At 51.5% G+C, this 70,665-nt stretch overlaps 1 protein-coding gene across 1 annotated transcript; it reads right to left on the bottom strand.

Annotated features, from left to right (window-relative positions):
* Nucleotides 1-15,534: 15,534 nt before the first annotated feature.
* TGM2 (transglutaminase 2) lies at nucleotides 15,535-46,874 on the bottom strand. Its single transcript, XM_045833265.1, has 13 exons — nucleotides 46,754-46,874; nucleotides 43,479-43,658; nucleotides 38,286-38,528; nucleotides 34,272-34,390; nucleotides 32,119-32,247; nucleotides 30,966-31,143; nucleotides 27,395-27,530; nucleotides 26,611-26,714; nucleotides 24,903-25,142; nucleotides 22,866-23,138; nucleotides 19,251-19,411; nucleotides 18,086-18,222; nucleotides 15,535-17,311 (listed from the first exon to the last, which is right to left on the bottom strand). The coding sequence occupies exons 1-13, from the start codon at nucleotides 46,761-46,763 to the stop codon at nucleotides 17,161-17,163; spliced, it is 2,061 nt and encodes a 686-aa protein (XP_045689221.1). The 5' UTR covers nucleotides 46,764-46,874; the 3' UTR covers nucleotides 15,535-17,160.
* Nucleotides 46,875-70,665: the final 23,791 nt, after the last annotated feature.

Here is a 70,665-nt window from a genome sequence, read left to right as displayed (position 1 = left end):
ACCAAACCAGGTAGCATGGCGTTGCAGAATGTGGGGTCTGAACTGAGAATTTTCCAGTCTCAAGTCCCCACTTACTTTGTGACCAGAGGAACTAGTAACAGACCCTACCTCATGGCGGTGGATGGGGGACTCGGCCAAGTGAAGCATGTAAAGCCCTTAGCCCAGTGCGGGGCACCTAGGAAATGTTTGGTGTGGCACTGTTGGCAAGGGAGGATTTGCCTTTGTAAAAGTAGGCTGTGATGTTGAAGAAAAACAGGACTCTCAGCAATAGGAAGCCCTGGAGCAGAGAGACCTTTAGCCTTTGTGCTTGCTGAGAAGCCCCCAGCCTGACTCGGGAAGCTGTTGCTCTGCCAGAGAACCTGAGCTAGGAAGATAAGTCTGGTGGGGCAGGGCAGGGCAGGGGAAAGAGAAAGAGAGAGAGCGGTTATGGGTTTTCTCTGGAAGCAGGGCCTAGGAGAGGGGAGTCTTCCCTGATAAGATTAGGGATTGTTACAAACATTTCCTGGAGCCATAAATCCTGGCTCATTTTACTGGTTTACCGGAGGGATTAAGTTGACTTTGGAGGAGAGAGGCCACCTCCCAGGCTGAGTGTAAGAAGAGCTGAGGTCCACCCTGGGGAGGGCCTAGCCTCTCGCTCTGAGCCCAAGTTCTTCCTCCAGCACCCTTGGACACAGCCCATGCGGGCCCTGCTTGAACCCTTCCAGTAACGGGGAGCTCACTCACGCATGAAGTAGCCTTTTTCCACAGATTCATCTCTGAGTGTTTAGAAAAGCTTCTTGTCCCAAGTGCAAAATGTGCCCTCAGCAGCTCCATCCAGTAATTCAGTGGGTTGTTGTGTAGAAGCATACTTTTAGTATGTTTTTTGTATCTAATGAAAATGCTAAAATTTACTGTAATTATTATTCTATTTAATCCTCACCCGAGAATATGTCCTTGATTTCAGAGAGGGAGGAAGGGGTGGGAGGAGAGAGAGAGACATCAATGTGAGAAACATCGATCAGTTGCTCCCCTCAAGCACCCTGGAGACCAGACCCGCAACCTAGGTTTTTGCCCTGAACGGGAATCAAACCTGCAAACTTTTGGTGTATGGGACAATGCTCCACCCAACTGACCCAGCCAGCCAGGGCTCCTGTTAATTTAAATAATATAGTTGTTGATATTTTGAGGTTTCCCTATGCATAATTATATCCCTGTTATTGACATAAGACACATGTTCAAACTTGTCGAGAATTTTTATTAGTTTATGTGAGCCAAAACTGAAAACAGTTGCTAGGAAGCAAGCTCTCAGAAGCTCAGGAGAATGACAGCTTTGCAGCTTTTTTTATGCATTCGGATTAAGGAGGGAATATAAGGAAGATTACCAGGAGTTGGAGAAAGCAAGGTGGGGGTTGGATTCTGAGACAGTTAACAAGAGTCTGTGCTTTCTTGAGGGTGGTTGCTTCCCAGGGGTCAGAAAAAAGAGAATTACTCTGGCATTTTATCATTTATTTATTTACTTATTCTGAGAGTATGTGTATTAAAGCTGGGGACAGTGAAACAAGGAAGGGCCTAGGACAGAAGAAGCGACAGGAGAGAGCCCACGTCATGCTCTGCTTGGGCTCTCTGGAGACGTTACAGGACAGAAGTGAGCCAAGCTGGGGCTGCTGTCAGCTCCCTGGAGAGTCAGAGAAAAGGGGACCTCAGAGACTAGTTCAGGGGGCTGGCACAGGACAACCTGTCGCTGCCCACTGCTCCCCTGGTTTTGAGTCTTGTGGGGACCCTTAAAGAAAAAGAACATTCAGCCCTGGCTGGTGTGGCTCAGTGGATTAGGTGCCAGCCTGCAAACCGAAGGGCTATGGGTTCAACTCCCAGTCGGGGCACATGCCTGGGTTGCGGGTCAGGGCCCCAGTTGGGGATACACAAGAGGCAACCACACACTGATGTTTCTCTCCCTCTGTTTCTGTTTCCCTTTCCCTCTCTCTAAAAATAAACAAATACATAAAATCTTTAAAAAGAAAAAGAACACTTACTGGGAAAGGAGATTCGAGTGGGTGTGTGCTGGCCTTTTAAAGAGTTGTTAACGTCCAGGCACAAGAACAATGGACAGGGCTTGCTTAAGGGGAAGGCAGTTTCTTGCTAAAGAAGTAAAAGTATGCCTGAGGCATGACTGCCTACCATGACCTACCCACTTAGGAATTTATGATCGGATCACCCTATAAGGTTACTTTCTGTAAAACCCCTTTTTTGTCTACACCTTTGGAAGATGATTGTTTTATTTCTTCTCCAAATCTCATCTCTTTTATTTCTTTTTCATGCTTTACCCCACTGGTAAGAACTCCCGTAAAATGCTGAGTAAAATAGGCGCAGTGTGCATCCTTGACTTGAGTCTGATCGCGAAAGGAAGAGCTTGCGATACTTTATCTTTGATATGTTAGCCGCAGTCTTTATCAAGTTACAGAGATTACCTTCTGTTCCTAATTTTCCACATTGTTTTTTTAGTTTTAAAGTCGTGAATAAATATCAAATTTTTATCAAAAGGTCTTTTGCATGTTGTTTTTTGTTCTTGAACAAGTTTTTGTGCCGAATTACATGAATGGATTTTCTAATGAGAAAATCAACCTTGGGTTCCTGGGATTAGCCCATTTTAGTTGTGGTACCCGGTTAGGGTGGTCAGTGGTGGGCTGGGCTGTGAAGGAATTCACAAAGAGAAGAAAGTGTAGAGAATTAAGTTTTTACTCACGCTCCAAGAGAGGAGAGGGGCATGGTGTGGAGAGATACACCAGCACTGAGGGGTGGGGGCTTTGAGTTTTTGTTGGATTAAAAAGGGTGAGGGGGGTGCTGTTGTGTGGGTCCTGGGCTGTTGTAACTTGAGACTGTAGTTTGTTGCGATGTTATCTTTTGCCTGTGGCTGTAGGGAACTAGTTCTGTTCTTCTTTTCCTGTGATTTCCAGTTCTGGGGATGTAAGCTCAGAAGAGTAAAATGATAGTCTTGTTTAACAAGGGCACAGGCCTGCTAGGCAAATGGTGCCACAATAGCAAATGGGGCAGGTTTTATCCTTTCATACACTGAGGGTTTTTTGTGGTTAACACTTTAGAAAGGATAGTTCACCTATGTTTCTGAGCAACATTGGTCTGTAATTTTTTTCTTCCTTCCTTCCTTCCTTCCTTTCTTCTTCTTTTTTTTTTTAACTTGTTTTGCTGTATCTTTGTCCTGTTTTGGTATACAGGTTATGTTAGCTTAATAAAATGAACTGGGGATTATTTCCTCTTTTTCTATCTTCTGGAAGAGATTGTCAAGACTATAATTGTGTCTCTTTGAATGCTAGAACTTGCTAGTGAATCTAGAGTAAAGATTGCCCATAGAGTATGGGCATTTCAATGACCTTAATTGTTGGAAGATTATTTAGTACTTCTGTTTTGTCTTTAGTCAAAATTAGTATATTATACCTTTCTAGGATGCCATCCACTTCATTTAAATTTTCAAAAGTATTGACTTAAACGTGTTCAAAATATCCTCTGTTTTCTTTAATGTTGGCAGCATCTGTAGGGATATCTCACTTTTTATTTCTAATATTGGCTTTTTTGTGCCATTTCCATTTTTTCTCTAGACCAATTTTATTCCGGGGTCTGTCAATTTCACAGTCTTTTCAATGAACCCAATTTTGGCTTTGTTGGATTAGCTCTGTTTTAATTTTTGCTTTCTTATTTTATTAATTTCTGTCCTCGCCTTTATTACTTGCTTTTTCCTACTTGTATTAATTTGTTCTGACATTTTTTTCCCAACTTCTTGAGGTAGATATTTAGTTTATCAATTTTTGGCTTCTCTGACATAAGCATTCAAGACTATAAATTTCCTTCTACATACTGATTTACCTGCACCTACAAATATGAATTTTCTTGTTCTATATTGATTCAAAATATTTTCTTGCTTCCTTTATGAGTTCTTATTTAACCTATAGGTTATTTAGATGTGTATTTTTAAATTCTCTAGCATATGGAAGTTTTTCAATTATCTCAATATTAATTTATATTTTAGCTACAAAGAATACCTATTTAGATAATGTGCTCTGTGTGATTTGAATTGTTTACAATTTGATAAGACTGGCTTTATAGCCAGGTTATAGTAAAATTTTGTAAATTCCCTTATGTGCTTGAAAAAGCACATAAAAAAATTTTTAAGTTGTTGGATGCAGAGTTATCTGTCTATGTCCATTAGGTCAAGCGTACTCATTGTTTTCTCTCTCTCTCTCTTTTATTTTATTCATTGTTTTGTTGAAGTCCAGTGAGTAGAGATTGCAAATGCTCACTCCTACCTGGTTCTGGGGACATAGATAAACTACACTTCTTAGTACCCTTAGTACCACGTGACCAATTCCAGCTTGCGAATGGAAGTGAGACATGTAACTTCTGGGCCGAGGCAATTAAAGCCTGTGCTACCTTCGCACTTTCTCTTCTTGAGAAGCACCTGAGGAAAACACACGATGAAGTGGAAGAAACGTGTGACTGGAGAACCTAGGTGCCTGAGTCACTGCCTGGAGGAGAACAGCCCTGGCAATTGCCTGATTCCACTGGACTCTGTGGAAGTGAGAAATAAACCTCTGTGGTATTAAGCCACCAAGACGTTGGATCCTTTTGTCACTGCAGCATAACCTGCCATGGATGCATTCTATATCCATACTGCCTTTTTATCTTCATGTTTTGTCAAATACTGAGGGAGATGTATTGAATCTTCCATGATGACCTGAATTTGTATATTTCTCCTCACAGCTTTGTGAATTGCGGTTTGTACATTTCAAACCTATCTTGTTAGGTGTGCAGAAAATTAAAATGGTTATATGTTCTGGTAAATTAAAACATGTACTCTCATACAGAGCCCTGCTTATCTCTAACAATACTTTTATCGATAAAGTCTATTTATTTTATGTTAACATAGTCCCATCACTATTCTTTTGCAAGTTATATTTTATTTCATTTCTTTACTCTCAACCTTTTTACGTCTTTTTGTTTCTTGTTTGCCTCTTATAAACTACATAGAGTTGGGTTTTTCAAATCCAAGCTACCACTCTTTGTCTTTTCGCTGGAGCACTTACTCTTGATATTTAATATAATTTTTGATGTATAGTGATGTAAATCCACTAGTTCATTTCATGCTTTCTCTTTATTTCATCCTTTCCATGTTATTTTTTCTATTCTTTTTGTGCTATTTTGGATTCATTTTAATTCTGTCTCCGCTCTCCACCAGTTTGGAGATTATACATAGTTTCTATTTATTTTTAATTCCATCCTTGAAATTACAACAGGAATATTTACTTTACCAAATTCTGAAGATAATCGGTAACTCTCAGCTGCTTTGACGTATATGCCATAGTTTTCATGTACTCTGTTTCTATCAAATAAAAAACATGCTGTAAGACCTTAATATTATTGTTTATATAGTCAATGCTCACATAGACCTGAGAATGTATTTATTGGTTTCTTTGCTTTTCATTTTTTGTTCATTTCCAACTTTCCATCAGAATTCATACTTTCTATGTGAAGTGTATTCCTTAGAATTTTTTTTTAATGAGGTTTCACTAGCAGAAAGCTCTGTTTTCGTTTGTTTGAAAAGTCTTTACATAAGCCTTAGCCCTGAAGTACATTTTGGTGAGTACGGCATTTTAGTTGGGTCGTTATTTTCTTGAGCACTTTGAAGGCAGCATCTCAGCCCTACTGGCTTCCACCGTTGCTGTTCAAGAGTCAGCATCATTCTGCCATTCTTCTGAAGGTAGTTTCTCTTATTCCCTGGATGCTCATTAGATTTTTTTTCTTTGTTCTTTGTTCTTCAGCTTTACTATGTGTCTAGCATGCATTTATTATTGCTTTGCTTGGGGTTGGTTGGGATTCCTGAACTTGTGGGTTACTAACTCTCATCAGTTTCACGAAGTTCTCAGTCATTATCTCTTCAATGATTGTGTCTGCCTCTTTTTCTCTCTTGTGTCCTTCTGAAACTCCTAGTTCAAATGTTTTCGACTCTCCCACGCTGTCTTCCCATTCCTCTGTTACGTTGCATGTCTCTCTATTCCTCCGCCATAACCTTAACCATTTATCTTCTACCTCACTAGTTCTCTCTTCGGCTGTGTCTAATCTGCTATCAAGCTCAATCATTAAATTTTAAGTTTAGCTATTATACTTTTCTTTGCTGCAGTTCTGTTTGGTTTTCTTTGAATTCTTCTAGGTACATTTTTTGGCTTCTTGTTCCCTTACACTCTTTGCAAGGTCACATTCCTTACTTTCTGCTGGAACCCATCTGGATTGCAAAATCCTCCCTTATCCCTCCCCATATTCCAAACCTGGAAGTAAATCTCATCTCCTTTTAAAAGCTTTGTCTGGACAGTTATGGTGGAAGACTTAGTCATCTTTATCATTTAATCATTTTGTGTTTACTCAACAAAAAACCTACTAAGTGCTAGGCTGTTTCTCTGGGGGACACAATGAAGAATCAGACCGGTAACCTGCCACTGAGTGTCTGTTTACTGCGAGGAGGCTTGTTTGAGAAAAAGGAAATTTAAAATTAATTCCACATACCCCTTTGAAAGACTTCTGTGTGCTAGTCACATTGCTGGGTTCTGAAGGGAACAAGACACAGTCTCCTCTCTCTGAAAGGTCACAGTGAAGTAGCAGAGATGACATGAGCACTTAAATAATCATGTGAAATGTAATAAATGCCAGACACACTGTACGGGCCTTATAAATCCTGAGTGAATGATGTGAATTGCCATGGGAGATCAGAGGAGAGAGCAATTACTTTTGATGGGCATGGATCAAGGAAAGCTTTGTAGTGGCATTTGAGTTGAGCATTGGAAATCAGTTGTATTTTGGACATTCAGAGAAATAGGAGAAGGCAGGGGCAATCCAGGTATGAAAACAACATGAAAAAAATGAATGTAATATCTTTTTAATTTTTAAACAGCTTTATTGAGATATAATTTACATACTATAAAGTCCACTCATTTAAATTATATAATTCAATGTATATTTAAGAGTTGTGCAACCATCCCAATAATATAATTTTAGAACATTTTTATCATCCTAAAAAGAAAGTATTCATTTGCAGTTCTTCTCTAACCTCTCAACCCCACCCCTACCTGACCCCCCTCCTTCCCTAGACAGTCAGCAATCTACTTTTTAGTTATGTATTCTGGACATTTCATATAAATGGAGTCATTCAATTTGTAGTCTTTTCTGACTTGCTTCTTTCTATGTTTTTAAAATCCTCACCCAAGATATGTTTCTATGAATTTTAGAGAGAGGGAGGGAGAGAGAGAGAGGGAGAGAGAGAGAGAAACATCGATGTGAGAAAGAAGCATCAATCAGTCGCCTCCCATATGCACTCCAAGCAGGGATCGAACCAGCAACCCACGTGCTCCCTGATCCGGGAATGAACTAGCAAACTTTTGGTCCACAGGACAACACTCCAACCAGCTGAGCCACTGTCCAGGGCTGGCTTCTTTCATTTAGCATGTTTTCAGGTTTTAACCATATTGTAGTATGTGTTCATACTTTACTCCTTTTTATTGCTGAATAATATTCTATTGTATGGAGATGCCATATTTTTTCTATCCATTTCGAGTTGATGGCCATTTAGGTTGTTTCTACTTCTTTGATACCCCGAATAATGCTGCCAGAGTTTCATGTACAACTTCTTGTGTGGATTATGTTTTTGTTCTCTCATCCACTAAGAGTGGGATTGATGAGTCAGATGGCAGTTTTGTGTTTAACCCTCTGAGGGCTGAATTCCAAAGCAGCTGGACCGTTTCGCTTTCAGCAGCATTGTACGAGGGTTCCCACTTCTGCACCTCCTTGCCTCACACATGTCATCACCTGTCTTACTGGTCATAGCCACCAGGCTCGTGGGAAGTGGCATCTCTTTGTGGGTTTTATTTTTATCTCCTGCTGGCTAACGATGTTAAGCATCTTTTCATTATTGGCCATTTATATACCTTTTTTGGAGAAATGTCTATTTAAATCCTTTGCTAATTTTCAACTGGATTACTTGACTTTTTCTCATTGAGTTATAAGTGTTCTTTGCATGTTCTGGATCTTGGACTCATCAGATATATGATTTCAAGTATTTTTGAACTATTTTCAAATGTGTGTTGTCTTTTCACCTTCCTTGATGTTGTCCTTTGAAACACAGCAGTTTTGAATGTTTAAGAGGCCCGGTTTATCTGTCTTCTGTTTATCACTTGTCACTTTGCCGCTTTGGGCATGGCATCAATTGCTCTATTTTTTAACCTGAGTGCCGGTCCCCTGGGTGGGTTCGGTCTGTGAACACTCATCAGTCTGTTGTAATTTGTGTACTTGTCTGCCTATGCATGTAAGACCTCAATAAAAGAGTTTTTTTTTTTTTTTTAGAAGGGGTGACAATAATTGCAGCTTCTTCCACTGGGTCATTGTGAGGACCGAGTGGGTGGTCGAATGTGTGCCCAGGGATTAACACAGCCTCTGGCACCACTTGGTGCCGCTACAGGGCAGCTGCTATTGTTACTATTGATAAAATCCTGCTCTGCCCCTTAGTGGGTGGGTGGTGTTAGCCTAGCACTCCCTCCCTGGGGCGGCTTCCTGAAGCATGTGGGGATCATAGCACCTGCCATTCACGTTCCTCTGGTAGAAAGCACTTCAGAGGAATAAAATCCCAATCCATTACTTCACCTCGTCAGGTCTTACTCTCCTCATCTGTACAATGGGTTAGTACCACTCACTTCACTCAGGCCGCCAGGGTCCTCAATGACACATGATGCAACATCGTCAAGCTTGAAGTCTGCTCCAAGGAGGCCATTGGAAAAGTTTGGGTCAATAAAACAGGAAAGAAGAAAAGGAAAAGCCAGAATCGTGACTGAAAGAGAGAGATTGTCAGCGTTGTGAAGGTCTGGGTGGCTGCCATGACCGGACCGGGAGCCCTTCAGAGTTTCCACCGGCAGGGCTGGCCAGCCCTGGGGCGGAATGAAGGGGAGTTGGCTGAGGGAGAGCCGCCTTCCCCGTGGAGCTGATCCTGGTGGTGCCAGGGCGCCCGGCTCACCGCGCAGTAATCAGAGAGCAGACCGCCCCCTACCTCCTAGCCTCCCACACCGGTTGCCCCTATTTTCCTCCAGTCTCCCCATCTTTGCTCAAACAATCCTCTCCACCCACCTCCACCTCCTCTGTGCCCTTGGGGTCCCACTGAGGAAGACTTCTCTGCCCTTCATCTCACTGGGCCGCTCCCAGCTCTCCACTTTTCACCCTGTGCTGTCACTCCCTCCCTGGGGTGGCTCCCTGAAGCATGTAGGGGTGATATCACCGGCCATTCACTTCAGAGGAATAAAATCCAAGTCCTTCTCTGATCTCAAGGGCAGGTCAAGGTTTTCAGGGCCTTGATGCTTCCACCATTGGGAAGATTTTTATTAAAGCGTAACATGCATATAGGAAAGGCACACAGCGTAAGTGTACATCTCTACGAATCCCCCAAACTAAACACGCCCGTGTAAACTGGCACCCAGCTCAGGAATCAGACCATTAGCAGCCCCCCAGGCACTCCCCTGGATCCCCCGGCCAGTGGCTCCCCCACCCCTAAAGGTAAACCTCTATGTGACCTCCAACGCCATAAATGAGTTTTGCTGGGCGTCAGACTTCCTATGAATACAACCATTCGGTGTGTACCTGTCTCTGGCATCTCTTTGCACAACGTGTTTGTGAGATTCAAGTAATTGTTGCGCGTGGCTGTAGTTTGTCCTTTCTCCTTGTACTACTGTTTGACTACACTGCAGTGCGTACATCCGTCCTACTGGTTAGTGTTGGACTTGCGGGCTGTTTTTAACTTTGGGATAATGTGTGTGTATATATATATATTTTTGTTGTTGTTGTTGTTTGTTTAATTTCTATGAACATTCTTGCACGTGTCTTTGGAGGACACATTTTGAAGGACACACAGACTCAGCCTTCCTGTTGGGTAAACGTTCACGAGAGGAACCGCTGCCTCACGGAACCCATGAACGTTTGTGCCTTAGAAGATACTGCGGCTGGTTCTCCAAGGTGGTCCTGAAGTTTCTGCACCCGCCCCAGGCACTCATGAGTTTTCTTGTTCCCTTTCTTCGCTGATACTTGCATGTGTTTGGGGGAGGTTGGGAGAGGGCTTTTTCATTTTATCTATTCTGGTGAGTACACCGTGTTAAAACACCATGGCTTTCATTTTAATTTGGGGGCACAATCTTTAAGAAAAAGAATATAAAATTATGCATATAAAATTGGGTACAAAGGTGAATACTTATTAAGAATGTGAAATGAGCCTGGCTGGGTGGCTCAAGTGGTTGGAGCACCGTCCCGTACACCCACAATGTCTTGGGTCCGATTCCCAGTGAGGGCACAAACCTAAGCTGCAGGTTCGATCCCCATTTGAGGGAGTGGACAGAGGCAACCGATGTTTCTTTCTCATATCAATGTTTCTCTCTCTCTCCCCACCCCCACCTTTCCCCCTTCCTTTCTGTCTGAAATTAATAAACATATCCTCGGGCAAGGAAAAAAATGTGAAACAAAATTATAGCAAATTGCTGGAGATTTTTAAGCTTCAGATTCCTTTCTTCTGAGATTTCCCAGAAATGCTTACATGGAAATGCTTCTTGATAGCAACCTGGCTCCCTTCCTCCCTGCAGCATTCAACAGCTGCCTTAGATCCTTGTGCTGTGAACAAAGCCTGTGCAGAGGAGGGTCCCAGGGCTCAGTGCCATCCACTTCCTGGGAATGGCCTCTGCCTGGCCCTCACCACCTCCGGCCACGCCCGCCTTACCCTTTCCTGGCCTCATTCCTCTTCCTTAGGGGACCAGTGTCCACATTAGCTCTTCCAAGAGGCTTACTCTCACTTTCCTGTGAAAGAAAACCCTCTAATTACAGAAATCCACATCATGTGACAGATGACAACAGAGCAGGAGGTTAGGAGCAAATGCTGCAGCTCCACTGTTGTCTAGCTGTGTGACCTCGGGCACGTCACGTAACCTCTCTGGGCCTCAGTTTCCTCACCTATGGGGTGAAGAAGGCCATGCTAGCTCCTGCCTCATAGTACGTTGTGAGGGCCCAGCAAGCTGATGCAGGTAATGCCTCGAGAGGATGCTCAGCGCCCTGGCTCTGACTGCCGGGTGGTCCTGGGATCCCCGGCCCTAGTCTCTCCTGCTGGCACGTCTCACTTCCCATTGGCGATCTGCTTTGATGCTCATTACCCCCACCCACCCCCAAAAAAACCCATACCCTTTAGCCATTACCCCCTTCCAGTCCCTCCATCCCTCCAGCCCCAGGCAATCACCAATCGACTTTCTGCCTCCATATATTGGCCTGCTCTGGACATTTCATACAAATGGAATTATACAATATGTGGTCCCTTGTGACTGGCGTCCTTCACTGAGTCTAGCGTTTTCAAGCTTCACCCATGTTGTGACATGTATTGATACGTCACTCATTTTTATTGCTGAGTAATATTTCATTTTATGGTTATACTACATTTTATTACACGCTTATCAGTCGATGGGCGTTTGGCTTGTTTCCACTTCTTGGCGACGATGAGTAATGCTGCTGGGAATATTCGCGTGCCTTCCTGCACACCTTTCTGCGTGGCCACACGCTCTCCTTCCCGCTGGGGGCAAACCTGGGAGTGGGGCTGCTGGGTCATGTGGTGCCTGTTTTTACAAGCCCCGCCTTCTAGCTCTGGCTTTCTCGGACCCCGGGGGTGTTGATGGGGAAAGACTCGCCATTTCCATTGGCCAGCCTCTGGGGACCAAGTTGTCTCTTCCACTTCCCAGGCCTTTCTGCGGGATGCCATGGGCGAGTGTCAGCTGGGTTCTGATTCCCGCTCTGCCATCCACGTGCCAGGGGACATCCAGCAAGCCGTCCTACATCTCCGAACCTTGGCTTGCCCACTGGGGAAGTGGGATGGTCATCTCTGTGGCCTGTTCTGAGGGTTGGCTGGGGGCATAAGACTCCAGCATGAAGTTCATTCGGTCAGCGTATGCACCGCTGACCGACGGGCCGCGCACCGTTCACGGCAAATGAGACGCACACATCCCAGCCCTTACGGTCTTGTGTTCACACATGGAGCATCCCGTGTAAGTCTCACAATGTCCCTGGAGGGGCACCCTACTGGCATCCCAACGCCCAGAAGGAGAAATGGGGAGAACTCTGGACCTGGGTACCCCTCCTCTTCCATCCCGCTTTGAACTTAATTTAGAACCTCCGAGTACTGAACTGTTTGAAATTTTATTGAAATGGGCCACACATACAAAAAGAGGACCATCATATGCATTATATGTATATGCAGTTGGCACATTTTCACAGGCCGAATGTGCCTGCTCACCCAGCGCCCAGGTGAAGAAAATAAAAGCCATCCCAGTCCAGTCCGTCCCCCACCAGGGAAAACAGCCCCGACTTCCCACACGCAGATGGGTTCTGCCTGGTCATGAACTCCGTGGGTGGGGCTGTGTTGACACTAGCCTTTGTGTCTGCTTCCTTTGCTTGACTTTAGTTCTGTGGCATTCGCTGCTTGCGTACCCTTGCAGGTCCTGTGTTCTCAAGGCTGGGCGAGGCATCGCTTTTGTTATCCTCTGCTTGTAATGGGTCCCTGCAGACTTCGGCTTTTGACACAGATCACAGGGCTTCCGGTTTCCTGGGTGCATGTCTCAGTGTCCCTGCACAGGCCTGCTGGGGCGGGAGGCCGGGAGGCTGGGAGGGGGAGCTGACCCCGTCCTGGCCTCACGGTGCACACGCTTTCAGGCGGCCCCTGCCTGGCCTTCGGCCTTCTGTGTCTCCTTCCCAGATCCTATCAGCATTCTGTCCTTCCAGGCTTGGCCTGAGGCCCACGTGCGAGCTGGCGGGCTTCCTAGGCCAACAAAAGCAGCTGGAGAGGAGAGGAACTGGAGGGCTGGGAAGATGGCCCCAATCAGACCTCCCAACAGGGCTTGCATGGAGGCCTCTGCCCCCTGCGTTCTAGAACAATTTGGGAAGGGTTAGGGTTCACATGGAGATGAAGCTTCCTCTGGGCTAGGCTGTGATCCAGAGAGGGCAGGCAGCCTGGGCTCCAGTCCCAGCTCTGCAGTGAGACCTGTAAAATGAGGGGAACAGCATGCTAACCGAAGGTTATTTGAGGAGTAAATAGTGCCACACATGTGAAGGTTCCTGCCAGGAGTAAAGCTGGCTATTGAGGTCACAGTGTGCTAGGGGCAGCTCAGCGTTTTCTGGGCACCATGACATTGAACCTGCACATCAGTCACAGAAGTTGGCATCCTGTCATCCTCACTCAGCAGAGAGGCTGAGAGCGTGCCTGCAGCCACACTGTGGATCCGCGGCAGAGCCAGGCTTAGATCCTGCCCCTGTGTGACTCCAGACCCCTGACACCAGGGCTGGGGGCTGCTCTTGGATGGGGACCCAGCAGCGCTGAGCTGCCATGTGACCGTGCACTTGGGGACTGTGCTCTAGGGACCCAGACTCAGGCTTCACACCTGGTTTGGAGAGCAAGCCCCCAGGCTCACTTTCCCTGTTTGTAAAATGGGTCCACATGACCAGCAGGGCATTTTTCCTTCCTGGGTTCCTGGCTAGTGGGCCCCCAGGGCTGGAGCAGGCTTAGGGGCTGGTCAGGCGATGCTGCTGACCCGGTCTAGCCCTGGCAGACCTGGCTGGGGCAGCCCCGCTCGTGCCTGTAGAGAGTAGTTCGTCAGGTGTGGGTTGTGCTCTGATCCTGCCCTGAGTGATGTGAAGGGCTGTCCGCAAGGTGTTGAGGGGACCCGGAGGTTGAAGCAGTTGGCTGCAGCCCAGGAAGGCTTCATGGAGGAGCAAGGTTTTGAAGGCTGAGTAAGAGTTCCTGAGGTAGAGATAATGGTAAGCGTGTTCCTGGCAGAGGAAGCAGCGACGAGTATCAACTGCTCACCTCCATCACCTTCCCCACTTGCAATTGTCCAGCCATCTCTGTTTTCAGGGGGTTGGAGCCTGCAAATAATATTTTCCAGAGCTCCTTGCCAATGAGTTTCTGATTAGGGTCTGCCAGTGGGGAGAAGGCAGGAGAGGTGCCAGCCTGCCTCTGGCTCCTGCCGCAGCCGACTCCAGCTGGCCCTGCCATCCCAGCAGGCTTTGTGGTTCCAGGGCTGCAGTGACAGCGCCCCCAGCAGGTGGGTGCTGCAGACGAGCTCATGGGCTCCTGCCTGGCCAGGGGGGCATGTCCTGCTTGATTGCTGGGTCACATTCCCCCATCTGCTCTTTCACATGCCTCTGGAATCAACTTCCCTTATGAACTCAGTCTCTGCCTGAAAAAGTCCCGTGGTTTCCGTTTTCCAGCGGGTTACTAACCGGTAGACTGTTTGGGCAATCCAGGCCAGACCCAGAATGTAGGGTTCAAGGAACAGAAGGATGCAGCCCCCAGATAACATGATGATGGGTGTTCGTTTAGATTTATTTTTCAGGTGCTCATCATGTCTTTTAACACTAGTTTCCCGAGGGCCAGAGACTGTCTTCCATTATTGTTTAATCCAGGAGCATTATCAGCGCCTCATCAGTTGGGGGGGTGGGGCGAGGTGAATGACCGAGTTCCTGTAATTCTGGAACCCCAGTCTAGACATGGTCCCACCCCACACGGTGGCCAGGAGCCGCCCACAGCTGTCCAGCTGCACGTGAGTGATTTGTGTTCTTTACTGTATGCAACTCATACTACAATAATAAAGTGAAAAATAAGAAGTGTATAGGCGTGAGCACTTGAAATGCAGCTCTCCGAACTGAGATGGGCTGTCAGTGTGAAATATGCACCACACTTCAAAGACCTAGTGTGAAAATAAGAATGTGAAGTCTCTCACTAATAATTTTTATATTGATTACGTGTTGAAATGACAATATTTTGGACATATTAGATTACATAAAATACATTGAAATGTGTTTCACCTGTTCCTTTTTACTCTTTTTAATGTGGCTGCTAAAAAAAATCTTAATGACATATATGGCTTACATTTGTAGCATGTGTTATATTTCTTTTGGACAGTACTGGTTTTATGAGAGCTGAGTTCAAACACTTTGATTTACCAATTTAGCATTTATTAGTGTCTATTTAAGTGACACTTGGTCCCCACCCTTAAGGACTTCAGATGGAATGGTGAGGGGGAGAGATACACCAACATGGAATTAAAATTCTCAGATAAATGTTTGAGTTGGTCCATGTCTTGGGGCTCTGGGGGCTTGAGAAGAAATCTGGGAAGGCTTCACAGAAGAGGTGACTTTCCTGTTAAGCTGCATAGGATGAGTAGGAGCTCACAAGATGGGTAAGGAAGAGGAAGGGCACTCTAGGTTCAGGGTACTACCCATGCAGAAGCTAAGAAGTTGGCAAACACACGGGGTGTTTGGAGAGATACAGGAAGTTCACTGTGGCCCAAACACGTTTTGTTTGGAAAAGAGGCTGGAGAGGGAGCCAGACTGTGTAGAGCCTTGAAATGTCAGTCAAGTTTAGACCTGGCCTGTCCCAGTGTGAATGAGCTCACCCACCCACCCCCCTCAAAAGCATGAAAAAGACCAGACCAGACCTCATTAGAATGTGAAAAATAAACTCTTTATTTCAGTGTTCGCTCCTGTGGCTCAAAAGGCTAGCTGCTATCTGCGTGGAACTCAAAAGCATTTATAAATCATGGAAAAACAGAGCAATATTTATATAGAACGTATGCGTGGTGGCTCATTTTGTGATTCTTCCCTGTGCAAAGCAGCAAGTTCTAAATGCATCAGCGTGACTTTCTCCAAGGCCTTCTCTGCATTTTGGGGGGCCCTGGAGACTGTGACCCCACTACAGATAGAGAATGCCCCCTCTCTCCCTCGTCCAGGCTTAGGGAGGCCCGGTCATGTGGAGACTGTGGGTGATCAAGTCAGAGATGACAACTCACGGGCTCCCTGAGCTGTTTTCCAGGGCCTGGTCCTGCGAAGAGGGGGTGACCGAGGGGCCGGCCTTGCTGGTGAGTGATCAGCACAGGCAGCGAAGGCCCTTGTGAAATCTAGGCATTGCGGTGGGGAGGCTCCTGGGTAGGACAGGGGCCCCGGGGGCTCTTTGACTCTGGAACTGGGGCTGAAGGAAGGTGTGGGTCCTGGTTAGGGCTGGGGGCAGAACAGTGGGCCTGGTCCTGGTTTAACTCTTAGAAACATCCTGGGTGTGAGGCCTACGTCTCTGTGAGACCAGGGAGCAGGACTTGTTGTCATGTGCAAGGCTGGATCCTACAAGGCATCAGGTGTGCAGAGCTCAGAGGCCCTTGGAGATGAGCCAGTTCAGCCACTGCACTGACCGGTGAGGACACCAGAGCCCAGAGAGGACAGGGCACTGGCTGGCCGGACTTGGGGCTCTGACCCTTTCCAGTCCTTTCCTACTTCCTCACCCCAAATGGGTTCTTTCGGATCAGGTCCCAGAGGGTCTTGCTGGTGTTTTCAGGTCAGGGCTGGTGTCAGGAGCAGGGCACTGGACTCGGAGTCAGGAGGCCTGTGCCCCGTTCCCATGCCTTCATATGACCCGGCCTTTCAAATACCCGCAAGCCCACCTGGGCAGGGCGGGCCACCGCCTTTCTCCGAGGCTCAGTCTCCTCACTGAGAAAGCAGCTCCCACCCTGCAGCTTCCCATGGCGATGGATTAAAAGGGTTGGTGGCCGCGTGGGCACCAGCAAGTGCAGGATACACCTGGCCCATTGTAGGTGCTTCACAATGGTGAGGAGCGGAAGGGACTGTGGGAGAAGCTCAAGCCTGCCTATACCTGGGACCCTCCCCATCCCCACCTGTGCTGGCCCTTGGGGAAGGGGTACAGGACACACCAGGGTGTTGAGTCCCCTGATCCGGCCAGTGGGCACTTTGTCTTTTTTTTTTTCCCCCTCAAAGGGGCTATGGAATAGATCAAACAATATGGCAGGTGGTGATCCGTTGCTTTCCAAGTGGTATCTGGGCTGGAGGGGCAGGCTTGGGTCCCTTCTCCCTGATCCCAAGCCCAGTCAACCAAGGCCAGGGCTCCCTCTGTGGAGGCACAGAACGTTGCTCATAGGTAGGGGGGTAGGAAACCAGGCTCAGGGGGCAAGATGGGTCTGGGGTCCAAGGAGGGGCAAATTTTCCTCACTAGCTTGGGATAAAGATCAGCGGTCAAGTTGAGGGCTCTCAGCTGGCTGAGGTGGGGCTGGGCAAGGGAGCCCCTTAAGGGGGGCCGATGATGACATTCCGGTAGCCCTTCACGGCCTTTAGCTTGTCACTCTCGAAGTTGACCACCAGTTTGTGGAGGCCCACATGGTAAGGCAGCAGGTTCACCCTGACTTTGGCTTCCTCCCCCACCTCCACGGGGTCTGGGCTGTGGAGAGAGAGGAAGAGGCTGAGGAGACGCCCAGGCCTGGTCCCCATGATGGGGGCAGACTGGGGCGACCCGTGACTCCTGAGAACTTAGCACAGAACCTCTGTGTCCACCGGGGTGTGGCTTAATGCTGACAGTAATAGCAAATGACAGTAATGAATGGATGCGCTCACTGCTCTGGCAGGTCCTGGGCAATCTGCCCTACTATGCGTAGAGGGGCCTGTGTGTGTGCATGCGTGTGCACTCACACACACAAGAGAAGCCCACAGAGTGCTTGGGGTAAGAGTGGGTGTGCTCAGGTGCCCACATGCATGAACATGCATTGAGTTGTACTTGTGTGATCTGTGTTCTTTATTGTATGTAACTTACCTGACAATAATTCAGTAAAAAATAAGATGTGCCTATGCTCGTATATGTGTATGTCCATAGATAAGTGTCTAAGACACATGTGTAGACACTCAGGGAAGCTGTGCTTACATTTATGTGAGGCCTGTATGTTGGGGGCCGGTGCTTAGTGATGGAATGTGTAATTGTTTAGGTTTATGGAGACACGTGCAGGGAACCCAGCTAGCGTGGTGTGGATACTGAGGATAAGAAGTTGGGAACTTTGCCCCGAAAGTGTTTAGAAGGGGACCTTGGGGCATAAGAGTCAGGTTTGTGGGTGTGTGTGTGACAGACGAGATGACGAGCCATGGGTTGGAGTTTGTTTTGGTGTCCCTGCATGGGCATCTGCCCTCTGCCCCAGGCCCCCAAGCTGGAGTGACCAGCACTTACAGCTCCACGGCCATCTGCTTCTCAGTCAGGCCAGCTCCCTCCACAGTGAAGACGCAGCCTCCCAGGGGCACGGTGAGTGGGTTCTGCATGGACACCTCAGCCACCAGCTTGCGGTTCTGCTTGGGCTCTCCCAGGATCTGGGTCAGGGCACAGGGCAGATGTAAGGGGTAGCACTGAGGGAGGGGGACCAGAGCCCCTCAAGAGCAGGCAGGATCCCCGCAGGACCATCTCGGTATCTGTTGCGATTTGGCCCAATATTTGCTGAACAAAGCCTCATCCACTCTGCCAGTCTCACCCCATGCCTCTGTACCTCAGTTTCCTCATCTTGAAAAAACAGGTGATGACACCAGCCCAGGCCTCCTCCATGGAGCAGCAGGGGGAGGCTCCACACAACCCAAAGAAGGCATAGTGCCTCCCGTGTTCTAGGGTCTGGAGTGCGAAGATCACAGGCTTTGGAGCCCCTTCCTCACTGTGTGACCCCGCCGAAAGTCACTACCCTCTCTGAGCCTTGGATTCTTCATGGGAGAGCAATGCCTGGCTGTAGCGTTCTCATAAGGATCGCTGAGCTAGGAACGTGCAAGCTCCCAGGAGACTGGCGCACCGTGCTCACTCCCTCCCGCTCTGAGCTGCACCATTCATTTATAACTGCTGCCCTGGGGGCTCTGGGGCTGCGGCTCCTTGAGAGTGAATCACTGTGACAAGGACAATGACAGTGACAATAGTCAGCTTTTATTGAGCCCTTACCATGCGCTGGATGGGGCTCTGTTTTTCTTATGGATGCACATTTAATCCTTACAACGCCTACCTTACAGATGAACAAACTGAGGCAATAAGGGGCAAAGCGACATGCCCAGGGCCCCCTGGCCACAAAGCCAGGCAGTGAGGCCTCAGCGTCCGCCCCACCTGCCCCACCAGGGCCCAGGCTCTGGGCCTCCAGCTTTAGGAGTTTAGCTTTTAAGCATCTGTTACCCTAAAATCCCTCATTTCCATGACCCTACCATTCTGAGATTCTAGGATTCACTCATAAGTCACTCATCGCTTCACGATGCTGTGCTTGTATGAAGCCAGGGTTTGAGGACCCCTGAGGTGTCAAAGAGCCTGAGCGTGCAGGGATGCAGGTGCATGAGGCCGGCCTGCTCCCAGCCCTGCCCAGCCCTCTGCTTACCCGGATCTTGATTTCCGGGTTCTCCAGATAGATGTCCCTCTCGGCCAGCAGGTACTTGTTGTCGGTTTGCTGGATGAGGAGGCCTCGCACCTTGATGAGGTTCGACTCTGTCAGGTAGTCACAGTACTTCTCGTAGAGGATTGGAAAGGGGATGCTCTTCTCTGCAGGGGTGAGGGAGGCACATTTAGTGACTGAGACCCCCCCACCCATCCCCCACATTTCCACGGGCACAGCGAGGGGAAGGAACGTGCTCGAGCTCACCCCGCCGCCGGTGAATGGCTGGGCAGGTCCCAGGCCTTTCCCCCACCCGTGAAGACTTCAGAGTCCCTTTCTCACTGTGAGCCAAGGTCTGGGCCTTGGCAGACCCCCTGGGGCTGCACACCCCGACCTTGGGAAAAGACTGCGTTGGTGTACCCAGCCCTCTAGCTGTTCGTTCCCAGGGGAGATCTGTCCCAACCTCTGTTCAGATGACGCCGGGGGCAGAAAACCCAAACCGCTGCCAAAAGGGACAAAAAGGAGTGAAAATTCCTGGTGGGGCAGAGTGGAAAGTCTGACCAGCTCCACAGGAAAGAAAGCAAACGCTGTCTCCTGGAAGCTCAGAGGGCATAGCCCCAACTAGTGACCTTTCCACAAGGTCGAACCAGGGTGGGGTGGACCTCTGAGAGCTGTTTTCTGCCCGCCAGGGACCCCAGCCTTGATGTCGGGCCAGATGCTGACCGGGAGAAGGAAAGGGGTGTGCGGCAGTCAATCATTCCTTAGGCGATCTGCCTTGCTCCGGAAGGCACCGGGGGCAGGCGCGATCACCAAGGCCACATTGGCTGCATCCCCAGTGGCCCACCTGGAGGGGTGAGCGTGGGGCAGGAAGGAGGAGGGAGAGAAGCTGCAGCGCAAGGAGGCCGGGGTCAGGGGTGGGGGTGACTGGATTCTGTCCTGCTTGGCTTCCTGTCTGGGAGTGCATGGAAATCCCCCAGATCTTATCATGGAAAAATAACTGGCAGCTCAACCAAGTGTGTGATCTTCAAGGGCAGCCGAATCAGCCTCAGGTTGAGCTTGCCCCTGGAGGCCATACCAGGGCCCCCGGACCAGCTCCGCCTGGCCGCCTGAGGACACCACGCAGGACCTCCGCCCTCTCCCTGCGGGCGGTGCCCTTCGGGGGTGGATGACAGAGCAGGAGGGACCTCTCCTGCTGTGAACACTTCCTCGGGAAGAGGAGAAGCATGGACAGGCCTGGCCGAACAATGCTCCAGGGGTCCACCGGTGTCTGGGAGGCAAAGCGGGCTCCACAGGGGCCCAGGAGGAGACCGTCCTGGCATCGCCAGCCCAGGCTGAAGTTCGCTTCATGCCACACGCTCCAGGAAGGACCCATCCTCCCTTTGAGGTGCTGCTGAGCCCAAGAAGAAATGACTCCTGTGGATTCTAACAAAGCGGCTGGAAGGGCTCCTCAAAGACGAACCAGGGTTTGTACAAATGAGGAACACAAGGCCGGGGATGGAGAAGAGAAATGCCAGGAGCCCACAGCCTGCCCACAGAATTGCCCAGACTAGAACTTGGGTGTCTTGATCATTCCCCCACAGCTGACACTTAGGCCTGGGCCAGGCTGGGTCCTTTCTCTGCCATCAAGGTTAGTAGGGACTCACACCATGGAGCCCAGCACTGAGGCCGCTGTCGGGCACAGCGGGTGGTCAGGAAAGGTCAAAGGGGCTTCTCAGCTGCCCCAGGCCTGTTTGCTCTTCTGCTCAGTGAGGAGTGAAGGTCCCGCCCCATCCAGGTACCACGTGACACTTTGCAGAGGTCTCCTGAGCACACATCTCCTCCTTCAGTCCTCACAGGGGCCCCTAGGTGGGGCTGCTGCCGCCCCAGTGCGTGGAGGAGTCCCATGTGAGGCTCAGGGAGCATCGCCACGCTGCCCGCGGTCATGCGTGTAGGAGGTGGCAGTGGCCAAACTCAAAGCCAGTCTGACTGGCCCCCAAATAACATCTTTCAACGGTGTAAGTGTTGGGGCCTCAGCCCTGGTGCCAAGTGACTCTGTCACTGAGGGGTTGGCCCCTGCTCAGGGACCCTGACCGAGTGTCTGCTCTGGGCATGCGGCCCCAGGGGTGCCCACGTGGTGCCCAAGACAAAACAAGGAGGTGGTGCTGCCAGCACCACAGACCCCTGGCCTGAAACACAGACAGGTCTCCTTCAGAACTGGATGGCCCAACGCTAGCCTGTGGGGCCAAGGCCGAGGCCGAGGTCATAAAGGAGCGGAAACGTTCGGGCTGGCAGGCTAGAGTGGGGAGCTGACAGCTTCGCAGACACAAAGTGCTCCGGCCTGGGCCTTGCCACCAGGTCTGTGTGTGGGAATACTCGTTCCCATGTGCCAGCCTCTGCCCCATGGGACAGTCCCGCACCGACCGGTCATGACTCCCCTGTGTCTGATGGGGACTCGGAGGTTCAGGGAGGCAGCTCACTGCCCAGGTGGCACAACCGTCAGGACCCTCAGAGGACAGTCAGTGTCTCACTCCCTGCTCCCGGGGCCTCTCCCAGCTCCGTGATCCCCCTGCCCCCCTCGTGCCTCTGCCCCCACGCAGAAGGCGGGCCTGGGCTGCTGGGGCACAGGAGACGGCTCTGAGCTGCCTTACTAAGCGTCCTCCGTGAGGCCACAACACCTCTCAGGGTCTCAGGTTAGTTTAAGGAAGATAACCAGGCACAGGGACAAAGCTGGGCAACAAGAGGAACCAAGGAGACGACCGTGCAGGCATCTGACCAGGATGTTTGAACGACAGAGGCTCTGCCTGGGGCTGAGGGCTGGGGACGTTACCCCAAAATGGGGGAGAGCCCAGTACTAAGGAGCGAAGGGAGGGTTCTGCCTCTCGGGGAGGCCAGGACAGGTGTGGGGCTGTCTGTGAGGGGATGGTCGGAGCTAGGAGGAAAACCCTTCTCTCCGCAAAGGGCGGATGGTCCTCCCATCACTCTTATGCCGACACTGTCCGAAGTGGCAGCTTCTGACCCCATGCAGCAGTTCAAAGTAAGTGAAGTGAGAGCTTCAGTTCCGAAGTTGCGCCAGCCACATGGCCCAGGAGCCACATAAAACTACCACCCCCACTCCACGCAGCACAGACACGCAACTCACGTTGCAGAAGGTTCTGTGGGCGGCAGTGGTCTAGAGCGTCTTTTCCCAGAGGCTGAGGACCTCCGGAGGGCAGAGGCCCTGGTAAGGGGGTGGGAGAGTTGCTGGAGCCCGAGGGGAAGAATTAGCTGGGAGAGAGTGGAAGAGAATCTGGGAAAGCAGTCAGGAGCCTCGAGAACGCCAGAGGGAACAAAACAGGGTAGTTGCGAAGAGCACAGGTTCGGATCTCAGTCCTGTCACATCCTAACTGTGTGGCCTTGGGAAAGGTACTTAACCTCTCTGTGCTCGGCCATCTCACTTGGAAAATGGAAGCAGTAAAAGACTCTGCCTCCCACTTTTGTTACAAGAATTAAATGGGTTGATATTTATAACTGCGCAGGACAGGGCCTGACCAAGAGTACGTGCCGTGCAGGCGTCTGGGAGGTGAACTGTGCAGGCTAAGCGCTCAGGACACTACCTAGCACTTCTGTCCGCGCCCATCACTGACCCGGGAACCAGGGCCTTACCGGAGTAGGGCTCCAGGGAAAGATCCAGCACGTCGTTCGCGCCGCACACGGGCCCCAGGACGCCGTTGTAGCTGACGGTGCGTGCACAGAGCATGAGGCGGCATGTGTGGTCCTGGTCGGTGCTGTTAGTGATGTAGGCGAAGACATTGAAGTCGCTGCCCATTTTCATGCTCTGGGCCACACGGATCCGCATGGCCACCCCCATCTCCTCTTTATTATCCAGCTTGTTCAGGTGGTTGGCCTTCTGGAAGGCTTTCCTCTCCTCCTCGGACCCTGTGGGGACAGGCGGGAGAGCGTCTCCATGCTGGAACCTGTTCCAACGCGAACGGGGCCAGGGCCGAGAGAGCTGGCCTCTCAGAGTCCTGGTGACTCAGAGCAGCCCCGAAGGAGTGCCTTCTCTACACTTCTGTGTCAGGAGGAGGAAAGAATATTTTCTTTATTTTCCAAAGCGAACTCCTAGGCATCCCTTAAGACCCAGCCCAAAATGGCCCCTTCTCCAGGAAGTCTTCCTTTTTTTTTAATCCTCACCTGAGGATATGTTTTTATTGATTTCAGAGAGAGAGAAAGAAAACATTGATGATAATTTGCCTTCTGCATTTGCCCCGACTAAGGATCAAACCCACGACTTAGGTATGAGCCCTGACTGGGGATTGAACCCACAACCTTTTGGTGCACAGGATGACGCTCCAACCAAATAAGCAGCCTCACCATAGCGGGGTGACTCAGTCACAATGTCTTCTGGAATTTCACAGCTGCCGATTGCTCATTACAGTGATTTAGCTCACCAAATTTGTTTCTGTTTTTGTGGTTACCCTCTTGAGCTGCTTGAGGATTAAGACTGTTTACTTTCCTTCATTTCATACCCTTCAGCCTACCACAGTGCTGGGCGCTTAGTAAGCACCAAGACAATGCGAACTTTCTCACCTGCAGGCCTTTGCCCAGGGGGATGACTTCTCCCAGAATCCCTTTCCCTCGGCTCCCTGCCTGTGGAGCTCAGCCGCGGGAGTGACTCCAGCCCCTCCTTTATGCTCTGTTTACCTCTCCCCTATGCGCCTTTCACTTCCTGCCCCCCAGGTGTTATTGGGTTCATATTTACTCCTTCTGTCAAACCATCAGCTCTAAGCCTTTCAGAGGCCAAGGAAAGCATCTTTTCCTTCCGCGTTATCCTTTACAACGAAAGCACGGCCACTTAATCCCTAGCCCCCAGCCAGCTCTGGGAGATCAGTGGGGGTCAGATGTGGGTGGGGCTGTGGTTTCTCAGTCATCTCAGTGAGCCCAGCTGCGCTTGGCATTCAGTAGATGCTTAGAAAATATCTATCGTGTTGGGACTGGCTGTCAGATGTGCTCAAATCCAATTTTTAAAATAAGCTACATCTTTTCTCCCCCCTACCGATTTAGCATGGGTAACAGAAAGAAGCCTCATCTTTGTGTCTGATCGAACCCATCTTATCTTGAAATTTCTCCTGGTCCATTTCTCTTTCATTGAACCCCTCCCCATCCTCCTTCACACGGGCCCCCGGCTGTAGGAGAAATACCGCCCAAACACATGTGATGGAGCCCCAGGAACCTCTCTTCTACATCCCATCCGCATCTCCCAGCCTCTCTGGTGCAAACATGTTGCAATAACAAAGGATGGAATTACTACTCATCTCCAGTTGTAGGCGCCACAGCTGGTAAGTGCTGTTAGCACACGGCGCGGACATCACTGACCTTTCTGCCAGCATCCACGCCTCTCCTCTTCAGCAGCCATTCCCTGCAGGTTTATTGAGTCAAACCAACCAAAAAAAAAAGTAAAGCTTACAGACCCAATGGAATCCTTTGTGGAACGTGGAATCCTTTTCCTAAACAAATAATCCTCTAATAATAATCCTCTAATAATCCTTTGGTAAGTTTGCACCTGTTTCTAAGGAGTTTCTGAGAATGGAGAGGAACCCACAGGTCATTCTTGAACTCAGGCGGCCAAATAACACACACACACAGGGCTGGGGAAACTGGCGGCTGCTCAGCACAGCAGTGCTGGAGGCGCCGGGCACCTACCCTCTGGGTACTTATAGGTGTGGGTAATGTCCTCCCGTTCGTCGCGGCCCACTCTCTTTGTGCTGATCTTCAGCCCCACGATTCGGTGGTTGACGGACTTGTGCATGGTCCCATCCTTCTGCTGGATCCAGTCCACCACGTCGGCGTTGACCTCAGCAAAGACAAAGGGTGCGTCGTACTTGACACTCAGGTCGCCCTCCTTGATGGCACGAACGGGAACTGGGCCACAGCAGTATGTCCCTGGTTGGGGGAAGGAGGAAGGAGACATGGGTCTGGGGTGAGGGTAGGGTGGCACCCTCCAAAACCTTCCGAGATTCAGGCACACGTGGCAGAAATTCTCCAGAGGATAAAGCCCTTTGGCTCAGGGACTCCACTGCTAGGAAGGCAGCAGAGGGTAAGAACTAAGGATGAAGACGCTGGAGCCCAGCTTTTAGGGTGCGAGTCACAGCTCTTACTAGCTGTGTGATGTTGCGGTAGTTACTTAACCTCTCTGAGTCTTGGTTTCACGTGGGGATGGTATTTGTTCCTACCTAATGAGGATCGGCACACCCTAGATGCTATGTAAGCAATAAATAAAATAGAAGAACATCCCAAAGCACCCTAAGGAGCTGAGAGAGGCAAGCAGCCGGCGGTATTTGAGGAAGCTGGGCATCTGTCTGGTGCAACACACGGGCCACTGCCGACTACCTCTGTGTGGTTTACCACTGCCTCCAGCTGCTCACGGATTTGGAAGTTGAGGACCAGAGGCTGGGTAACTACCTTACACTGTATCCATTTGAGGGAACCCAGTAACCTGAAATTAAAATTCAAGTCACAGAACACTAGCCGATGGAGACATGTGGATGGCACATGGAAAAGTGACAAAGCCAGCATAAAAGGCCACGTGCAGCCAGAGCTCTTAACCCGGGGTCCACGGACCCCTAAGGGGCAGCAAATAGAACTCAGGGGCCCATGAGCTTGCATGGGAAACAACAGGGCATCTTGGTTTTCACTGTACTCGGGTAGCACTTCCTTGGATTGTGAAAGCAGACGAGCCGTAATCTTAGGTGCTCTTATGAGTCGTCGCCCGTAAAAACCAGATATTTTCATATCACTTTAGAGTGGCCCCACGTATCCGGAGACACCACGTGTGCTCATCTCTGCCCCAAGTTATCAAATGTATTAATTCTATCACTAGATCTTGTTATGGGCAGTATGTGTTATTATATTTCAAATTTATTTTTAAATATTTTTGATAGCTATATTTCAGTGCAATCGGCTTACTTTGTAAAGCCTAGGTATGGGAGTCTATGAATTTAAAAACATTTGGAGAAAGGACCCTTTGGCTTCACCAGTTTTGCCTTGTTCTCGCTCACCTGCGCGCACATATACAGAGAGTACACAGTGGGGAAATACTGGAAGCTGTGAGTGAGTGTGCATGATACTTCTTTTCACGGGAGAGGACAGAGTTGCTCTTTGATGTTTTCTTTATGCTTCTCCGTATTTTCTGTTTTCTGCAGTGAGCATGAGTGACTTCTCAAATGATAAACCAGCATATCGTCAAACACCGGTGGGGTCCCCCACCCTCGAGCAGACCAGCCGATGATGTTTGGCGCCAGCCAGACCTGGCTTAGAATGCCAGCTCTGTGCTCTCCGGCTGAGGGACTCTGGGTGAGTGCTCTCTGAGCCTCAGTCTCCTCATCTAGGTAATGGGGACACACCTACCCACCTTCACTCTTCTCCTGGGGCGTGGGGTCCAGGGCCTGCCATCCCTCATACTCTGGCTTCAGGTCCGGCCTGGTCATCCATGACTCCACCCAGCAGTGGAAGTTCCTGTTGGGAAATGCAAGGGGACGTTGGCCAGGACTTGCCCGCAAACTTCCAGTCACCTCCCCTCAGGGCAGTCCGCACTGGCATGTCCTGACCTGAGCCCAGCATGGCTCCCTGACACTGCTCTTGGCTCCTCTCTCTCTGGACCCTAGCCAGGCGCTCATCCTGTGCTGAGAGTCATTCTCGATTCCTTTCCTCCCCCTCCCTCCCCTTTCAGTGGCTCCTCAAGTTCAGTTGAGGTGACCTCCTAGTTTCTCGCTCCATCCCTTCTTTTCCAGCCTCTGGAAAACAGGCTCTGCCTTGGGGCAGGCCTCAGCACCAGCCACCTGGACCAAACCCCAGTCCCCACCTCCAACCTTTCCCTCCAGACCCCCTCCAAGGTCATTGGCATGTCCCTCTCCCAGTTGGACGCCTTCGGTGGGGTGAGAGCCGCTGCCTTTGAAAGCTCGGACCCCCTGTCCTGGCATTCCAGACTCCCAGCAACGTTGCCGTTGGCTTTCCCTCCTCTTGGCCTTTGTGCGCGCTGTTCCCCCGCCCTTCCCAAGCCCTGTTTCCCCTTGTCCAAACAGCGTTCAACTTTTAAACCCAATTCAGACGCGACTGCCTCTGAGAAGTCCTCCCTCCTCGGGGTCCTTCCCAGGACACCGCGGGGCCCTGGCCCCCAGCCCTGGGCCCCACCTCACCAGATCATCTCGCTCTTGCTGCTCTCGAGCTCCCCAGACTCGTTGCGGAAGTACTCGATGAGCAGGTTGCTGTTCTGGTCGTGGGCCGAGTTGAAGTTGGTCACGACGCGAGTGGGGATGCCCAAGCACCGCAGCACTAGGAGGAGAGGGGGGAACATGACGGGGAGGGGAGTCAGAGGCGGGGCTGAGCGCCTGAAGACATCTGCCCCCCACGTGCGCGTCTGCACCCCACTGAACACTGTGCCCTCGGTCCAGGTGGCGCGGGGGTGTGCCATCCTCTATCTGGGCAACGGTGCCCACCTTGCTAGTCACCCCATGTCCAGTCTGTCCCCCTCATATCACAGCTGATAGAACACGACTCTAAAATGCAAATTGACATCAACAAGCTTCTGCTAAGCCATCCATCACTCCTCATGGAGGCCGGACCTCCAGCTGTGGTCCCTTGGCCTCACAGGGTCTGGCACCTGGCTGCCTCCCGCACACTTTGCTTCAGCCCCCTTGGCCTCCTTGCTGCTCCTCCAGCACTCCGCACTCCCACCAGCCACAGGGGCATCGGCAGGTGCTGTTCCCGCCACCCGAAAGCCAGCCCACCAGGTTTAACTTGCCCCATCGTTTGCACTCATGCCAAGTCTGGGGACTCATCCTCATTCTCAAAGCACTGGCTTGTGAAGGATCGGTCTTATTTCTCATCCCCGGAGCCCAGCATGGGCCTGGCACGGACTATTTTGTCAAATGGGATGAAGGTGTGGGTGACGTAGAGCGAGGAAGAGAAAGGGAGGGCATGAAGGAATGATAGAGATTCTGAGCGGGGAGTGAGCGGTGAAACAGGCGGAAGAGGAAACAGAGGTCAGGAGACCGTCCCGTCAAGCCCTGGCTGCCTCCGGCTGTGTGACCTGGGGCCAGTCCCGTCACCTCTCTGGGCCTTGTTTCCTCTTCTCTAAAATGGGGTCAGGGTACAGGTGCCGCACGGTCAGACCTGTCGGGACACACCGTGGACGCGGAGGGTCCCGCATTTCCGCCAGAGCACACGGAGGTTGCGGGCACTGGCATCAGCAGACAGGGGGGGACAACCCAGGTGCGAGCCTTCCTGAAGGGCGGTGCCGGGTGACCCCGACAGGTAGAAGCATGAGGGTTTTTGCTTCCTCATTTTTTGTGTGCTTTTTAGTTATTATATGTTGTAAGAGTAGCATACTCTAAGGATAGGACAAGGAATGTAAATATCTAAAAAAAAAAAAAAAGAAGTGAAACAAAAAAGCCCTGCCAATGGTAACCTACAGGGCTTTTGTTTTACTTTTAGTTTTGAGGCTGAGTGGCTGAGTCTGGAGGAGGGGCGGGGATGTGACCTTTGCCCACCATCAACCAGGACAAGAGCTTCCCAGATGGCCTTGGCCCCTGGCCAGGTGTGCGGGCGCCGGGAGGAGGGAGGGGAGCAGCTTTGAATCTCCACCTCTTGCCTGGTTCCTGTGCCCTGAGGCCTGGGCAGAGGCCAGGCTCGCTGCTGCCCTGAGTGAGGGCTGGTGTCCCAACCTTAGGCCTTGCTGGCCCCGCCCCCCCCTGTGCCACCAGACTCCTGTCCCCACTGCCCAAGGAGCAAGGCATCACTCCTGTCCCCAGGGATGGTATCCTAGAAAGCCTCATCCTCAGCACACCTGGTGCCAAGCCCAGCCGTGCCACTCACCAGCTGTGTGACCCTGGACAAGCCACTTCCCCTCTCTGAGCCCCCATTTCCTCCTCTTGGAGGAGCTAATATTAGCAGCTTGTCAGGACGGTGTGATGATTCAGAGTCGCTGGGCGTGGGCAGTCTCTCTGCCCAGGGCCAGGGTGGACCGGCTAAGAGTGCCATGGAGCCCAGTGCTGCAAACGTCTCGTCCAGGCAGTGCTGGCCAGCTCGCAGGCGCTGAGAGAGTGCTCCGGGATCCAGCCGAGGAAGCACAGCTTCCCCTGAGAACCCCCAACCGGAACCTACCCTGAGCCACAGACGGTGCTAAGGCCCATCTCCCTGGGGCCCACAAGCCTGTGAAGCTCAGTCACTACCGTCTCCATCCTACAGATGAGGAAACTGAGGCTTGGAGATGCCAGTTCTCTTGCCCATCTTCACCCAGGGGTTGGAGGCGGGGCGGAGATCAGACCAGGCAGTCCGACTCCAGCGCCCGTGGGCCAGTCCACCATTTGGCTTCCCAAAGAAACGCTGGGACCAAGGGAGTCAGGCAGCCCCTGGTTTGCCGAAGTTTTCCCTGGCTCCATGACGTACCATGCCTGGGAGGAGGCTGCAAGGACCTGAGTCAGCCTTGGCCATGGGGACAGAGGACGGTCAAGGGCAGGACCCACAGCTAAACCTGCAAGCGGTCACAGCCTAGGGTGACAAAGGCAGCTGCTGCAGGAGAGCTTGGAGACCCAAACCACGGATGGGGGTGTTTCTTCAGGAAGCCCATGGGGTTCGCTGACCAGATGTGTTTTGGGCCTCTCAGAAGAAAGGGTCTAGGACAGGGGAGTGTCCACGAGAAAGAGGAACCCAGAGGTCACCAGGGCGCAGACGGTCATGGTGTGGTGGTGATGAGGAAGGAACAGCAGGGACCGTCCAGCTGGGGACTGGTGCCAGGCTGTCCCCACCCAGCCTACCAGCGTGGGAGACGGTGCTGAGGCTTCTGGGGACCCTTTTCTGGGCCTGAGCACTGGTCCCAGAGTCAGCAAAACTAGAAACCTGAGATCAGCCTGCTAGATTTCCTCCGCCCGATAATAGTGATATTAGTGATAATAGTACTAATAGGCAGCTGCACTACCTGGGCATTTGCTGTCATGCATCTGAGATCATTTTAAACATTTCACACATGTTAACTCATTTAACCTTTACAGCCACCCGTGCAGGGTGAAGGCACTGTCATGCCCATTTTATGTATAACAGGACTGAGGCTCGGAGGTGGTAAGTGATTCGCTCAAGAACATGCAGATGGGAAGACGCTGAGCCGGGGCCTGCACGCAGGCCTGGACTCCAGCTCCCCGGTTCCCTGCAGCCTGGGACGCCAGCCCGTGCTCGCGGGCACCACCGGCAGCCTCAGAACAACCTCCAACCTTCTTCTGGGCTCCAATTTTCAATATTTTTAGCAATTATTTTTCTATTTTTTGGTTTTAAATTGCTTTATTTTTTCCTTCTCTGCATTTTCAAAAGTGTGCTCGCTCCCTCAACGTTGGTGGAGGTATTATTATTGTCGAGTTATTAAGAAGTCATACCTAGCGAGACCAGCACCGGCCAAGTTCTGTGCTGAGCGGCTGTATGTCACCCCCCCTCCCCGGGAGGTAGGTCCTGTTGTTTTCCTCTTACAGATGAGGAAACGGAGGTTCAGAAAGAAGTCATTTGCTCAAGGTCGCACAGCAAGTGAGTGCAAAAATGGGGGCTTTTAACTCAGGTGCGCCTGGCTCTGAAGTCCGTATTCCCAACCCCGAGGCCGCGCTGCCTCCCAAACGACGTCCCCAGCACATCCCACTCTGGGGCTCTCAGTGCCCCCCTGTGGGGTTCTAGGAGCAGAGGGAAGGTTCCAGGTCCTCCCCACATCCCAGTGTGCAGCCCACCTACCTGTGCAGGCCACGGCAGCAAAGACCCAGCACTGGCCGTACTTGACCTTCTGCAGGCCGTACTTCTTCCAGCGCCGTAGAATGTCCACACTGCCGATCCAGAACATGGGGCTGACGCCATCCGCGTAGTTTTGGTCCCAGCGTCCCAACAGCACTCCCTGGTCATCGTTGCAGTTGACCTGCAACCAGCAGGGCATCAGGGGGACCGAGTCAGGGTGAGGGTGGCAGCTGTGCCAGGCTGAGAACCAGTGTGGCAGGGCGTAAAAGGCAGGGAAGGGAGTTTCGGGGGGGGGGGGAACAGCAGGTGCAAGGTACCGAGGAGTGACAGACTGTGGCGCATCGGAGAGGGGTGGGACTGAAGCCCGGGGCCAGGAAACAGAAGGGGGAGGGAGGAGGTGAAGAGGTGACGCTGGAGATGAGGATTTGTCTGTGACCCCGAGTGACCTGAGCGACCCAAAGGCCAGTTTTGTCCCCTGCCCGGATTGTGTGATTCCCCCAATCCCTCCTCCCTCGAGAATAGAACCCAGCCTTCTGACCACGGCCCGCAGAGTGGTCTGGCCCCTGCCCACTTCCGCAGCCCCACTCTCACCCTGCTCCCTCTCCGCACTGTGCACCACCACCCTGGCCTCCCCTCTGCTCCTCAAGCCCGCCACAGTGAGCCCCTCCTCAGGGCCTTTGCACAGGCTGCGCCCTGCACGCTCCGCCTGGAATGTTCTCCTCCTCCTAGTTGTTAGAGCAGCTTAGGGAGGTCCCCAGCCTTCTCTGTGGTTGGGCCCTGCGGTCAGATGCCCACACAGCTGGGCTCCTTCTGTGTCTGCATCATTATTTATGACTCTGCACTCGTTCACACGACATTTCGGCTCATGTCTGTCTCCGCCCTCCCTCCCACCAGTGCATGAGCTCTAGGAAGTTAGCCCAACACATGTCTTACAACAGGCTGTGTCCCCAGTGCACAGGACATAGTGGCACTTAATGAATATCTGCTGAATGAATGAACGAACGAACAAATGGCTTTGAGGAATCACATGTCATTATCTTCATTTGGGTAAATCTTGTCTTTCTAAATACAAGCTCTCTTAGCTGAGACTTAACCATCCCCTGAATACCCCTACTGCTCCCTCTCATGGGCCCCTGGGCTGGGCCTCGCCACTCACCATGGCGCTCACCACCCGGCACACGTAGATGGGGCTGCTGCGGCGGCAGCAGTCACGGCCGCTATCCTTTTGGAACTTGGGGTTGACATCCAGGAGCGTCAAGCAGATGTCCAGGATATCACCTTCAAACTGCATTCAGAGGAAACAAGAGGAGGATGAGGGGAGGGAGGCATCACCTCCTCCAGGAAGCCTGCCAGGAAGCCCAGCAGCTATAGGGCCTCTCTGCTCTGTCTCACACGGACTGGGAGCTTCAGGCTTGGTCGGCCCCATCTCTTTGATGCCAGCACCTCCTGGCCCAGGAGGTAGGTGGGAGTGGGACAAAGACCTAGCATGTGAGAAAGGAAAAGGGGGTACGTCTGCATCTAGGGCCCGGCTGGGGGGTCCTGGAAATTTGGAGACCACAGAGTGGGCAGTGCAGTGTCCCAGGGGCTTCCCTGCCCTCAGTCACCTCGGGCCCTGCCAGTGCCCCTTCCCCCTTCTGCTCAGCCAAATCTCCCACTTCCCCTAAAGCCTGACTTACCCTGCAGAGTGGAGGAATGTCGCCTCCTCCCCCACCCAGCCCCTCACACTGCTCTGGTTGGAACCCACATGGATTATAGAGAAATCTAATCTCATCACTCGCCTGTTTCCTCCACACTCAGAGTAAAGTCCGGACTGCCCTGTGGCCTAGGAGGCGCTCCATGGTCTGTGCCCAGGGACACCCCGCCTCTGGCCTCATCTTGCACCACGCTCCCCGACCCTCGCTCTGCCCTCAGGGACTTTGCACGTGCTATTGCAGCCTTTGCTTGGAATGCTCTTCCTGCCACTCTCTGCGTGGCTCCCACCTTTCCATCCCTGCCACTCAGTGGTTACCTTTATCAAAAGTAGGGCCCTGTCCTTGTCACCTCCATCTGTCATGTTCAAAGGCTCTCCCAGCTGCCCCTGGCTCCCCATCTCTGTGGTCTTGTCCCAAACCAGACCCCATCATAGGTCTCCCTCCATGGCTTGAACCCTTCCTTCTGTGGCTCCCTATTGCCATCAGCCTGGCATTAAGGCCAGTTTACAATCTGAACACTGCCGACTTCTCCCGCTTTATCTCCTGGGGCTCCTTCACAGACATGGTGCTCCCTGAACTACAATGTGCTTCTTAGGCATGACTGTCCCCTCTCTAAGCTTTGGCCCATGCAGTGCCCTTTGCCTGGGAGGTCATGCACCCAGCTCAGACGGTGCCTGTTTCAGGAACTGCCCTGACCACTGTTGATAGTTATTTCCTTCCTTCACATCAGAAAGTTGAGGGGGCAGGGGCGAGACGGTTCTTGCTTCATGACTTTTCTCAGCAGTGTCTTAAGAATTTATTTAAGGGAGGCTGGGTGGTAGGGGACAACCAGCCCAGGCTGGCCTGCAGGAGGATGAGGAACAATATGAGACAGAGAACAGCCAGCCACCCAGCTGAGGTCAGACAAGCCTGGCCGAGAGAGCCATGCCCTGGCTGACCCAGAGGTTCCTGAGAAATAATGAAGGATTGTTGTTTTAAGCCTCTAAGGTTTGGGCTTGTTTGTTATTCAGCAGTAGCTGGCTGATACATCTAGACCAGTGGTTCCCAAAGTATGGACACTGGATCAGAAGCATCACCATCATCTGGGAACTTGTTAAAACTGCAGATTCTCAGCCCACACCCAGATCTACTGAACCAGAAACTAGGGATGAGTGCAGTGATTTGTGTTTTACACGCTTTTTCCAGTGATTCTGATGTATATTCAAGTTTGAGCCCCACTGATCTCTATAATGTTTAAAACCCCCTCTCAGCACATGCCTGCACCCAGTAAACACTCTGCAAGTGCTGCCTATTAGTTTGATATATGGGCTTGAATGCCCCCTTTTCCCTCCTGGAGTGACTGCCTGCCCATGACTCCTAAAGGCTCTCCTAATTCTTCCTCACCTTAAATATCCAGGGCTGTGGCTTCCACGGTAGGTAAGGCAACCCTCTGCTATGTGACTTCAGGCCAGGCTGGTCTCTCTCTGAGCCTCCAGCCATTTCAGGAGGCTTGAATCCTGACAGCATGGGGCGGGTGACTCTGGGACCCAATCACACCTTTGCAGCTTAACTGCCTCAGACCCAGGGCCGGGCACACAGTGGGTCCGAGATGGCTGGGAGGGGCAGGGAGGGGCCTTACCTGCCCAAAGTTCCAGGGTATGCCTTTGATGAACTTGGCCGAGCCCTGGTAGATGAAGCCCTGCTGGGAGAGGACGTACTCCTGCCGCTCCTCCTCCGAGTCCAGGTACACAGCGTCCGCTGTGGGTAGGAAGGAAGGGGCCTCAGCTTTGGGTCTGGCGAGGCCCAGGGTCCCTGCAGACATGGCAGCTGGGGTGCCGCCTCCCCGGGCCCAGGTCGGCGCCTCAGAGGCTTTCCTATCTTTTAATCTGGAAAACTGATCATTAACAAATAATCCCATATCAATGACATAAGGTGTTACCGGTTAGTGACAGCAATGGCTGGCTGCGGGCTTTAGCCAACATTTTTTAGATAAAGTGCCAGGATTTGTGATAAGTGTGTGGCATATATTAACTTGCTTATTTGCCACAAAAGCCCTGTGTGGTTGGGATCCGTGAAAGCCCCATTTTACAGATGGGAAAACCAAGTCCCAAGACTATTGTACCAATGGGAAAGCTGATGCCAGAATGAGAGACAGAGGAGCACTGGGCCGGAGTCGGGAGCCCCCTGGCTCTGGTCCTCACTTGCGGTGTGAGATCCTGGGCAGGGCGCTTCTCCATCTCTGCGCCCGCACCCCCCCACCCCCCGCCCCCTGTCTGTGTTCCCTGTGAGTAAAAAGTGACTGCAGATCTGGAAGGCGCTCTGTAAGCGAAAGCCCCGAGCCAGTGCGAGGAAGGAGCACTATTCAGGGTGGCAGAGAGAGAGCCGAGGCAAGGCTTCTGCAGCTTTGGGAGGTGGGCTCCTGTCCCGCTGGGGGGTCAGGGACAGCCACCCGGAACAGGTGGCATCTGATGCATTGACGACATTCTAAGCAGAGAGCCAGAGACGGCAAAGTCACAGCTGCTGGAGAATGCAGGGCGCTGAGTTCCCGTGACCAGTGAGGACAGAAGAGGGGGCCGAGGCAGCTGGGGCCAGGTGGCAGGAATGACTGCTGGTGGGGTCAAAGGTCAGGCTGGCCTCTGCCATCTCCACTCCGCAGCTGAGGAAACCGAGGCTGGGAGAGGAAGTCCAGAGCCACACTGTGCCTTTTGGTGGGGCCTGGGCACTTTTGCTTTTGTAAGAAAAGATATTAAAGATATATTTTATGACTACATTGGTACTATAGTGAAGATATTAATATTATATACTAAAGCATATTCTCTGGCCTAAACGTTCATGGTTTCCTAATTTTGAAAGCAATCAACTGCCCTGACTGATGTGGCTCCATTGGATGGGCATTGTCCCACCAATCGAAAGGTCGCCGGTTCACTCCCAGTCAGGGCACAGGCCTGGGTTGAGGATTCGGTCACCGGTTGGGGCACGTACGAGAGGCAACTGATCGATGTTTCCTTCTTACATCAACGTTTCTCTCCCTCTCTTTCTCCTTCCCTTCCCCTCTCTCTGAAGATAAATATATAAAAGCCTTTTAAAAGATAAATACAATCAATCAATAAAAGCAATGAACATATTTTCACGGGCCCGGGAAAGCATGGTGGCCCCAGGCCCTGTGCCTGTGGAAGTCAGTCTGCAAAAGCACACCCAGGCTTCCTAGTGACACTGGGCCTGGAATGCGGTTGCCCAGGCCCCGCCCCCAGCCCCTGGGCCCCATCTGCCCATCTGCGGTGACCAGCACCCCTGCTCTTACTGCGTGGAGGAAGGTAGATGTGAAAATGGCTGAGTGTCTTAGGTGTCCTGCTCTTTTGCTACAGAAATTATGCTAAAAAAAATTAGCCTTCTAGGCCTTGGCTGGCGTAGCTCAGTGGATTGAGCGCGGGCTGGGAACCAAAGTGTCCCAGGTTCGATTCCCAGCCAGGGTACATTCCTGGGTTGCAGGCCCTAACTCCCAGCAACCGCACATTGATGTTTCTCTCTCTCTCTCTCTCTGTCTCCTTCCCTTCCCTCCCTAAAAATAAATACATAAAATCTTTTAAAAAAAAACTAGCCTTATAGTAAGTGAATTGTGTAGTAAAAACCAACTGGCAGTGTGGGAGAAAGAATGAAAGAGAAAGAAGAACGCACAGTATTTTCCCACTGGGGTGAGTGTGTCAGCATGCTGAGAAGTTCCCTGCTCCGCTTTCCGTCTGGGAAGGAGGGAGGCATTGGGGAGAGAAGCCTCACGTATAACTGGTGCTTGATCCTGCCCATGCTGGAGCTCAGGGACAGGAGGGTCCCCTGTCACAGGCAGAGCCTGCCCTCTCCCCCAGAGGGAGAACAGTGTCCTTGTCGACCGTCCCACCCCGATAGAGCCCAGCCTCCGGCTTCCCAATCACCAGCTCTGCCGTTTCCGCTTCCTCCCGGAGACAGGGGCCTTTAGTCACTGTGCTGTTTGGCTGACTGCCACGCCAACCCACCAGGCAAGGAGGGGACAGTTCAAAAGGAAAGAGGACATGCCCCAGAACCTTGCTTCCTGTTCCCTGGACTCTGAACTCCCACGGTATTGGACGGGGCTGCAGGGGAGGGGCAGTGGGGCAGAGGCACGCTTGTGCTCCATGGGCTGGACTGCCAAATGGCTGTAAGCTCTGCGGACTGCCGAAAACCAAAATAAGCATACAGCAGGGTCCAGCAAGGCCCATTCTGTCCTGAGAAGCCGGTCCATGTGGCTGTGTGAACAAGGGTGCGCGTTGCAACACCCTCCCTGTGACGAGCTGCTGGGGTGGGGGACCAGCTGAATGAGCAAGGCACATGGGCAAGATGCGAGCGCTCAGGCGCTTAAAGAGAATGAGCCGATGTGCGCAGACGCAAGTGGAAAGATCCTCCAGACATACTGTGGAGAGAAAAACAACCCAGCAGGTCGCTGTATACGTGGGGTCCTGTTGTGCTCAACAGAGACAGAGGCGCTCATGAACGCAGGAGTTCCTGCAGGCTCGTGCCCCCAGATCTAAGGAGACGAGCCCTCCACCGTGGCTACTCAGCACGTTCCCGAGGAGGGAAATCAAGGGCTCGCTGTTCCTCTTTCTCTTGAAGGTTTTACCGAGACCATGTGTTCTCTGGTCTTCGTGTTATAATGAGAAACAAAAGCTAAAGTATGCAAAAGGGAAAACAAAAAATCTTTCTGCTCAAATATGTTACAAAATGTCTTCAACATGGAGAAGAAAATACAAATAAAGCAATGGCCCTGGAAGAAGCTGGTTGTCTGATGCCGGGGAGGCCAGAATCTCCGCCCCAGGCCCAGGCTTTGAGTGGGGGTACCCCTTTCTTAGGAGGAGGACCACCCACAAGGTGTCTCTCTCTGCCTTGCTGGGTAGGATCAAGAAGGATGCAGACTTCGCTGTCTTGTAGTCAAATGGGGAAACTGAGACCCTAGAAGTGCTATGTCAGCCTGCTTCCCCCTGCCTGCTCCCGTGGCCTTGGTTCCTCCACACTCTCCCCTCTGACCCTGGTTTTGTCCAGCACTGGTCCCCTTTCTCACTGAAGAAGCTGCCCAAAGCCCCTTAGCTTCTCTGAGCCTCAGCTTTCTGCCTGGGACATGAGGAGGCTGACCTCTGCTCTCAGGATGGTCAAGGGGGATAATTGAGAGTGTGTACGAGGAAACACTTAGATAACAAAACCTGCTACCCCATGCCTCCCCCTCCCACAGTTCCCCCTCCCCAAGCCAGTCTGGTAAGATGTAAAACAGAGCCCTGTGCAACAGAACCAGCTGGGGAGCTTTGGCCCTGGGCATGTCCTGGGCACCCCATGCCTGGACGGGGCTTGTGGACCAGGCCAGCTCACGGTGCTGTGGGAACAGATGGGCCAAGATGTGGGGTAAGATGGCTTAGTGGCTGTGAGGCCTGGGGCAGGTCCTTTTGCTTCTGAGAGCCTGTCTCCTCTGTGAATGGGAGTAAGAGGAGTCTTCACGGCACAGGGTTTCAGGAGGCTGAGCACGGAGTTGTACAAAGTAGAACTCACTCAGTCCACGCTGCCGTCTCTTCTGTCCCTTTCCCCCACCCTCAGTGGCCCCCATGGGTGGGTCTAGCCCTGCCCATCTCCCCCTGCCTGTGGCTGGAGTGTGGCTTACCTGGGCACCAGGCGTTGAAGAGCAAGGTGAAGTGGCCCAGCACGAAGCTGGAGCCCTGGTCACCCATGGAGGCCTCCAGGCTGAGGCGGTACAGGCCGATGGGGGCGTGGGCCGGGGCAGTGAGCTGCAGCGAGAGGGCGCTGTCCCGCTGGTCTACCACCGAGGCTGTCCAGGCGCCCTCCTGCACACCATCGGACAGCAGGAAGTGGGCCTTGGTCCCGGAGTCCTTGCTGGGGGCTGGGCCTGCGGAAGGAGAAAGCAGGGACCATGAGCCAGGGGTGGGCAGGGAGGGAGGGACTCAGGGTTGGTAGGGGCTGGGCACATGCTAGGGGTCCTTGGGCCTGGATTCAAGACCACTAACCACTGAGAGAACTTAGGCAAGAGATTTTATCTCCCCGAGTTTCGGTTTGCCCATCTGTAAAGTGGGATCAAACCCCAGCCTTGCATGGTAGTTTTGTGCGAATGCATGAAAAGCTGCAGGCACACCGCGGGTTCTCGGCCAGACAGATTCCTCCTGGGAGAGGGGACAGCGCAGCCTGGGACAGGTCTCAGTCGCAGTGGTCTGGGCCGGCATGACTCTGGACAAGCCCATCCTCCGCTCAGTTTGCCCATCTGGAGCAGGGACAGGAATTAGGCAGATGCTCCCCAAGGGCCCTCCTTTCCTGCCTAGTTCCTTTACCTGCTTGTGTCCTTCTTCCCTTTCAGAAAAAGAAACCCAGGCTCACCCAGCCTGGGTGACTCAACTGGTTGGAGCATCACCCCATATACCAGAGGTTACAGGTTCGACCCCCGGTCAGGCCTCGTTCGGGAGGAAACCGATCCCTATTTCTCTCTCACACCGATGTTTCTCTCTATTTCCCTTTCCCCTCTCTCTAAAATCAATAGGCGTATCTTCAGGTGAGGATTTTTTAAAAAGAAAAGAAACCCAGAAACCCAGGCTCTGAATAGGATGGGACCTCTGAAGCCCCGCAGAGCCTGTCCGCAAGCCTCCTGGCTGCTGGGCCTGCACTGCCTCTGAGTGTTCGCCTCCCAGCACCCCCTCCGGCTCTTGGCCTCTGGATCCCCACAGGCAGCTCAGAGGAGGGGTCATGGCCATGTCTCATTTCCCTCTAGACTTCCACACTTTATGAAATGCCTGGGTGCTCTCTTCTTCCTCTTTTGGTGGGAAAACAAGCTGAGAGAGAAGGGGACTTCCAAGGATATCCCAGGGGTCTGCAGCAAAGCTAGCGCCTGAGCCCAGGTTCCTAGGCCCTGGGCTGTCCCCAAGGATACCTCTCATTCCCAGAGGCTGCTCCCTAGCAGAGGGAGCCCCTCCTAGGGTTATAAGGCTCAGGGAGGTAGATGGAGCTGCTTTTCCAGGTGGAGGGGAGCGCCCAGCCCATGCAGGGAGGTCTGAGTCACAGGGAGGGTGAGGGCAGGCTGGTGGCCCTTTCTGGACTCGGGTGGCTGAAAAGAGAAACAGAAACTCCTCCGCTCAACTGGGCAGCTGCCCAGGAAGGGCTATTTTTAATCTTCCACCTCCTGCCCTGCAGCTCTGCCCACTGTTGCTGACACTCCAGGGGCCTGCTCACTGAGGGGCTCCCTCCCAGCACCTAGCACCCGGCGCCCAGCCCCCATCCCTACCCAGGCCCAAATGGAATCTCGAGCTAACAGACATGACGCAGGCCTCTGGGGCTCTGTCTGGGGGCCAGGCGCCCACTGTAAGCCTTCAACCCTTCTCGGTCTTCCCGAGTCGGCACTGGAGGGAGGAGTTTGGCAGTGCTGGGGCCCGAGAGCCCACCTAGATCTGGTTCCCCGACTCGGGCCCTGAGCGCTGTGTGGCCCGAGCTAAGTCACCAGGCTTCTCTGATCCGCAGTTTGCTCGTCCAACAAAACAGATTTAGATCACATGCTTGGGAGGGCCAGGCTCCAGGTCTGACACGGGCTCTGTGACCTTGGGCAGCTCAGCTTCTTTGTGCCTCAGCTTCCTCAGCGGTGAAACGGGCTGACGGCAGAACCTCATCACGAGGTCAGTGTGAAGCTGGAAGAAGGCGAGGCGCGCCGACCCCGCCACAACCTGCCTGGCACACGGTCAGGGCTCAGGAAACAAAAGCTATTGTATTATTGCCACCACCCTCTCCTAATGCTGTTTAGAGGATCCAGTGAGAGTTCACAGAAGGCATTTAAAACAGAGACTATGAAGCAGTAATTGTGACAGTAAATGTGCGCTCTCCTTGGCGTCGCCACAAAGGACCATTAAAAATCAGCGTCCTCAGGCCAAATAGCATTCTGAGAACTGGAGTGAAATGGAAACTGAGGCCAATCGGGGTAAAGTTGCGGTGACCCTATATCCCAGTCTGCCAGAGACAGTCCTACTTCATGCCTGTGGTTCTAGTATAATTATTATCATTGTTTCTTATCCTCACTCAAGGGCATGCTTGTTGATTTTAGAGAAAGAAACAAAGGGGGGTAGAGAGGCGGAGGGAGAGAAACATCTATGCGAGAGAGAAACACTGATTGGCTCCCTCCCATACTCGCCGCAACTGGGGACTGAACCCCCAACCTAGGTGCATGCCCTGAATAGGAATAGAACCCACAACCTTTCAGCCTATGGGACGATGCTCCAACCAACTGAGCCACACTGGCCAGGGCGCTAGAACAATTATTAATGGCGTCCCTTTCTTTCTCAGAAGTGCCCCTGTTTGCAAGATCAGTGACCTGGCCACCATGGTCACAGCCTGGGCCAGGTCCTGCAGCCACTGTCTCTGTTGACTTACCACCCCCGGGGAAAGGGCAGCACACACACGTCCCTTTCTCTCGTCCCAGGACAGCTGGCACACACACACACACCCCCCTTTCTTCTAAGGGGTCTGGAGAGCAGGCTGTCCCCGGGCCTCACCGCTGCTCACGTAAGCTGGCTCTCCAGGTTCCCAGGCTGTGGTTCCACACAGCACTCTCTGTGGGGCCAGAGACACCACAGCGACCACTCTGGGCCTAAATGAGTCTGAGGACCTGAGGGGTCCTGGTCACTGTCCCAGACCATGGTGGCGGGAGGCCAGATGTGGCGGATGAGGGGAACCTTCCAGAGCAAAGCCTTCTTAGCCTCATAAGGGCTCTGGTCACTCCTTTGGCCTGACCTCACCCCCACCCAGCTCACCCCAATGCCCCACCCTCCCTCTTTAATCCCGTAACAAGGGTGGTGTCTGTCTACTGTGGTCCGTACCCTGTGACAGAGCCTGTCAGGTCTCGGACCGTCAGGGTGGGGTACACGGCCCTCAGGTACCCCGTGTGGGGTCGGGCCACACACTTCATTTGCTAAGTGACCTTGGCCGGCTCTCTCCCCTCTCTGGGTTTCAGTTTCCCCCAAGAGGTAGGAGAGCATGATCACAGAACGTGCCAACGTTTTAAGGTGCCCGGGCCAGGCCCGAGGCTGGACTGTGACAGAAGCCAGGCCTTGCTGAGAGAGGTCTGCCTTCCTCCTACTGCCCTTCGGGCCTCCCGGCCCCGGGAAGGGCCTCCGTTGCCCAGACAGAGAAGCTGTGTGCATTCAGAGATACTGTGCTCTCCGTGGCTGCCCCAGGGGCTGTGGAAGTGGCCAAGGCAGGTTGGCTACAGTTTGAGATAACTGGGTGAAGACTGGGGAACAGAGATTAGTTCCTAGGATGGGAAGGCCAGTAGCTTCCATCACCCCAAACTTGAACCCTAATTACTTGACACCAGCCTGCCTGGATCATTGAGAAGGAGAAAGAGGGGACACCTGAGAAGTGAAAGAAGGGAAAGGAAAGCTAAAGATCATAGGCTACTCAAGATCGTAGCTCATCTGCCATCCCATCTCACAGAGGAACAAACTGAGGCCTGGTAGGCACGTGATGAAGGTACCTGCTGGAGGGTCACAGCGCTGAAAAACACTGACTCTTGGTCTGGGGTTTTGAATCTTGCCTTTCCCCTACTCACTGTGTGACCGGGGCAAGTAACTTGACCTTTCTGAGCCTCAGTGTTCCCTTCTGTAAAATGGGGGTCCCTTCTCCTTCCAAGATGAGGGCAGGGTTCAGAATGAGCATGCAGTAGGTGCTCTGTAGATGTGATCTTCATCATCCTAAGCTTAGGTCTTCTCAGAGCACCCCTGTCAGGTGCTCCCACCCAGTACTTCACAGAAGGGACACTGAGGCCAGGAAGATAAGAGACTAGCTGGAGGCCCCTTTGTTAGAAAGGGCCCCACGGGTGCTGGGTGTGTGCCCTTGGGTAGTGGGCGTGTCCCTGGCAGAAGGGGAGGGGAAGGGAGGCCAGGGCTGGAGGGGATATCCGAGGCCAGTCTGCAGGCACTGTGATAAGCGCTATCAAACGGGCTCCCAGGTAAATTCAGGCCTCAGCCAGGTGGGCGTAGTTCCTGCCTGCTGCTCCAACTGCCCTCAGAGACCTCAGGAAGAGCTGAGGGCCTTTCCCAACCTTGGGCCAAAGCCCCAGCCAGGTGGCCCCTCGCTGACCTCGAGGGAGTGGTTTCCACCAGAAACCAAAGCAACTGGTTCCTCATTCGAAACCACTTTCCCAGGACTGGGCACTGGGTGTCTGGGGATGGGGTGACTGGGGCTGCGATGTCTCTTTGCCCATCTCTGGAACCCCTGGAGCAAGATCGGCAGCAGCCGCTAATATCTACAAGGCACCCCCCAAAGCAGGCCCTTCTTACTTAACAACCCTCCACCAGGACTGCTTTCCACGTGATAAATCTCAGGCTCAGAGAGGCTGAGCGACTTGCTCCACACCACATGGCAGGTCGGCAGCCCCGTCTGCACCAGAACCCAGGTCTGTCTGTGCAGCCCCAAGCCTGAGGCAGCCTTGCAAGGGCTGGAGCCAGCTGGGTTCTCTCCAGCACCCAGATGGGATCTGGGCCTGGTCCTAGAGGCCTGGTCCGGTTGCGTGGATTTTGGGAAAGTTGCTTTAATGTGGGAAAGAGCAAACATGACCTCAACCCCAGCCCTGGTGCCAACAGGTTTTTAGGAACCCAGGTAGGCGGGAGCACAGACTTGTTTACAAAGCTGGGTGGCCTGGGGTGACATCTCTCAACTTTCTGGGCCTCAGTTCCCTCATCTGTAGGATGGGGCTAGTGGCTGCTGGGAATTTTCCAGGGGGCAAAGATGAATGACGTCACTTGTCCCATGGTCTTTCAGGGGACAAGGACGTCACAGAACAGGGCAAGTTCAGGGTGGAGGCACTTACCAGTCACGACACTGAAGTTGAGCCTGTCCACGCTGGCCTCGTAGTTTCTGCCCTCAAAGTACAGTGTTATCCGAAAGGGCTGGCCCCGCCGCACCACCAGCCTCTTCCCGCACAGGTCTGCCGTGTGGTGGTCACGGCCATTGGCCTCCAGCTCCAGGTCACATCTCTCCACAACCAGATCTGCGGAGACAGGGAGGGGCATGAGCCTGGGTGGCACCCCTCAGCCAGCTGTGACCCCCCCCCCCCACCGTGCACCTTCATTTGCACAGTGCCTGACACATAATAAATGATTAGTAAACTGGAGCTATTCTATCATTGCAGGGGCGTTCTTTTGATTAAAGCAAGGGCAGTATTTGGTATAGGTTAATTACATAGGCTTTGCTTTTGAGGTTCGATGTCCAGTTTACAAGAAATACAGAGGACTGAGGAACACTGTAAACAAAGAACCAGGACACAATCAACAACATTCATACTCAGGGAAACTGAAGGCACAGCATTTGGTTTCTTTAACAACTAAACTACAAGAAAAAAAATGGGGAGAAAAAGTTGAAGCGAGAACCTATATATTAAGAGGCACTTAAGAAACATTCCAAGCCTTTGTGCTATGTGAGTCTTATTTAGATGAAAAAAAAAACCGATTTAAAACCATTTATTACACATAGGAGGCAGCTGGAAATTTGAATACCGATGGACTAATGGTGATATTAAAGAACTTTTTAAATTTGTTTATGTCTAAAAGAGTCCTTAGCCTTCAGAAAGATATACTGAAATATTTTCAGATGAAATGATGGTCCCAAACAATGCGGCCGGGGGTAGGGGTAGGGTATAGGAGGCTGGGGTCACCACAGGCGACGGTGGCTCAGGACATATGTGTTTATTATACCATTCTCTCTTCTTTATGTATGTTCAATGTTCTCTATAATAAAAGGTGTTTTTTTCAATCCTCACCTAAGGATATGTTTCAAAGAGAGGAAGGGAGAGAGAAACATCAATTGGTTGCCCCCCGAAAGCACCCCAAACGGGGGATCAAACCCACAACCCAGGCCTGTGTCTCCACCGCCCGGGAATCAAACCCTTCACCGCCTAGTGCACGGACAACACTCCAGCCAACTGAGCCACTGGGTCAAGGCCATAATAAAAGTTTTTTTAAGGGGCAGGGATCCGGGAGTCTTCTGGACCGAGGCTTCTGCCCTGCTGTGCCGCTGTGTGGCTGTGTGGCCCTGGACGGCTGCCCCTCTATCTGCTTCCTTCCCTGAAGCCTTCAGGGGCTGCCGTGAGCTCCAGCGGCTGCTGGCCGTTAGGGCAGCCTTCCCTTGGGCCTCCCCTGGGGCAAGAGCTTGCTCCGTGAAGGTTCTATTTATAGTTTCAGAGGGAGTTGAAGACCAGGGCAGGGGTAGGGGGAATGTGGTGGGTGGGGGTCTGAGGGAAGCACAAACCTCACTAACCTTGGCAGGCTCAAGGTCGAGATTGGGCAGCCTGTAGGGTGGGGGAAGTGGGCAAGGCAGATTCTTGGCATGCGTGGTGGGGCCCTTGGGGGGTATGTGGTCCTGCTGAGGCCCAAGGGTAGGGATTTGCCCAGAGTCCCCCTGCAAGGGAATCCTGCCACTGGGACATCAGCTCAGGCCTCCTGCCCCTCGCCATGGAACATCCCACAAGTGGGGTACAAAATAAACATTATGTGGCCCCAGGTTCCATGGCAAAGGGCAGCTTTGGAGTTTGAACCCAGGGCTGCGGTTTCTGGAGTAACCACCTAACTCACAGCGCAGGGTTTGTTCTACACACACACACACACACACACACACACACACACACCCCTCCCCTCACCCCCGCCCCACCACGTCCTGCGCCATTCTCCAGCCAGGGAGGGGTCGTGGGGAGGCCGACCCTCTGCGATCACAGCAGGGGAGGCCTCCATAGGAAGAAGGGACTTCTGGTGGCCTGCCTGTGCAGGAAGGAGGGCACTGCTGTCCCCTGGGAGACCTCGGAGAGGGGGTCAGTCCCCGCTCTCAGGCTCTCATCTGAAGAAGGATTTCCAAAAGCCACGCCCAGCTCCAAAGGTACAGAAACACAGGGATCCGACGCCCTAGGACTTCTGCATTGGGGAAGGACCCGAGGTCCTCCCCCAGTACAGGGGACTCCTGGGGGAAGTGGCCCCTCTGGCAGTGGGGCAGAAGGCTCATCATAACTGGCATCTCCAAGGTCTCTCAGCCCCACTGAGCCCCACTCTTGGGGACAGGGATGAGAAGCAGCACTGGGGACAAGTTGCCACCTTGGTGACACATCACAGCCAGGCTTGAGTTGGATTTTGATCCCACACATTGGGAGCTGGGTCCCAGAGAGGGACGAGGGTGGCCGGAAGTCACACAGCAGGTCCGGGAGGTTCATGGTTCCTCCCACTGATCCCTGCTCCTACTGCCCCATATCCCTCACCTCATTTCCTCTCCCCACGGCTTTTTCCAGGTGCAGAGGTCATTTGCAAATGGCCCTGACCCAAGAGCCATCTGGGACGCTGGGCCCTGCGGCAGTACTGCAGGGACATCCCTCACTGCAGGAATTCCCTCCCCCGGGACGGTGGCCCTGCCTGTGTGTGTGTGGAGGGCAGGTAGAAAAGCAACTGAGCCCCCCCCTACTCCTCTCGGCCCTCCAGGTGTACCAAGAGCCGGCCTTGTCACATGGCTGGTGTACAGAAGGGGAGACTGAGACTCTACTAGTAGCCAAGGACCTGAACTCGAGAGCCAGGAGGGACCTGAGAGGACACGCCTGCTCTCAGCCTGCTCTTCTGTAGGATGCTGGAACTTCCTCTCTGGCCCCTGAGACCGAAGCGTCAGCCAGGGCTGGCTTGCGCACCACCAGGGACGGCATGCACGCCTCCTTACAGCTGGCAGGGGCTGACCAAAGCTGCGTGTTGTGAGACCAGGCCAGCGACCCCTGCATGGCATTATGTCACTTGGCACACAGCAGGGACGCAGCCCAGCTGCAGACAGGAGCGATGTCCCCTAGCACAGTACCTCACAGTTTACAGCTTACCTTCCTGTCCCATTGCTTTGTTGACCCAGGGAGGCAGGGGTTAATGATTACGCCCCGGGGAAACTGAGGCCCCAAGCCCAGGCAGGAGTGGGAGCAGGCACTTCACGCCCAGCGCAGCCCTCATGTTGATCTCCAGGATAAACCCCAGCCTGTCCTGACCCCAGCCGCACTGGCAGACCACCGAGACCAGGGAGGGACAGCCGGGCATGGGGGGCCCTAAGCACAGCAGCACTGACCCTAATACTCACCCTCAGCCATGGTCAGGTGGTGGTGGCAGTGGCACCTTGTACTGGTGGCAGGACCCTCCAAATGCAGACCACTGGCAGCCAGTACTGTGCTGGAGGCTGAGAGCTAGGAATTTATAACCCGCTTTGGGGCGGGCCGGGGGCGGGACCAGAAAGGAAGGCGGGGACCTCGTGAGGCCGCTAAGTCTGGGCCCACGCTCTGGGCTGGCTGGCTGGGACAGGAGTACCAAGGAGTACCAAGGAGGGAGAGGTAGAAAGGCAAGGGCTCCCCCTGGGGGAATGGACTGAGCGCAGGGCTGGGACAAGGACAGGAGCACACAATTAGATCAGGACACACAGACATGCCTGGACCCACAGTGTCAGACCTGGGGGAACAAAGACACCTGGATAGAAAAGTATGCACATGCAGGTACAGACTCACGTGGGGCGGACACAGACACAATCCCACAGATACAGCAGACAAACCTGGGCACACAGTGACATGGACACAAAATCAGCCTAAAACCCCAGGGACGGGCCAGGACGCAGACACAGGCAGGCAGTCAGGTACCCTCCAAGAGCCACACACTGGACATGCAGATGTCCAGATGAGCCCAGCTCACAGACACCAAGGTGCCATCAGATGTGGACACACAGTCAGACTGGGGCACCCACAGGCCCGCAAAGATGCGTGTACCTGGAGGGCTCGGAGACGGGCACACACACAGGCGCACACTCGCGTGCAGAGGCAGGCGTGCCCACCGGGACAGGCACACCCACATCTCTTCCTGGAGCAGAACCCTGTCTCTCTCATCCATCTCTCAGCCCACCTACCCGCCTACCCACCCAGCCACTCACCCACCGGCCCATCCACTCGCCTGCTCCTTCAGTCACCCCTGCCTGCGCCCCACCCTGTCTTCACTCTCATTCACATCCTCCTTGCAGGCCGATTGTGTGCCGGAAGGGAACAAAGGCAACTTTCCAGGGACCAGGCTCTGACCCCTCCCACCCAGCATCCTGCAGGGGGAGATATCATCCACCCCGCGCCCTCTGGTCCCCCGGACTCCTATGCTCCTTCCTCATCCTGAGGCCCCTTTTCTGGAACAAGTTCCATGTCTATCGATGGCTTTGGGCTACAGAACTGGCCCCAGTTCCCATTCCTGGTGACGCTGCTCGGGGAACAAGCCTGTGTTGCTTTAGTGGGGTGCATGTCCTGCCTGGGGTCGTAGTGGACAGATTCATGACACGGAGGCACGGGGACAGTGAGGCTTTGCAGAAGGGAGGCTGTGAACTGTGTGATACACAAGTGCCATTCCCGCCCCAAATGAACGGATGGATTTTGCCTTCATTCATTCTTTCCCAAGAAAACGACACGTTCTGTTCCACTTGGTACTAATTTCATTTTACAACCCCCGCCTGGGAGCTCCCTGGGGGACGGAATGCACTTGAGTCTTTTTAGAATGGCCATCAGGTCCTTTCCGTTGGGGCATGGGGCTTGGCACGCAGTACCGGCCCGGCCCTGACTCAGCCAGCTTCCTTCCTCTCCTCTCACCGCGGCACTTCGGTCACCTGAGGGACGCCATGTCTGGGGCAACCCCAGCACAGGCCCAGTCCGTGTCGGCACTGGCCTCCGCGGAGTGGCAGGCGGAGGCCAGAGCCCGGGCCGGGTCCACAGGCCTGGATCTCAGGCTCCAGTGACCGGGGGGCGCCCTTTCCGCACTCTGGGCCTCCGTGTTCCCGTGCATTCAGGGGAACGGGGAAACCCTGCCTTGTCTTCCATCTTTGGGCAAGTAAAGACCCCAAATCCTGTTTCCTGGAAGGGAAACAGAGGTCTGGAGAGGGTGGTCGTGGGCTCGAGTCCCTTACACCACAGGGGGCAAACACAAGGCCCGCAGGCCGAATCCGGCCCTCCACGTTGTTTTATCTGGCCTGTCACCTGGCTTCTACTGGGCGGCAGCACTGAGCTTCTTGCCCCTAGTTAAGGAGTAGTTACATTTATACAGTCCTAAAATCACATTCAGCCCTTTGAAGGCAACTGCGAGGCCGATGTGGCCCCCGGATCAAAAGGAGTTTGGCACCCTGCCCTACAGTGCAGGTAGGAGCTCTTCATCATTCTGCGCAAGGCAAGTGCTGTGTGATGGTTAGCGTCGGCAGCATCTGAGGCCATTCAGCTGTGTGACCTCAGGCAAGTCCCTAGACCTCTCTAAGCCTCAGTTTCCTCCTCTATAAAATGGGTATCACAAGAGTCCCCACCTCTGGGGGTTAGAGACATCTGTTCGGTGCTGAGCACATGGTAAGTGCCCAAGAAATGGCCCCTGAAACTTTACTGTGAGGACGTTAAGGACCAGGACTCCCCGCTCCCCACAAAAGTGAGGTTCCTGTGTGTGACTCAGGTCACAAACAATATAGATTGTTTGGGGGTGCTCAGAAGAACTCCCTGCATCGCAAATAAGCCTTGTGCCCAGGGTCACTGATGCCTGGACCCCACTAACAGAGAGATAAGTTCTTCACTTTCAGGATTTCCAGGCCTTGACGTGAAGACAAAGGCACACTTTCACAACTTCTGAGTCACCCATCACCAGCCAGGTGTCCCATGTAACTCTCACTGTATAATTTCTATCATCTGTTAAATGAGGGGCTCAGCGAGGGGACGTGACTTGCCCAGGGTCACACAGTCAGGAAGTGGGGCATCGAGTCTGGCCTGAGTTTGAAAGCCCGCGCTGACTCCTCTGTGGTCTGAAAGGCAGCCCTGCACCCGGCCACACTCCTGGCCTGGGGCTGTGGCTTCAGAGGCCCGGGTCACGAGTCCTGCGGCCCTGGACAAGTATGGTCGTGCTTTCGGTCCACCGTTATCTGACGTACGGTGGACATTCAATAAATGTTTGCGGCATGAGACGGGGGTGGGGGTGAGTCACAGAGAGCTGGAGGGAGGATAGGAGGAAGGAAAAGAAGGAAATGGAAAAGATCAAGGTTCAAAGAGGTTGGGAAACCACCTGAGGTCACACAGTGCAAATGGGCTCCCAGGCCCCGGCCCCGCTGAGCCATTCCCCAAGGACAAGGGGCCCATGGGCAAGAGATGGCCCTGGAAGGCAGAGCTGAGAGGAGCGAGAGGACAGGACAGTAGTGGGTGGGACGGTGACAGGGCATCTGACAGCCTCGGCTGTTTTACCACCCGGTGACTAATGGCGGATGAGCAGCGTCTGGCGTGAGCAAGTCCAGGGAGGGCAGGACCAGGCTCCCCTGAGGCGGGATGGGCTGAGGTAGGGGTGAGAACAGGAGACTTGGAGGAAAGGTCACGGGGTAGGTGTGACCTCTCATGCCCTTTGAGAGGGACTGTGGCTGATGGCCTGTCGGAGCCAGGGTCTGTGTGCCCCAGGTTGTGGGGGACAGAGAACAGCACTCCTGATCGGGGTGGCCCTGCCAATGTGTCCATTTCGCAGACGGAAAAACTGACCTGCTCGTGGCATCCTCAGCTCCACCCACAACGCATCCCCTGCCCCACTGACCCTGTCCCACTGACCCTGTCCCTGCGTAGGATCTCAGCCCCATATGCCACTTAAGCTCTGTGGGTGTGGGCGCTGCAGTTCACCCCACTGAGGCTTCAGTTTTCGTTCCTGTAAAAGGAGAATCCCATCTGTGCGGTCGGAATTTGCCCCTCCCTTCCGAAACCCCTCAGGGGAAGGCTTGAGCTCCCAGGCCTGGCCTCTGGGGCCCTGCAGGTCTGGTCCAGCTTACCCTCCGATTGCATCTCCCACGTCTGGCACCGGAGGGTTCCGGCCTCACCAGAAATTCCACCAGCCTCCACAAGCAGGCTGCAATTTTACTCCCCTCCAGGCGTTTTCTCAAGCTGTGCTCTGTACCTGGGATGCCCCCACCCCAGCCCCTCTTCACCGATCAAAATTTCACCTGGCCTCATCTGAGGACCAGTGTGCGTGCGTCTCTCCCTCCCTCTGCCCACCTGCTTTTGTGGCTGCTCAATAAATATTTGCTGAATGAATGAGAAAGAGAGAAAGAGAAAGAGAAAAAGAGAGGGAGGCTCATCCAACCCGGAGCCAACCTCTGGGGTTGGCCAGTTGCCCGTGGCAGGACCAGGAACCAGGGTGTGGCACTGTGGCCTCTGGCAAGGCTTGTGGCCTCCATCCGAGACGAGGGGTCTGAGCCCAGCCTACCCTCCAGTCCCATCTCTTACAGTCCCAGGGGCAGGACGACCCCCTGTGAGCCTCCGAGATCTAGAGGGCAAACAGCTTTCCTAAGTCCCCCACAAGTCCCGGCAGAGTCGGGGTGCCCCAAACACTGGAAAAGTACATGCTGGCCCAGCACCTCTAGCCCCAATTTTGAAAACTTAGAAAGCTGCTTTTGTTTCATTTGGGAGTGGGAACTGTTTTGCAATGGGGTGGAACATGAGGCTGGTGTGGGGCGTCAGTGGTGAGTGGCATGGCGGGGCTGACAAGGAGTACAGTAACTCCAGGCTCCATCCTGGACCCTTCTCATTGCTCTTATTGGCTGCGTGGCCTCAAATCTCAGTCAAAAAAGTAGGGGGGAAGAAGGAAGGTAGGGAGGGAGGGAGGGAGGGAGACAAAAAAACAAAAAAATCCCCCTCAAAACTCCTAGCCCACTGGGCTCAGAGAAGGTGATCCTAAAATAAAGGCAAAGCCCCTTCCTTCCAAGCAGAATAGGTTGATTCTAGTATTGTTGTCACTGTTAAGTGCTTCCATTTCTTAATGTCCAGACACCGCAGGGGATGGGGAGTTGTAGGATTTTGGGAGAGTGGAGTCCTGACCCTTCCAGGCCACAAAATTTGCTTCACTCACAGGAAAGCCTGCTTCGGACCCTTACTCACAACCACGGATCACTTATGTGGCATGTAATTTCAATCCAAAGGTAACATCCTAACCTGATATAACGGCCCTCAGAGATCAGAAGTTAAGACATTAGGAGTGGGGAGAAGAAACCCCAGAGGTGGGAGGTGCCGAGAGAGGGAGACGACGGGAAAAAGCACAGGAGTGCCCGGGACCTCTGGCGCTGGTAACGTCAGGGGCCCTTTGGAGTTGGGATAATTGCCCTGCTCACTCTGTCCAGACTCATGGGGCAATCATGACAGTGACCTAGAGGCGTCCTGCCCATAAAGAGACTTTGTGATGTGTACACTGGGCCCCACGAGACACTCCACTCCCTTCCTGCTTCTTCTAGCAGCCGTGTGGCTCTGCTACAAGCACATAGGCTTGGGAGCTCAAAAGACCTGGGTTCAAGTGCAGCTCTGCCATTTACTTTGCTGTGTGCTTGTGGGCAAGCCCCAGCACCCTTCCAAGCCCCGGTTTCCCTGTTTGTAAAATAGCAACAATACAGTGCCTACTTCACAGGCTATTTGTGAGGAGCAACACCATGCCTGGTAGATTGCTAGCACTCAAAAAAGGGGGACTGATTATTTGACAATAAAAGGAAATAAAATACTGATCATGCTACAACAGGCGGAGACTTCAAAGCTGTTCTCCTCGGTGAAAGAAGCCGGTCACAGAAGATCACATATTTTATGATTGCATTCCTATGAAATGCCCAGAGTGGGCGAGTCAATGGACACAGAAAGCAGGTGGGCGGATGTCAGGAGCTATGGGCAAGGGGCATGTGGAGTGACTGCCCGCGGGGATGGGCTTTCTTCTGGGGTGAGGAAAATGTTCTAAAATTAGAGTGTGGCTGTGGTTGCACAGCTCTGTGAATTCACTAAAAACCACTGAAGTGCATACTTTAGATAAATAAATTTTACAGGGTATGAATTACACCTTAAATAATGGTTTTTTAAAATGGTGGTTGGGGGAAAAAAGCTAATAATAAAACTCGGGAAGCCTTTGCAAATACTGTCCCATTCTCTAATCAGAAAGCTAAGGGAACCCTGGCTGGGCAGCTCAGTTGGTTGGAGCATGGTCCTGTACACCAAAAGGTTGTGGGTTCGATCCCCCGTCAGGGCAGCACATACCTAGGTTTCAGGTTCCATCCCTGGTTGGGGCGTGTATGGAAGCAGCTGATCGATGTTTCTCTCTCACATTGATGTTTCTCTCTCTCCCCACCGCCTTCCTCTCTCTCCAAGATCAATAAACATTCCTCGGGTGAGGATTTAAAAAAGACAGAAAAGAATAATCTGTTTTACATTTAGAATTGAGCTTTCATAAAAATGGAAATACTCCAAAATAAAGAAATCCTGGCAAAGAAGTAGGTTGAAAAAATATACACAGAGATAAAAGAGAAAATTAATGTGTCAAAAAAAACCCCACCATGGGCCCATTAAATGACTTTGTCAACATTGGCACAGTGTTACAAAACCAAACCCACAAGCACAGCACTTGAATAAAGAGGAAATTCATCATCTCCCTGTGCTGGTAAGAGTTCCCACATCTGAAAACGGGAATTTCAAAGACTGCACACTGAGTTCGGGTTTACTTCACCGGTCAATTTATGTCTTACTATGCTTCTAGAGTACCTCTCGAGCGCGCGCGCGCGCACACACACACACACACACACACACACACACTTACAATCCAAGAAAGTGCTTGGAAAACCTTTTACTTTGTTAGGAGGGGGTCAGAGAGGGGAAGTGCCTTGCCCAAAGTCACCCAGCTTCGAAGAGGCAGACTGAGTGCTCCAAAGTGCACGCTGGTAGCCAATACTGCAAGAACGTCAAGAAGGGGCAGTTAAGCCTTGGGGCAGGTGGCTGGCCGAGCTCCCACCCTGCCGCCCGGGCCATTTGGGGCTGCCAGAGGGAGACAGGGCAGACAAACCCCCGAATGTGCACCCCTCCCCACCTTAGGCTGAGTCACTGGTGGTGTCTGCCTGCCACACCCATTTCAGTCAATGAGAGTCAAACACACTTTCTTCCACGGAAATAAATGACACTCTAGGGCAGTGGCTGACATGTTTAGATGAACTGACCGCTTGTGTCTCCTGCCTGTTTGATGAGCCCCTTGAGTGACTGTCTGTCTGAACTGGATGCTAGTAGGTCTGAAGTCATACTCAACTTGACCCAGTTCATCCGAAACCTGACTTTCACATCCGAGGGGGATCTGCAGTCATCCTGTCCCAACGTCACAGAGATGGGAAGTTTGGTCTCATTCCAGGAAGGGGAGGCATCCGTGTTCAGGATAATAAACCCCAGTGCCTATAGGCCTCTGCAGGTGATGGAGCCCTCTTTACAGAAGCAGGGCCTCCACCATTTTACTTCTGGGTGAGGACCCTCTGCTGCAGGGGCTGTCAATCAAGCGTACAACTCTAGTTAGAGGCGGGCCTGGGACCCACACTCAGCCAACCTGATTCTCTCCTGGGACTTTAGCTCACAGCTCCGACACAAGTTCTAAATACAGGCATACTTTACTTTATTGCGCTTTGCTTATGCTTGGCAGACACTGCATTTCTTTCACGCATTGAAGGTTTGTGGCACCGGGCAAGTCTATCAGTGCCGTTTTCCAACAGGCTCCGATGGATGGTTAGCACTTGTAGCAGTAAAGTATTTTTAATTAAGGCACATGCTTTGCTTTTTTTAGATACAACGCTATTGCACACTTACTAGACTACAGTACAGTGTAAACACAACTTTTATACGCACGGAGAAACCCCAACATTGAGGTGAGTCACTTTTCCGCGATGATCATTTTACTGCAGTGGTCTGGAACCAAACCTGCAGTACCTCTGACGTGTTCATGTAACGGTTCAAGTTCACCGGCCCGTTCCTGGAAGTGTTTCATTTCTTGTCTTTCCTGAAGCTGGGCTCATTAGCTTTTTGTTTCACGTTCTTTACATTGCATTGTTGAGTTCCCGTTTACAAACATTCACCCTTTCCAGGTGTATAACACAAAGTTGACTGACATATCTGGTCATGTTACTGCATCAAAATCGTGATATAGGACATTTTCATCACCCCTCAGATTTTCCTCCTGTTCTTTTGCAGGCAATTCTCTCTGCCCCTACCTCCGTCTCTGGCAACCGTGGGTCTGGTTGCTGTTCTTCTGGTTTTGTCTTTCCCAGAATGCCATAGCAATGCCCTCCTACAGCGTGCAGTCCTCTGAGCCTGGCTTTCTTCACTCAGCATGATGCATTTGATACCCACCCATGTTGCCGCACGGCGGCAGTTTGTCCCTCTTTATGGCTGAGTAGTATTCCACCGCACAGACGCACCACCATTTGTTTATGCATCAACCAGCTGAAGGACATTTGGGTTGTTCTGGGCAATGAGGAATAGAGCTCTTTGTGTGGACATATGTTTGGGGGTTGTTTTTTGGTTTTGTCTTGTTTTGTATAAATATGTGTGAGCCATCCCCATGTCCTTCCAGTTGGTTTTTTGGATGCTGTTAAGCTGGCCTGGATCTCTGCCTGTTTGCGCAACCAGAGAGCTGAATAGAGACCCTTCCCTTTCCCTGATTTAGCCTCCCCCACAATTCTGTGGAGCTCTGGGTTACTCTGCTCGCTTCACGGAGGAGACTCAGAGAGCCTCAGTAACCTTCGCCAGGCCGCGTGACAGGAACTTGCCAACGTGCAAACCTGTGAGGAGTTCTGTGAGTTTATCTGAGCCAAACCGATGCCAATTACTGGGAAGTAAAACCTCAACGGATTGAGAAAATGCTCCAGAAAATGGTAGCTTCGCACCTTGTTTGATACATTACTGTCACCAGAGGAGGTGCGAGGGGGGTTACAGGAAATCCATTGGTGATAGATTAGGGAGTTAGGGAGGCGGGAGAAAGCAGAGGGGTGCCCTTTGGGGTATTGGATAAACAGTGAAAGGATAGACACACATTCCTTTTACGCAGGTGGGTACAGGAAGCTAACAGTCAACAATTCACATGGTAGCAACAACAATGAGGGAACTTGTGGTCTTCACTCTGGTGGCCTGGTTGAGCCCAAGGGGGAAAAAGGGAGCTTTTTACCTGGACATTCCAAAGCTATGTTGTATCCTAGATGCAAAAAGACGACAGGCTCACGTAAAGTAAAGATGACTTTTGTCAGGGAAGATGCTGGCCGAGGACATGACTACCTGCCATAAGCTGCTCTTAGTTAGAAAGCTTTAGTGTCAGACCATCCTACGTGGTCACTTATGGCGTCTGAGGTCGTGAGGCCGCCACGCAGGCCTCCTCTGAGTTTGTCAGGGTTAGTGTGTGGCCCCTTCTTGCCCACAACTTAAGTCCAAATTGAAGCCATGAAATTTGCCCAGCTGCCTTTCTAAGTCCCTGGGTGCCTGGGTAGGAGGTGAGCATCTTCATCACGTGGCTTCTCACGAATGTTTCTTGACTGACAGTGGATCAAATGAGGGCTTCACCCCCTTTCCTCTGGGCCTCTGTTTGCTCCTTTGAGAAACGACAAGGTTAAACCAAACAATGAATTTCTGATGCCCTAGAATCTGTGATTTTGACATGCTGTGACTATAAAAGGGGAATTGGCAAGGCATTATCTTCTGATAAACAATTACAGGAAATGGAGCAAGTGGGGGATGGGAGCCCAGGCTGGACCCCACAGCTCCCCCACCAATGGCTTCCTGAGCTGGCACCCCAGCTGGCTGACCCCCCAGAAGAGCAATCTTCAGTCTCTGCCTTTCTGGCTGAAGGGAAAAACTCCCTTGTCACACTGGATTAGCGTCACCCTTTTGGTTGAGAATCTTCCCAGGGATGCAGCCCCCTTTCTTGGTCGATATTTCCAGAATGTTCAGGTTTTTAAATGAGACCTGACAGGTGAGGTTCTTCTTCTTCTTCCTTTTTCTGTAGCTTTGAACAGATAAGACAAATCACCCCATGCTCGCCCTGGAGGCTGAAATTAGGTTAACCCTGTGGGGGCTGCGGGCTTGCTAGGGGACGGAGAGGCGGGGAGAGGGAAGTGACTGATGCCTCATCTTGCATCATGACGAGTCCTACATCAGAACTCGCCTTCTTCTCAGGTCACAGCCCTCTCTGGGTGCTGGGGACAGTCTCCGGCCGTATCAGGAAGCTGGGAGGCACAGCAGAGGGAGGGCTCCAGGGTCCACAACTCCCAGCTGCCTGACCTGGTGCGAACACCTTTGCATCTCTGTACCTCAGTTTTCTCACCCAGACAATGGGGATAATGGGAGTACCAACCCCCCAGATGCAAGAATAAAGGGCTTATTGCCTGGCAGAGCAGTGGGCACAGGAAAAGCTGCATAAATGTTGGCTCTTTTCGTGACTCCTCATTTTCAAGGGCTTTGAGGCCCTTGATTCCATTTGCTCCCTCCCTGGAGTCAGCTCTGGGGGGTGGGTGAGAGGGGACGGTAGTGTTGTCGTGCACCTACTGTGTGCCAGCTCTGTGTGGACAAGATTTTCCTGGTTTGTTGTCAGCCTCACCTGGCCCCACAAGGCCCTAGCTTGTCATTATCTCGAGTGGTTCTCTGTCCACACACAGGATGAATGGTTCTGCCACCCAATGTGCAGTGAGAAGAATGAGGTTCAGAGGGAGCAGGAGCTTGTACAAGGTCACTGGGCGACACTTCTGGAGCTGGGATGGGCTCTGGGGTCTGTCAAGGCTGCACGCGTCAGGCCACCCCCACCCCCCACTGCCATTCCTTCTCGATTGCTGCAAGTAGCCCTGGGAAAAGGTGCATCTTGCTAGACCTGGAACTCCAAGACACCTGAGGGGTTGCCTTGTTGGAGCCCAGGTAGGACACCCTTTGGGATACCCCCAGGAGGGAGAGGTCCACAGGACTCTGGCCCTCATTAATCCTCCCTCCCAGGCTCACAGGGAGCTGCAAACTCGGTTCAGCCACCTCAAGTGGTTTTTGTGAAAGCCTTTAATAAATGGGGAAACTGACATGCTTGCAGTTTCCAGGCCTGTCAAACTGCAAAACCATGCTTTTTGCAAAATGCCTCTCTCCTAGAAGGGGCCAGTTGTTTCGGGGGTTGTAGGAGGGACATGGAGGGGAGACAGAGAGGAGGCTGGTGTCAGTGTCCCAGCGGGAGGGGACGGAGGCCCGGGCAAGGGAGATGCCTGTGCTGTTCCTTGTGCTTGTCTATCCTTCAACTTAATCCCAGAGTCACACATCCCAGCGACAGCCAGGACATCAGCAGCTGCGTGATCATTGGCTAAGCACTTACGGTGTGCAGGGACCTGTGTTTTCCATCCATCATTTCCTTCAATCCCCACACCAGTCCCAGGAAGAGCTCGGCCCACCCAGTGACCTTAGACACCGTCTGTATATGGATGACTCACGCAGCTGCATCTTCAGCCCTGCCTTCTCTCCAAAATTCCAGACCCAGCTTTCCGATCGCCTCCTCCACAATTCTGGGCTCCCCCACCCCCAACCGTTTCCTCTGACAGTCTCCCCTCTCAGTAGGTGACAACACTACCATTCCATCTGCTCAGGCCCCGGGACATCAACCTTAACTCTGCCCCCACCCCCCAACATCCTGAGGACTCAGCCTTTAAAGTATCTCCAGAATCCACCCCTGTCTGACAACTCCTATTGCCACCACTGTGGTCCAAGCCACTGTTGTCCTTCAGCTAGAGTGGGTCTCCCTGCTTCTTCTCTTGCCTTTCTCTTCCACCCCCCTCCACAAAGCAGCCAGAGGGACCCCTTTAAAATGTAAGTCAGATCATGCTACTACTCCACTCAAGAACTTCCAGTGGCCCCCCCTTTCACTCTGATTAAAGCCCAAGTTCTCATTAGGCCCCCAGCAATGCCATGGTTCGACCCTGCTGCTCTTTGACCTCCTCCCTGGCCATTCTTTCCCTGCTCCCTCAAACCCCCCCCACTCTGGCCTCACTGTCATTCCCTCAGCATGCCTGCCATGCTCCCAGATTAGAGCTTTTGCACTGGCTGTTCCCTCTGCCTGAGACGCTGTTCCCTGATGAGGGGACCTGGGCATGGAGTGGGTGCCCGAGAAGTGTGTGCTGTGTCTGCAGAAGTGTGTGAGCGTAAAGGAAACCCAGAAGTGATGGGTGAAGCTTTGACCACACATGTTAGATGCTGTGGGACCTTGGAGACTGCTTAACTCTCTCCTGTGTCTTGATTTCTTCTTCAGCTGAATTAGCTTTCAAGGAGGCTGATAGCATCATTGCAGTCCAATCTCTGATCGGTCACAGCTGGTGGGGAGAGAGAGGTCATACCCTCAGAGGCCAATTAGTTCAGCCTTGCCCTTTTACCGCTAGGGACACTAAGGCCCAGAAAGGGCTCCCCATGTCTGGAGACCCTTAATGAGCTAGAGCCATGAGGGTGTTTTTTTAGGAGATTACTTAACTTACTGGATGATTTATTTATTGAACATTTATTGAGCACTTACTGTGGGCTGAGTCATGAATATGACTCAGTTCCTACTATCTAGGAATTCTCAGGTCAGTGCAGGAAACAGACAGGTTTCAAGATTCAAGGTGCTCACCGTGTATATAGTAATTCCCATAAATGGTGTTGGAGGAAGGCTTGGGGCCTTAGGAAACCCAGATGGGAGAGAAATTCTATGTGGCAGATCAGGGCAGGCTTCACGGAGGAGGTGACCCTGAATCTAGGTTTTACACTGTGACGATGAGTTAGTCAGGTAGACAAGGCAAAGAGGAGCGTTTGATGGGGTGGGACCTGTCTATACATATCAGGGGCGAAGTCTCAGAGGTGAGAAGGAGTGTGGAGAATTTACAGGAAGGGGGTGTCGAAGAGTAGAGTGTGGCTGGAGTTTAGGGGTACTTGCCAGGAATTAAGCCTGGCCATCTTAGTAGGGCCCAGACCACAAAAAGCCTCGTATGCCAGGCTCGGGTTAGGCCCTAGGGAGCCATGGGAAAGCTTTTAAATGGGGGAGCGACAAGGTTAGGAATGAGCGTGGGGAAGATGATGATGTAATCACTAACCATGGCATTTCAGAGCCTGAATTTAGTGATTATCATAATTGCAGGGCCCTATTTTAAAGGTGAGCAAATTGAGGCCAAACACGGAAAACGGTGCCCACAGCTGGTCGGGGCGGAAGCAGTTCCTCCCGCCCGGTCTCCGGAGGCGGGCTGAGCCTGAGGCTGGGGTAGGTTTGCAGGTCCTGTGAGGGGAGCTTGTCCCAGGGGGGCCAGTTCCCATGCTTCTGTGACGTTCCTCTCTCTGCTCCTCCCCTCCAGGCCTGCCCTGGAGTCTCTGAAGAGCAGAGTTCATCTGGGAGCCCTCTCCTTACACGTTCTTCTTCTGGTTGTGTGACCCTGACCACGTCCCTTCCCCTCCAGGGCCTCAGTTTTCCCATCTGGCTAACAGGTGTGATAGATGAGGTGATGGCTGGTGCTGACCATCAAATGTCCTGGGGCCTCACTCAGGCCCCAAGGAGGATGACGAGCAGCTATTACCAGGTGTCCTGCCCACTGGCAGAGGGTGTGTTGGAAGCTGGCTCTCGGTGAGAGAGGGAAACCAAGGCTGATGCTCCACCTCAGTGGTTTTCAACGGTTCCATCTCAAGAAACACATAAGCTAATTACTAAAATTCTGTGGCACACCAAAAAATATGGTTTTTGCTGATACGGCCAAAAGAAAAGATAATTTTGATTCATTCACACCAGACAGCTATAGCTGTGTTGGCTATTGTCATTTTTTTTTTAAATTTGGTGATCTAAAGGGAAGGAGCTCAGTGCCCTCAACTAAATAGTCAGGGATCACGTGTTTTACAAATCCTTGCAGCACACCAGTCGAAAATTTGCTGCTCTACCTCACTAACCCAAGTTGTGACTATGGGTGGCAATTAAGACTCTCATGTTTCTCACTCTGGTCTCTATGCTCTTCTCAGTGTGACCTAAGACCTCAACAGGTGTGTACATGAAAGCGGTAAACACCTTCCACTGAGGAACTCCTCACAACACGGACGGACAGCCCTCGAGAAGCACCTGGCTGAGCCCAGCTGGGAGCCGTGCTGTCAGGCCTGCTTGGCAGCCAAAGCAGCAATGGCCCCAGGGCCTGACGGGTGTACAGGGTGGAGCTGAGTTATCAGCCTAGCTCTTAGAGATTCTTGAGCATGACCTCACCCTGGCACAGCCTATGCAGGCACTCCAGACTGGCACCTGGAAAAGGTCACATGGCTTTGGCACTTGGCCAGTTTTCTCTCAGAGACGCACCACCGTGTCGGAGTCTGGGCTACCTAGACCTTTAATCCCACCCTCAGGCTCCTTGAGTGTGACCCAGAAAGCCCTCAGGTAGCGAGTGGAGATGCACCCACGTAGTCATCGGGCACAATTTGGGGCATGCACAGGTTCAGCCCTGTGTCAGGACGTGTGGGCGACAAAGACATGCAGCGGGCATGTTTTCTTTCCTTGGCTTTAATAATATCTGTGGAGGTTTTTCCCTCATTGATTTTAAGGCATGTTAGAAATTCGTAAAATACAGAAGAGCCAAAAGAGGAAAGTAAAAGTCACTCCAAATATTACTACCAGAGAGAACAACTGTTAATATTTGGCTGTATTTCTTCCAGTGTTGCTGTATCATATTTAAATTACATGTCTATGTAAATGGTTTTTTATTGAATTTATTGGGGTTACATTGTTTAATAAAATTATATAGGTTTAAGGTATCCAATTCTGTAACACATCATCTTTGTATTGTACTGTGTGTTTACCACCCGAGTCTCCTTCTATTACCTTCCTCTTCCTCCCCCACCCCCACTTTCCCTCTGGTTGTAAAGGGTTCTAATTTCTAAAAATGAAGTCACGCAAAATCATTCAATAAATGTTTACTGAGCACCCACTCTGTACCAGCCAGTGGGGCACACAGGTGGACAAGACAGAGGCCGCTCCTGCTCTCATGAAAGACCTGTGAGTGCTATTTTGTCACCTGCATTTTTTCAGTGTGTTCTAACATTTTTCAAGTCACCATGTGTAGTTCTACAGCACACATTTATTTGTTATCTAGGATTTCATCAAACAGGTGAAGCCTAACTTATCAAACACCTCCTGCTGCACAGTTATGTTGTTCCCCCATCTTTTCACTATTGCGAACAGTGGTCAACCTTGCAGCTGGGGGTTGTGATGGGTTGGCTCATTCAATGTTCATTTCAACCTCTTCCTATCTATCTCCCTGTACTGCAAGGGCTGGGAGGGAGAAGATGGTCTTTCCAAGACTCCCTTGCAGCTAGGGTTTAGATACAAATTAGGTCATATCCATTAACTGCACATGTGTGAGATGCACAGCTTTGGTTATTTCCTGCTGGTTATGAAGCCACTGGGATTTCTGCAGCCATGGTCTCAGTGTTCAATCACCAACTCATGGGTGTCCAGAGATGATCGGGGTATACGTGTGTAGGGGTGGGAGGCAATCAGCAGCATCTGATCCTTAAATTAAAGCTAGAATGAAAAATTCTTGAACACGACAGTTCCCAAGCTTTTGGGTTGTGGCAGAGGCAGCAGCTCCCATGGGTAGACAATACAGCACTGATGTTCTGAGTCATTCCTGGAGGCCCAGCCCGCCTTCTAGGTATTCAATAATTTTGCAAGAACCCAACTTCCTGTTTTAAATTTATTTCTGTTTAAAGTAGTAAATGCGGTAAATTTCTAACCATGAAATCAAGGATTTACCCTTTGTTTGTTTAAATAGTTATACTGAGATATAATTAACATACCATAAAATTCATGCATTTCAAATGCACAATTTAATGGTTTTTAATATATTCAGAGTTGTGGATCCCTCACCACAATATCATATTAGAACATTTTTCCATACCAAAGAGAAACTCCATACCCATGAGCAGTCACTGCCCACGCCCCTCCTTCATCCTCGGCAACCACTACTCTGTTTTCCATCTTGATGGGTCTGCCCATTCTGGACATCTCATGTAAATAGAATCATGAGATGTGTGGTCAATAGAATCATACAATATGTGGTTTCTTGTGACTGCCTTCTTTCCCTTGGCATAATACTTTCAAGGTTCATCCATGTTGTAGCATGTATCAGAATTTCATTCCTTTTTATCGTCAGATAAAATTCCATTATATGGATACATCACATTTTATTCATCCATTCATCAGTTAATGGACATTTAGGTTGTTGCTACTTTTCAGCTATTGAGAATAATGCAACTCTGAACTTTTGTGTACATGTTTATGTACCAATATATGTTTTAATTTCTCTTGGGTATATACCTAGAGCTGAAATTGTTGGATTCTATGGTAACTCTATGTTAACTTCTTTTTTAAAAAAGATTTTATTTATTTATTTTTAGAGAAGAGAGGGAGAAAGAGAGGGAGAAAAACATCAGTGTGTGGTTGTCTCTCACGTACTCCCTATTGAGGACCTGGCCCAAAACCCAGGCATGTACCCTGACTGGGAATTGAACCAGTGACCCTTTGGTTTACAGGCCGGCACTCAACCCACTGAGCCACACCAGCTAGGGCTATAGTCTCAAGTTAACTTCTTGAGATACTGCTAAACTGTTTTCCAAAGTTGTACTATTTTACATTTGCATTAACAGTGTATAAATTTCTATTTTCTCCACATCCTCTACAACTTTTAGTATTGTCTCTTTTTTTATTATGGCATTCTATAGGTGTCAAGCGCTATTGTACTATGGATTTGATTTATACTTCCCTAATGAATAATGATGCTAAACATCTTTTGGCCACTTGGATACCTTCTTTGGAGAAATATCTCTTCAGAGTCTTAGCCCATTTGTAAATTGAATTGTCTTTTCATTATGTATATGAGTTGTAAACATTCATTATGTATTTTGGACACAAATCCCTTATAAGATATGTGATTTACAAATATTCTCTCCCACTCTGTGGGTTGTCTTTTCATTTTTTTTATTATTGTTCAAATTACAGTTGTCCCCATTCCCCCCCATTACTGTTGCTCACCCAACCCGCTCTCACCTTCCACATTCAATCCCTCCCGCCCCGTTCTCTTTGCCTGTGGGTCCTTTATTCTCTTCACTTTCATGATGACACAAAAGTTTTTAATTGTGGTGAAGCCCAATTTATTTATTTATTTATTTTGCTGCTTATGTTTTTGGTGTTATATCTCAGAAGGTTTTGCCTTCTGTGATATAGATTGCCTTCTGCAGAAGGTTGCCTTCTGCAACCCAAGGTTGCAAAGGCTTACTCCTATGGTTTCTTCTGAGAGTCTTACATTTCGGTCTGTGACCCACTTTGAGCTGGTTTTCGTGGATGGCATGCATGTGGACATTCAGCTGTTGCTGCATCACTTGTTGAAAGGCTTCTTTCCTCCACTGAATGGTCTTGGCATCCTTGTTGAAAACCAATTGGCCACAAATTCTCAGTTTTATTCCCTTAATTTATATGTCTCTCCTGAATACAATACACATTGTCTTGATTACTGTAGCTTTGTAATTAGTTTTGAAATCAGGAAGTGTGCATCCTCCAACTTATTTCTCCTTTTTCAAGATTGTTTTCACTACTGCAATTCCATATGGGCTTTATGGTCATCTTGTCAACTTCTGCAAAAAAAAAATCCAGCTGGAATTTTGATAGATATTGCATTAAATCTTTGGATTAATTTGGAGAGTATTGTCAACTTAACAATATTAAGTCTTCTGAACCATAAGCACAGAATGTCTGTCCATTTATTTAGATCTTTCACTTCTTTCAATAATGTTTTTTTAAACGTGGTTTTGAAAAGTTTTTTAAAGATTTTATTTATTTATTTTTAGAGAGGGAAGGGAAGGAGAAAGAAAGAGAGAGAAACATCAATGTGCGGTTGCTGGGAGCCGTGGCCTGCAACCCAGGCATGTACCCTAACTGGGAATCAAACCTGCGACACTTTGGTTCGCAGCCTGCGCTCAATCCACTGAGCTACGCCAGCCAGGCTTAATAATGTTTTATAGTTTTCAGTAGAAGATTCTTAGTATTCGTCTTACCTAGTATTTGTCTTTCTGATACTTTTCTATATGGTTCCTTAGGATTTTCTATGTATAAGATTATGTCACCTACATATAGAGAGAGATAGTTTTAGTATAGTATAGATAGATAGTATATATAGTATAGATAGTATAGATAGATAGTATAGATAGTATATAGAGATAGTTTTACTTCTTTCCAGTATGAATACCTTTTATTTTGCTTTCTTAACTAATTGCTCTGGTTGAAACTCCAGTACAATGTGGAAGAGAAGTGGTGAAAGCAGACTGCATTGTCTTATTCCTGATCTTAGGGAAAAACATCTTGTTTCTTGCAAGTAAGTGTGATGTTAACTGTGGGTTTTCCATCGATGTCCTTTATAAGGTTGATGACACAGCCATTTTTTAAGTCTTTTGCTTTGTGGCATGAATCACGCCTTTTTGACATGCCAGTGATTATACTTTGGGAGCTCTCTCGGCAGCATCTGCCAGTGACAACCTGGGTCACTATGAAGGTGTAGCCTCCAGAAAAAAACAAAACTCTCCAGGTGATGACTGGTCAGGAGAGAGAGGGAATCACCTCCCTTAATCTAGTTACAATATTCCTATTTATACAACTTAATGCAGGCCCAGTTCTTTGGAGAAATGTCTCTTCAGACCCTTAGCCCAGTTTTAAATTGAGTTGTCTTTATTATTTATATGAGCTGTGTTTATTGTGTACTCTGGACACAAATCCCTTATAAGTGTGATTTGCAAATATTACATATCTTAATGTGGATTCCCAAATTAGTGGTTTTAACCTCATCAGTCCAAAGACCCACCTCCCCCACCTTCCAGCAACTTATTATTGTTATGTGTCAACTTGCCTGGGTCATACATAGTCAGATGTTTTTTAGGTGGGATTAACATTTAAATTTCCATCAAAGACTCTGAAAAAATCAGATTGCTCTCCATAATATGGGTGGGTTGTTAATCAGTTGAAGGGCTTAACAGACAACTGACCTCTCTTGAGGGAGAATCCTACCAGCAGCCTTCCTTCAGACTCAAGCTGTTATATCAGCTCTTCTCTGGGCCTCCAGCCTGCTGGTCTACCCGGCAGCTTTAGGCCTCACCAGCCTCCACAGCTGTATGAGCCAGTTCTTTAAAATACCCTTCCCTATATGCGTAGGTAGATCATGGATATTTCTCTTCCTGTGAATATATATGACTAATGCAAGTATAGATGCAGAAAGATGCACATAAATAAGTGTACAACTTGATGAATCTTCACAAACTGAATGTGACCTATCAGAAACAGGACACGACCATCGCCCCAGAAGTCTTCCCTCTGCTTCTATCCTATCATCAGCCCCCCAGAGGTAACTGCTATCCTGATAACCAACATCATAGACTGGTTGTGCTGGTTTTAGAACCTTATGGAAGCGACATCAGGTCCTGGCCAGGTAGCTCAGTTGGTGAGAGTGTTGTCCCAATACACCAAGGTTGTGGGTTCAATCCCTGGTCAAGGCACATATAAGAATAAACCAATGAATGCATAAATAAGCGGAGAAACAAATCTATGTTTCCCTCTCTTCCTTCTTCTCTCTCTATAAAGTCAATGAATAAAAATGTAAGAAATGGCATCATTTAGAATGTACTCTTTCGCATCTGGCTTCTTTCACTCAACTGCACCTTAAGGTGAGATTTGTCTGCATTGGCGCATGTGGCTATGCGTGGCTCATTCTTCTCGCTGTGGAGTGTTGCATTGTGTGGCTCACCTCGGTCTGTGGGTTGATGCAGCTTTGACGGGTGTCCTGTTGCTCCCAGAGCAGGACTATGCAAATGCACTGCTGCCGGCATCCTCGCACGGGTCTTTCAGTGAGCACGGGAGGCATCCTAGTGGGGCATGCAGCCCGACGTGTGATCCCCAAAGCCCCATTTTCTGGAGCAAACATTTTATGCTTTCTTTCATTTTAATTTTCTGAAAGGAAATTCGTGGGTAATAACCCACCCACACATGTCAGTCACTCTGTGGCCCAGTCTGCAAAACAAAGGGGATATAACAGGAAGTAATTTATATTAAAATCCTGTGTATTTCACTATGTGCTTGGGCACAACTACTCAAGAAGATATCACAACCAATGTCTACCCATAATGAATAAGTTGGAATTTCAGAGACGTAAGCAGATCAGACATTGTTATACAAAAGAAGTGCAGGGAAATGACAGGGAGAAGGTGCAGGTGGAGATTAAAATAAAAACTGCTGTTGGGGCAGGACATAACAGGCCTGACTTATTAGTGTGTGATAAGAGAAAGAGAGAGATAGCCTTACCTGAAGCAGGGAGAACACAGGACACGTAGCAGCGCGTCAAGGGCAGGGAGGAAGGAAGGGGCGCCTCTGGGCGTAACGCTAAGTCCCATTTTACGACATTGGACAGGGTAGTGGTGTGGTCACACAGGAGACACGTCTTCCCCAGAATCCCACTTCTCAACAGAGGGGTGCCTGCCACCTTTAGAACTTCAAAACAACTCAGCCTTTTGCAACCACCTTCCTCATTACAAAGAAGTGACACGCAGATGAATCACAGAAGGAAGCTTCCCATCCAAGCTATCGAGGAACCACGTGGTGCGCCCTGACTTGTGTGGCTCAGTGGACTGGGCATCATTCTGCAAACCACGGAGTCACTGGTTCCGTTCCCAGTCAGGGCACATGCCTGGATTGCGGGCCAGGTCCCTGGATGGGAACGCGTGAGGGGTGGCCAATCAGTGTTTCTCTCGCACATCACATCGATGTTTCCCTCCCTCTCGGTCTCCCTCCCTTCCCCCTCTCCAAACGTAAATGAGTAAAAATAAATTTAAAAATGAAAAAAAGGAACCTTATGGTGCATCTATGGGGACAGTTTTGGAGTAAGATTGAAAAACAACAGGCAACCGCCAGATAAATTAATTTAACGTGTAATTTTCCTGATGTAGATTCAAAGCAATCTTCCTTACAGAAATTCAGTAAGATTCCTCACATCTCTAACTTCCTAACGTTTGTCTCTAAGCCTGTATAATGGAGTCACATATCTCCTCTATTCATACATGCAGCTGGTTTCCCTGTCTCTAAGTAACTGCATTCATGCTCCAGAAACTTTCCCATCTGAATATGTGCCGGTGATGGTTTAGTACATTTCTGGACAGGCTGGGCACAAAGAAACTCGTTCAATAACTGAGTTACTATCCTTTTTGCGTCTATGCTTTGTGTCAATAACAACCTTCTCCTCAGTTGCTAAGTTTTGCACGTAACTTCCTATAAAAAGAACTCTGAGTTTTGTGATGCACGGAAGTCCAATCTGTTAGTATTTGTTGTGAGTTTTCGTCGGGTGGACGCTTAAACTTGTGAGGATTTCAGGGCAATTTGCAACAGTGCGAGACTGTCCTGTGCAATGTGGGACACCAAGCATGCTTGGTCCTTGTTTCCTAAATGTCACGAGAGCACCCCAAGTGGTAGTGACAGCCAAATATGACCCCATAAATTTGTAAAATGCCCCACAGAGAACTCCTGACTGAAGTCTGCTTCATCTCTCCCCTGCCCTCCTCATCCCAAACTCAGTTGGTGGTGTTTGGGTTCAAGCACAGAGGCTGACATTCACTCTACCGATTTCATCTTCTTACATTTGGTTCATTGGCCCTGCTCCTCAAGGTCTTTGGATATCCTGGTTCGGACAGCCAATGTCTTCTTGCCCCTCCTGGCCACACTGTAAAGGGCCATCTTCCCACCTTCAAGTGATCCACAAACGTGCTGAACAAGATGGGGCTGGGGACAGAATCCTGTGACATTCCACCCTAGACCGGACCTCTCCTGGAGCCAGGGGTGAGCTGATTGATATCTGGCACCTTCTGACGTCTGGTTGTTTTTCACGTCATAGGACGCAGCTCACATTTCATTGACTTGTTATGAGAGTGCTCACGTGGTTGGCCTCCGCAGGAGCGGAGCGAGTGCAGCTTGGACAGGGAAGTGACTTGCCTAAGGAAACCCGGCAGATGAGAGTAACAGCCAGCGGACAGCAGGCTGCCCCTGGGCTGACCCAGGCCAGCCAGGCCCCAGGAGATTTAAATTCCTCTGATGGCTACTCAGAAGCCCAGAGTGGACTTTGCACTGCTCTGATGTGGCCTAAAAAGGGGTGGAATCCAGGGGCCAGCGCCAGCCAAGCGCACAGTGTCCACAAGCTTATTTCAGCATCTGGCTTGTGTCTCTGGAGAGTGGGCAGGGAACCCGTGCTCTGTGGAGAGGGCGGGTGGGGTGCACAGTCCCATGCGGGTTGCAGGCACCAGCAGCTGTCTGCTCGGCCCGCGCTCCAGCCCCAAGCACACACTCCCCACACTCCCGCGCCCCCCGCCCCCGCCCCCTGCCTGTGCGGTGGCAGCCATCCCTCCTCCCTCGCTTACCTCTCAGAGGTGTTGTAAGGGGCCAACAGGGGAAACCTGACTGTTCTAGAACAGTCAGGCCTGGCCTTCTAGAACATTCCAAAGACATTGCCTTTTACTTAAGAAGGGAGGCATGGAAGGAGTCCGATCTGAGGAGATAAACCTTCTCACTTAGGTTGTCACAGTTGCTCTGGATCCTGTGTAGGGACTAGGCAGGGGCCTGGACGCTGACTGGGGCGGGGGGAGGGGTCAGGAGGGCGCTGCGGTAACCCAGGCGGGAAACGATGGAGGGGGCAGGGCTGCGAGGGGGGGTCAGATTCTGGATGTATGTGGAAGGGAGCCCCAGCTGGGTTTGCTAGCTGATTGGATGTGAATGTGAGAGAGGAAGCGAGGCAGCCAAGATGACCGCAAGGGTTTTGGCCTGCGGACGGAGGGACTTGTCATGTTCTGGGGTGGGGTGGCTGTGGGGACAGCTGGTTTGATGAGCAAGAGCAGGAGTTTAGTTGAGGACCTATGAAGTCTGAGTTGCCTCAAACGTCCAAGTGGCAAGGTCAGGTTGAAGAGCATTAAAATCCTATTGTTTCTCTTCGAGAGCACATGACTTCCACAGCACACCCTTGACATTCTGAAGTAGCTCGGTCAAAAATCAATGTCTGTCTCCAGGGTGCCCACCCCTCCGCCACTCCCTCATCTCTCACCTGCCTCCCCTTATGCCTCAGTTTCGGCCACGCTAAGTGGTAGGTGCTTCCTCCCGAGATGCTCTGGGCAGACCTGGAAACCCCAAGGTGAGTTCCGAGTGCTCAAGACGACCCAGATTTAAAATCGTGTCACCCCTCGCCTGTAAAACTCCAGTTTTCTCTGTGTGTGTGATATGGTAACAAACAGAGTTTATTTTACTTAAGTGGATTCTTATACTTACGCAAGGGCTCTGGAACCCATTCGTGCCGAGGAAAGTGAGGTATTATTACTGAGCCACTTGGTCTCTGACGCTGTTTCCTCTCCTGTGAAATGGGCATGAGGTCGTTGCTGCCTGGGCCGAGGGGAGGAGACAGTCAGAGTGACGTTCAGAGCTTTGTCTTCCACTGGCTCCGTGTTTGACAGGCTCCTGTGCCGGTTTTCTGGGGTCCAGCCCCAACCACCGATCGTGCTGGGAGTAGCCCCTCAAGACCAGATAGATGGCTCTGGCTCCCAGCCTCCAAGAAATCAAGGGCCTAGAAACGGGCAGTGGCGTTCCCGGGTCTCACAGCGACGCAGGCCTGAGCCGGGCTGGGACCCAGGCTCTCCAGACCCCAGTCCCTTCACCCCTGTCCAACCCCAGCCACACACTCGCTCTCCCAGGGGCTCGAAACATAGAGCAGTCCGTCCTCCCAGTCAGAGAAACAACCCGCCCCCCTGCCCCACTCTCTGCCCTGCCTGGGGCCTCCCTCCCGCTCCTGCTTCCCTCCCTGGACACTCTCCCTGTCTGTCCTGTGCCCACGTGTTTGGCTTACTCAGGCCCCCAGGAAGTGGACTTTCAGAGAACGATCTCGACTTCTGGCCTGCCACGGGTCCATTGGCTGGGTGCCACAGGCTGTTATGAGCAAATAATCACTTATCCACTCCTCTTAGCAACCCCAAGAGTGAGACACTATTACGATCCTCATTTTACAGATGAGCAAACTGAGGCCCAGGAAAGTTAAAAGGCAGAGCTGGGATTCAAAAAAGTGGCCATCGGGCCCTTCCCCACCACGATTTGCTGTCCAGAAATCTCACTCTAATCAATTCCTGTGGC

Source organism: Phyllostomus hastatus, unplaced genomic scaffold (genome assembly GCF_019186645.2).
Source record: "Phyllostomus hastatus isolate PE091 unplaced genomic scaffold, TTU_PhHast_1.1 phas_contig_17, whole genome shotgun sequence".
In the NCBI taxonomy this organism is placed as follows: Eukaryota; Metazoa; Chordata; class Mammalia; order Chiroptera; family Phyllostomidae; genus Phyllostomus; species Phyllostomus hastatus.
This window is presented reverse-complemented; position numbering and strand designations above follow the sequence as displayed.

Excerpts from the sequence above, each read along its gene's own strand:
- TGM2 (XM_045833265.1), bottom strand. Across the intron at positions 27,531-30,965 it reads TGCTGCCGTGGCCTGCACAG|TGCTGCGGTGCTTGGGCATC; the intron begins GTAGGTGGGCTG and ends CTCTCCTCCTAG. Across the intron at positions 23,139-24,902 it reads CACCTATAAGTACCCAGAGG|GGTCCGAGGAGGAGAGGAAA; the intron begins GTAGGTGCCCGG and ends CTGTCCCCACAG.